Source organism: Colossoma macropomum, unplaced genomic scaffold, assembly GCF_904425465.1.
Source record: "Colossoma macropomum unplaced genomic scaffold, Colossoma_macropomum, whole genome shotgun sequence".
NCBI lineage: Eukaryota > Metazoa > Chordata > Actinopteri > Characiformes > Serrasalmidae > Colossoma > Colossoma macropomum.
Genome location: NW_023494802.1, coordinates 35,107,142 through 35,164,029, shown reverse-complemented (window position 1 = coordinate 35,164,029; position 56,888 = coordinate 35,107,142). Strand labels below are relative to the sequence as shown.

At 39.3% G+C, this 56,888-nt stretch overlaps 5 protein-coding genes across 5 annotated transcripts; 1 reads left to right on the top strand and 4 right to left on the bottom strand.

The window, feature by feature from the left end:
• Positions 1–1,465: 1,465 nt before the first annotated feature.
• On the top strand, positions 1,466–17,669 carry dnajc16 (DnaJ (Hsp40) homolog, subfamily C, member 16). Its single transcript, XM_036591045.1, has 15 exons — positions 1,466–1,619; positions 2,099–2,280; positions 3,339–3,405; positions 3,525–3,849; positions 4,375–4,559; positions 6,322–6,426; positions 6,520–6,678; positions 7,995–8,125; positions 8,629–8,806; positions 9,592–9,774; positions 10,096–10,172; positions 10,288–10,368; positions 10,453–10,542; positions 10,648–10,818; positions 12,755–17,669. The coding sequence occupies exons 2-15, from the start codon at positions 2,108–2,110 to the stop codon at positions 13,191–13,193; spliced, it is 2,364 nt and encodes a 787-aa protein (XP_036446938.1). The 5' UTR covers positions 1,466–1,619; positions 2,099–2,107; the 3' UTR covers positions 13,194–17,669.
• A 195-nt stretch (positions 17,670–17,864) lies between these two features.
• On the bottom strand, positions 17,865–25,617 carry agmat (agmatine ureohydrolase (agmatinase)). The gene is made up of 7 exons (XM_036591047.1): positions 25,114–25,617; positions 23,240–23,442; positions 21,535–21,583; positions 20,990–21,185; positions 20,541–20,720; positions 19,658–19,742; positions 17,865–19,453 (listed from the first exon to the last, which is right to left on the bottom strand). Exons 1-7 carry the CDS (start codon positions 25,419–25,421, stop codon positions 19,377–19,379), a joined length of 1,098 nt encoding a protein of 365 aa, XP_036446940.1. The 5' UTR covers positions 25,422–25,617; the 3' UTR covers positions 17,865–19,376.
• A 1,244-nt stretch (positions 25,618–26,861) lies between these two features.
• Positions 26,862–34,008, bottom strand: pink1 (PTEN induced kinase 1). The gene is given in 10 exon segments (XM_036591246.1): positions 26,862–27,321; positions 27,915–28,153; positions 28,299–28,529; positions 28,978–29,105; positions 30,033–30,196; positions 30,936–30,985; positions 30,987–31,119; positions 31,672–31,775; positions 31,973–32,245; positions 33,548–34,008. Coding segments are annotated over 10 exon segments (1,737 nt in total). The 5' UTR covers positions 33,911–34,008; the 3' UTR covers positions 26,862–27,269.
• Positions 34,009–35,466: 1,458 nt separating this feature from the next.
• Positions 35,467–39,110, bottom strand: cdaa (cytidine deaminase a). Its single transcript, XM_036591666.1, has 4 exons — positions 38,837–39,110; positions 36,398–36,509; positions 36,210–36,267; positions 35,467–36,049 (listed from the first exon to the last, which is right to left on the bottom strand). Exons 1-4 carry the CDS (start codon positions 39,093–39,095, stop codon positions 35,879–35,881), a joined length of 600 nt encoding a protein of 199 aa, XP_036447559.1. The 5' UTR covers positions 39,096–39,110; the 3' UTR covers positions 35,467–35,878.
• A 2,632-nt stretch (positions 39,111–41,742) lies between these two features.
• LOC118822340 (trypsin-3) lies at positions 41,743–50,362 on the bottom strand. The gene is made up of 6 exons (XM_036591317.1): positions 49,817–50,362; positions 49,407–49,499; positions 47,436–47,586; positions 44,862–45,003; positions 44,186–44,443; positions 41,743–42,855 (listed from the first exon to the last, which is right to left on the bottom strand). Exons 2-6 carry the CDS (start codon positions 49,483–49,485, stop codon positions 42,700–42,702), a joined length of 786 nt encoding a protein of 261 aa, XP_036447210.1. The 5' UTR covers positions 49,486–49,499; positions 49,817–50,362; the 3' UTR covers positions 41,743–42,699.
• Between the last annotated feature and the right edge of the window lie 6,526 nt (positions 50,363–56,888).

Sequence of the window (56,888 nt, the reverse complement as noted above, 5' to 3'; positions counted from 1 at the left end):
ACCCACTGACTCACAACACAATTCTATTAGAAGTCAATGGGCAGTTGTGTGGGTCAGCTCTTGTCCATTTGCTTCTGTTACAAGTTGTTTTTTTATTACTGCCTGTGTCAGTCATTCACATGCTTGAGATGTGAGAGAAAGAGAATGCTGAAAAACCCTGAAGTACTCCTTTAAAGGGCTTTGCTCCTTATTAGCTTTGTATGGTACAGGATATTGATCTGGCTTGATTACACTGTAGTACTGAAATGATCCAGCAGGTGGGGTTGTTGTGTACTTGGTTATAGCACTAACGCTGCCGTTCTTTGAGCACTGCTTCTAATTGTTCTCTGACTCGACCTGTACATTCCCACCTCTGTCTGCATGGGACCAGGTGCTGATTGTACAGTCGTTTTTGAGTTTCAGGATCATCCCTTTTAAATGTGACATTTCTGGAAGTGAGATGGAGAGCACGAGGGAGAATCTAATTTTGTTTAAGCTATTAAAAGTACTCAGTAATGCCACCTTTATTAATGTATTTATATACTACTTTAGTGGACAATGGAATTGTATAATAATTTGTTTTTCTTTTTTATTATAATTCTAAAACTTGTGCAAAGGACCCACTAAGAACCACTAAGTAATCTGTGTGATGAAATGCAGATAAACTGTACTATACTCTCTCTATGACACAGCCCTATTAAATGAAAGTGTATCCACAAACATGAGCGTCACTGTTTAATTTTTATGCGCAAGACAGCCCAGAAACTTCATTTTATATATATAGATATATATAATGTATATAATGAATGTGTGTGTGTGTGTATATACACACACACACACACACACATATATATATATATATATATATATATATATATATATATATATATATATATATATATATATATATATAGACAGGGGGTTAATGTTGTTGTAAAGCCCATGTTATGCAGTGTGTTTGCTATGGGTCCCATTTATTTACATTTACTAGCGATTGCTTTTACATACTGAAATAATTTCAAGTAATCATTTTATTTTATGTTTTATTTTTAGTATACGTTTTATCTGGAGTCGTACGTAGCTTAGTTTTACAGGCCCAGACAAATACTACATCTTTTATTTTGACACTCCGACATGGACCCTTCATCACAGCTGCAGCTCAGCGGGCAGCTGCGGTAGCGCACAGGGATGAGAGGTTCGGTTCCGTTTTACGGAACCGATTCTTTCAAACTGTCCGATTAAACGATTCACGAGCCGAGTCAACTTTCTCGATTCTCCCATATAAAATCCATTTTTAATTCGACATAATTAATTAGACGTTTGAATGTGTTAATATGCAACGATTTTACGACTTTGAGGTTACATTTGTAAACGTTTAATTTTCGAACATTTTTCTAAAATCATTTGATTCAAATGCACTGCTGAATCAGTTCGATCGATTCATGACAATGAACCGGTTCCAAAGAACGATTCGTTCACTAGACGTCCCTGGGAGACGCGGAGATGTGAGCAGCGCTCCAGCATCTCTCTCTGTCTCTCTTCCTCTCTCTCACCTCAGCGAACACAGCGCGGCTGTCACAGTACGAGAGGGCTTTGACAGCTTTCCGAAAATGGACGGTTGACCCTGTTGTCTCTGTTAGGTGCGTTTTGGGGGAGATAATTAAAATATTCAGTGTTTCCGCGCTTCTGTTTGAGATAAAACCAGCTGAATGCGTAACGTGACTGCTCAGCTAGCCTAGCTGGCTAGTGCCGTTGACGTTACAGTGGCAGTGTTTACAGGGAGCGCGGTCAGTCGGGCTGTTGGGTGTTTGTGAAATGTGGTGTAGTTTAGTTGTTGGGCCTGTTTCATGCCCCGATATGGTGTTTTCTAAACTCGCCCTGTCTTTGTGTAGTTATAATAATTTCGCGTTTCACAGACTGGTAGAGAGCTGAGCAGCTCGCTAACGGTAGTTGCGAGGTAAGTTCACTCTCACAGCGAGCCTGTCGAGCTGCAGATCAGCTGTGTTTGGAGTCGCGAGGCGTTAATATTGCAACACAGATCGTGTCTGCACTCGTTTTGCGTGTGTGGTGTTGAGCAATGTGTCTGCGACTCCCTGTTTGATCTGTTTTCTCTCCTCAGGCTGGGTTCATGGCTGGGAGGGCGATGCTGTTCTCCCTTCGCTCGCTGCTCCTGCTCTGCGCGCTTCTGGCCGCTGCGCTGGGAGACGCTGCTCACTTTGACCCCTACAAGATCCTGGGAGTCACCAGGAGCGCAAGCCAGGCTGAAATCAAGAAGGTGTATAAACGGCTTGCCAAAGAATGGTACAGTTACATACTCCTGATTGCATTATGGTAGTGCCCCCCTCTTTTTGGCAACGTTTTAGTTTTGCACTCTTGATATAAGTAATCCTCTGTAAGATACTTCTGAGAAATACTTAATGACTCTTCACAAGTATTATAGATTACTATAAATGATACAGATGTGACATATAGGCCTTTAAAAAATGCACTGGCCATTCTGCCCACCATACCAGCGAATTGCATTGCAAAAATTAAGAATTTGTAGTCAGAATTATAGAAGCATGCTTTTTTATGCTTTATTCCACCCATTTTTTAAAATAATTGACTTGGCAAGTTTCTTTAGAACGAAGCATTTCACACCAAACCAGTCAGAATGACTTTGTTTACATGTTAACCATTTAAATATGCAGAAAATGTGAAAATTGGTGGAGTTCCCCTTTAACGGAACATGAGTTCCTTCTCAAAATTATCCTCAAGCCACACTGCCACATGACTCGTGTCATTATCATTATCATTATCTGATTCTATTTTTATTGTGAGAACTGCCGCTGGTTTTGAAACCGTAACACCCCAGCCATCACAGCACACTACAAAGTAATGCTTGGAGGTACAGAAAGTAGTTCTCACTTCCTGTGATGTTAGTTATTGCAGTGGTTAATGATACAGATTCTCTCAAAATATGGTTTGGTTCAACCAAACAGGCTCTGGACCTTTTCAGCTGGTGGTTTGTTAAAAACGAGTAACATCTTCAAGGCAAGTGGCCACTCAGGCCCCAGGCTCTGCATTTTTAGTGGCCAAAATGTAGAATAATGTGGTCAGGGGCACCAGGCCATCGAAGTGACATTATTACAGAATTATTACACAGTGCTATAGAAATCTATTTCTTATGCCATTACTACAGTTCTTTTTTCTGTAAGGCCAGTTTCTCACACAGTTACATACACTATGTATTAGTTTTGTAGCAGTTAAATGGGCTGATTCATAGTATTCATAGTAGTTACTGAATAATTACTGCTAAAACTGCTCATTCACAATTACCCAGTGTCTGCTTGTTTTTTCTTTCATATCTTTGCTGCCAGGCATCCAGACAAAAACAAGAACCCAGAGGCAGAAGACATGTTCATTAAGATTACCAAGTCATATGAGGTAACACTGGCCAGTCTGGGTGCTTCGCTGCCACAGAAATGTCCACATTGCAGTGTTCTTTTATAGTGCGATGCTGAGGAGGAGGTGCTGATGCGTGCATGTTCTGTCTCAATGCTCAGATTTTGTCGAGTGAGGAGAAGAGAGCCAATTACGATCGCTACGGGCAGACCGACGACACCCAGCCTTACGGCCACCGAGGCTTCCGCCACTTCCATGACAACTTCTACTTCGACGAGTCCTTCTTCAACTTTCCGTTCAACAGCAAGAGCGGCCGTGACTCAGCCGACAGCAAGTACACGCTTCACTTTAACCAGTATGTCAACGAAGTCGTGCCCGACAGCTTTAAAAGGCCTTATCTGGTCAAGATCACCTCCGACTGGTGCTTCAGCTGCATCCACATTGAGCCTGTTTGGAAAGAGGCTGTGCAGGAGCTGGAGCCACTTGGTAAGGGCTGGTTTATTTGTTGACAGTTCACAGACATTAAAGCTCCAAGCAGGATGTTTTTGAAACCAACAGATATGTAAACTAATCAGCCCCCTGAATCGGTATGATTCAGTTAAACTGTTCTACAGTTTTTTGCAAAGCTGATAAACGTGTTAAAACCAACAAATCTTAGATTGCATCGCTTCTACAACCAGTCTCTTATGAGAAAAGATAAAAATATCACGTAATGGAATCTTCAGGGGCCTAAAAAAGAATCAGTGCTCAAGTCATCCTGACTGGCGTTCTGAAGGGATCCTTCAGCCAGAAGTGTTAACATGGCTATCAGTGAATGAAAGCTAATATTTGAGCATGCCATATTTGCATAATGCTACTTGGGAGCTTTACATTTATTATTAGCAGCCCTAGTATTGTTGGTCAAACTATTTCTTTCAATACTTGTCCATGATGATGTCTGATGATAACCTATGTTAAGGTTGCTAGTCTTGTGTCACATACCAATATTCCACCCTTTGTCCACATCTGTAGGTGTAGGAATAGGAGTGGTTGATGTTGGTTATGAGAGACGCTTGGCAAATCACCTAGGTGCACACCGCACTCCTTCCATACTTGGTGTTATTAATGGAAAAGTGACTTTCTTCCATTACGCTGTGGTCAAAGAGCACCTCCTGCAGTTTGTGGAGGACCTGCTTCCACAGAGACTGGTCGAGAAGGTAACTGCCAAATTGTTTCCCTGTATGTCTGTTTGTTATGGTTTTCAGATGTATTGTAATTAAAGAATTAATACGCTTATTAAAAGGATAGTTACGGGCCTAAAATCTGATTGGCTGAGCCGCGTTCGAGGCCGTTGTAAAATACACAATATACGCACACCTATGACCGCATCACAACAACTGAACTCTGTATTACTGCGCCACAGCATGAAAAACCCTCGTGCTGTTAGTGGAACAATCTTTGACTCTCATGCTGCTCGCATGGACCACAGAGTGTACTGAAGAAGTGAAAGAATGTTTAGAAAAAACAAGTTCTTAATTCATTTTCTTAACTACAACTAGGCTGGTCAGCTAGCTAACAGGCTAAAAGATAGCTAACAGCCTAAACAACTCCATCATTAATATCACAGGCTTGAATTAAAGTACTTACAGTGGAATTCACTGTAAAACTGCAATATAAAAGTATAAAGAATGTCTGTCACTTGAGTGGTTTACGTGCTTCAAATGTCCATATTTCAGTCAGAAGGCACTTCAAACCCAGGTCGAATCCCAAATGCCTTACATAACTCCCTAAGTAGTGTGCTAACTATAGAGGTGTTGAAATTATAGCTTCTATAGCCAAATAGTGCACTATTTGTGGAGTATGGATGTGGCTGAATTCCAAATGACTATTTCTTAGCTATGTTAAGCACTGTTGGGGTGCAGGAGCCAGTGTTTCAATTTCTGTGCACTGTGTAGGGAGCAGGGAGCCATTTGAGATTCAGCCCCAGCACGAGAAAAGGGACGCAATTGGATTGGCATTATATAAGACTCTGAGGTAATCTGGTGACCAAAAAAGGTTTTGCAATAAACAGTGTTGTGTTATGATATGTTCAGTGTTTTACAACAAAAAGTTAAAAGAAAATAGAAATGACGCACTAAACAGTGAAAGGAGACCGAACGTTTTTCTGTGCATTCAGCAGTCCATGGTTGCTTGGAAACAATACCATACTCTACAGTAACCACATTTCGATGTAGTTACATGTCAATTATTATTAATAATACATTATTTTAGGAAAAAATGTGTATTTTATCATATTTTATGTTGGCCACCATTGTATAAAAGCAATAAGCCACTTGAGGCTGTGCGCTACTGTGATTTAGTTTTAGGCACTCTGCTTCAATAAAATCGCAGTAATCGCAGCCTCTCGTGGCTTATTGCTTTATTAACCCCTAGACGTTTAGGGTCATAGCTGACAGTTATAGGTGTTGTGCTATACTGTCTACTATTTTGTTACATAGTGAGTTGCATAATGAACTGCAGTTTTATGAAGAGGTCGCAATCTACCCTTTTTCTATTTGTTTCATTGTCACCAAAAAAGAAAAAAACAACTCTCCTAACTCTCCTTTTTTCTTCTCTTCTATATGTGAGAAATATCATGTTACAACATGCTTTGTTCTTGGTGACAATAACTGTGACTTCTGAGGATTAAAAGATTTTTGAATGGAAATTTTGTTTAGTTTAATCAAAGTAATGTGAAGGATACATTAACAAATATAAAACGTGTATTATCTTTCAAATGTTTTGGCTCTTTTTACTTGCATAGTGCGCAACTTATAGCTGCATTTCTTTCATTAAAAAGCTAAACAGTTACTTTGCTGTATCTATAGTCATTTGTTTTATAATTTGTTAGACCTCCGCTGATTCTCACTTGAGGTTTAAAAGCTTTTTAAATCTTCTGAGTTGGGCACTCGGGTCATGAGGTTCATTTTGCTTTCTCAGGTCACTGACCGGAACGACCGTGACTTCTTGAAGAGCTGGCATGAGGTTAACAAGCCACACGTTCTGCTTTTTGACCAAGTTCCTGTGGTTCCTCTCTTATATAAGGTACACATGACCTCTGATAGTGATATTTAGAGAAGCACCTGCACATGTTTTGCTGACTGCATGAATAATTATGTGTGCACTGTTCCTCCACAGCTGACTGCATTTGCCTACAAGGACTATGTGCAGTTTGGCTATGTGGATCAGGGCCTGTCTGAGACTGCAGACCTGCTGAAGCAGTACAACATCAACACCTATGCTCCCACCATGCTAGTCTTCAAGGAGAACACAGACAAGCCAGCTGATATTATACAAGTAGGCCTGTTTTTGCTCAGTAGTCATGCATCTTCTGGCTTTTCTGCTGGTGTGGTCAGAATAGGTTAAGTGACCTCATGGTCTTTGTTTTCATGTATGTTAAAGACATGCTGTCTGTTTAACAACCTATAACAACGTGGAGACAGGAGAAAATGCATTACGTGCATTAGGCTTGAGCCGATTGATAGTGGTATCATGAATCTCTGATAAATTTTGTACCACCTACAAGCTTCCAGACTGTTCCAAGAACATCCAAACAACAGCAAAAACAAAGTTAGCTTACTGTGTAGAAACTCAAGCATATTTATTTTCTCTGATTTAAGCAGGCTTCTTTGTGGAGTTGCCACATTGCTTGCTGTGTTGAAACAGGTTATGGGAGAAAGGAGCCATAGATGTCAATAAAGTGGATCTGCAGTTTGTAAGTTAGGATGTTTGGGGAAAGGCGGCCTTTTTTATTTTTTTTTTAGGGAAGCGGCTCTTACTAAACACTCCCACCACCTTCCGCCCCAATTTTGACTGATATTATCATCAATTGGCACTAGCTACATGGAGCAATCTGATGATAGTATCTTGCGCACGATCACACAAGCCGGATGGATGGATGGGTGGGTGGGTGGATGGATGGATGAATGGATGGGTGGATGGATGGATGGATGGATGGGTGTATGGATGGATGGGTGGATGGATGGATGGATTTTTATTTTATACTCTATCAGTTTTGGCTGAATAGTGTTTGCTGACAGATGGCACTACCAGATCTCTTGTGTCTCACTACTTCAACTCAAATAAACAGCAGAAACACACCATGTTAAATCATTTCAATATTGTCCGTTTTGGTTTCTGTTTTTTAATTGGTTCTCTTCATAAAAAAGGTTTAATGTGTTAACATGTTATTTTCATACCAATGGAAACCTTAGGATATATTTTATATGCTGTAATATAACCATGACAGTATATTATGTTTAAAATAAATCAGTACCCATAAAACGATAGGTCGTCAATATCGATCTTTATTTTCAGCCACCTGATATATCAATCGGGCTCTGATAGGAAGAAAAAACTTTATTAATCCTGAAGATATCAGTCTGCTGCAACTAAAAAGGGCTGTACAAAAATGCATATTTTAGAAAAAAATAAAATGATATAACAAATAATAATATAACAAAATAAAACAAACTTAGACTTTAACAACACTGTGTGTTTACAGATGTGTACATGGATATAATACATATGTGTGTTACAACTGGGAGGAATACTGTTAACTAATACTAATACTAACTCATTTTCTCTCTGTTTAACTTTTTTTTGCTAAACAGGCTAAAGGGATGAAAAAACAAATCATCGATGAATTCATTTCCAATAACAAATTCCTCCTTGCTCCTCGTCTGGTGAACCAGAAGGTCTTTGATGAGCTTTGCCCTGTCAAACAGTTCCATCGGCGCAGGAAGTAAGATTGCAGCATTCGTTTAATGTGATAGAATGAATCTGACTTGACTGCATACTGTTTGGTGTGACAGTCAAAGCAGAATGTTGAGCTGTTCTCTGGTTGCATCAGTCTGTGTGCTGTGACGTCTCTCTGAATTTAGAAGTAGCTTTGAAGGCAGTAGTTTCTCTGTGAGGGCAGTGATGTTTGAGTTCTTTAATCGCCTGTGTATTTGGCTTCTAGTGTGACTCTAGGGATTGGAGTGTTAGCAGTTTTAATGATGGCATGGTATGCAATGATCATTATTCCAGATAATTCCAATGACCCTATATACCCTTACTGCCTTTTTAAAAAGTCAGTAAGATTTCATTAGCAGTGCTATTTAAACATTTTCAGCATATTTTAACAGATCCACAGTAATACAGAAAGATGTGATGTGCTCTCATCAGGATAGGAAATATTCATACCATCACATCCCTGTTGTGTAGAATGTAGTGTCTGAGGACTGTTGTGTTTTCTCTCTACAGATACTGCGTTCTGCTCATCACTGGTGAAGAAGAAGCTTTTGTCCCAGGAAACAAAGCTTTCCTGTCTCTGGCCTCTGCAAACACTAACGAGGTGCTTCGCTTTGCCTATGTGTATCAGCGGCAGCAGCAGCCGCTGTGCACTGTGCTGCTGAAGAACAGAGACAGCACTCCACCACAGGTTAACACTGCTTTCTGCAACGTAGCACTCTCACCAAAACGCAGCCAGTTGTGTAATGTAATGAAACATAGACTTTAGGGGGTGAGTAGTGCCTGATTGTGTCTCTGTGATTGTGTGTTGGTCTGACTGGGTGCCTCCCAGTACACCTACTTTGCACCTAGAGCTGGGCGATATGGCAAAAATGTAAGATCACGATACTTCAGGAATTTTTCACAATGCATGATACGTCACAATATGTGTTTTTTTCTGACAGCTGATAAGTTGAAACAGACAGAGTAGTGACGCATTTTAAAAAATAATCTCAAAAACTATGTATCCAGTAATATATATTCAACATTTCACATACTGAGCTGCACTTAATCCACTTAATCCAGGGCTAATTATGCTTTGTTTGCAAAAAAACATGCAGTTGGTAAGTGTTTATCTACAATAAATACATACTAACCCAGCATCTCCTAAATGTTCTGCTCTTCCAGAGTCCATAGTTTGAATACTAGTTTAAGGTGTTGGTCAAATCTCAACGCCTCCAATGTCAATTTTTTACGCAATTATTTGACTATACAGATACAATACACAGATATTAGCATTCCTCCCTACTGACTTTAGCCTGTCTGTTTCTGCACAGTTTATCAGCCCCTTCTCTGTCCTATCCCATCAGTTTTTGCAATACGTCAGTGTGACTGCTAGGTTGAAAATAGTCTGCCAGCCAAAAATATTCTGTTATCATGAAATGTTTACAGTGTAAAGGGAAGCTGACGTACTGTGTTTGTATGTGCTGACCACAGGTGATAATACTGGAGAGGCGTAACGGGGCCGGTAAGGTGCTGTATAAGCCCGTGCTGGGTGGCTGGAATGGCAGTGAAGAGGACAAACACAGGCTGCTGGAAGAACTGGAGCGACTGCAAAAAGATCCCTCCATCCTTACCCACGATGCCACACTGCCGGAGCTCAACAATGAGTTTGCCTCAGTCAGTCTCTCTAGAGTTCTCTCGCTTAATGGAGTTGCTTTAAATGAGAAATTAGTCCTGGCCTATTTTATATTCCCCATGGATTTAGGATGACAAGGGAGCGATTAGCTCGCTATGAGAGGATTACTGTGGGCTGGGCAGCTTTTGTGCATGTAACAGCTACTATTCAAAGCATCAGTGAAGAAGCATTTTGATAAAGTAGAATTTTATCCACCTTCCATTTTCATCTACAAATGATGATATTGATTGTATGTAGGACAAGTACATAGTTCAGTTGTGTGACTGACAGAAGTTGAAGTTTGCTACTTTGTCTGATTCCAGATGTTTTTAATCAGATGGATTTATACAGCATATGACTACCTGTCTGAAATTATTGATGATCTTCTCCATAATAATTGGTAAGTAGACATACTTATACATTTGTAGGAAATAAGGTACAGCTTCTATGAGCTTGTACAAGCTAAAGAAAATACAAATATCCTTCATAAGGAAGTTAACTGTTCTTATTTGCAGGCGTGAAATGATGCCTCTTCTGTCTTTGATATTCTCTGCACTGTTTATCCTGTTTGGCACAGTGGTTATTCAAGCTTTCAGGTACGATTCTCAGCACTTCCATTTCTGTCATTCTTTTGAAATGGTCTTTAACACATTTCCCAAACTTTTTTTGTCTGGTTTCAGTGACTCGAGTGACGAGAAACAATCAAAACCAAAGGCAAAGGAAGCAGCAAAGACAGAGAATGGGTCACCAAACACCACTAACACCTCAAGGTGCCTCAGATGTTATCATGAAATAATAAATATGAAAGGGTTGTGCAAGTTCCTGCCTTACAACATGTCTGAGATGTCTAAACTTTACTTCTCTTTTCTGAACAGCCGTCCACCGAAGAAAAACTTTGTGGAGGTGACTGAGTTAACAGACATCACCTACACCAGCAACTTAGTGAAGCTGAGGCCAGGCCACATTAACGTTGTCTTGGTGCTGACTGATGCAACCAAAAACATTCTGCTCAGCAAGTTTGCCAAGGAGGTTTATTCCTTCACTGGGTGAGTCTCTACATATTCTACAAATAAATTCAGTGCAAAGCAACTCTGTTTGCCGCACAGGTGCACTTTGTAGATCTACAATTACAGACTGTAGTCCATCAGTTTCTATGAATAATTGTTAGCCCCCCTTTTACTCTGTTCTTCAGTAGTCAAGGTCCCCACAGGACCACCACAGAGCAGGTATTATTAGAGTGGTGGATCATTCTCAGCACTGCAGTGACACTGACATGGTATTTACATGTTGATGTGTGTTGCGCTGGTACGAGTGAATGAGACACACACACTCCTACCTTGTTGGTCCACCTTGTAGATGTAAAGCCAGAGACAGTAGCTCATCTGCTGCTGCACAGTTTGTGTTGGTCATCCTCTAGTCCTTCATCAGTGGTCATAGGACGCTGCCCACAGGACGCTGTTGGCTGGATGTTTTTGGTTGGTGGACTATTCTCAGTCCAGCAGTAACACTGAGGTGTTTAAAAACTCCAGCAGCACTGCTGTGTCTGATCCACTCGTACCAGCACAACACACACTAACACACCACCACCAAATGAGTGTCACTGCAGTGCTGAGAATGATCCACCACCCAAATAGTACATGCTCTGTGAGGGTCCTGTGGGGGTCCTGGCCATTGAAGAACAGGGTGAAAGAAGTATAACAAAGTATGCAGAGAAGCAGATGGACTACAGTCTGTAATTGTAGAACTGAACTACAAAGTGAACCTGTATAGTAAGTGGAGCTGATAAAATGGACCATAAGCGTAGAAACAAGATGTATTTAAAGTGGCCAGTCAGTATACGAAGTAGATCTCTGAAGAGAGCATGTTAGTGCAAATATCAGCCAGTGACCTCAATAACAGATTTGTTAAATACAGATTGAGAATAAGAAAGCACGTACACTTTTGACATAGCACAGCACACAGCACAGAAAGTAGCCAGCTTAGGCTTTCCATTCTGGTGATGTCAGCTTTCTGAATATGATTTTACAAGAAGCTGATTTGACTAGGCCGGGGTGAGGTTGCCTAAGGGATTGAACAAGGAACATTGAAAGACCGCTTCTGACGTTCTAAGAAGCTGTTTTTCAAATTTGTGTTACATTATAATCACTGAGATCATGGTACTTTTGGGTTGTAACGGTCCCCCTTGTGGCACCATATGCATTAGCATCTGCCTTTGCTCTTATCTTTCTTTAACTTTTAAGATGGGAGAAACAATTTAGTACAAAACAGTGTCGCAGTACTTTGGGTGAAAAATAATGTCAATACATTGAAGTCCAAATACTGATGTTTTATTATAATTATTGCAATTTTTAACATGTATTAAGGCAGTTGGTAGACTGAAAGGATACCGAAATTCATTGTTTTCTTATTCCACAAGAATCCACAAGATTCCAGTGTTGAGAAGTCTTTTTTTCTAGACAGTGACACCAACAGTTGTGACGTCAGTAAGAGTGAGTTATTTGTAATAGACAACAATATGTCATATTGCAACACTTAGCATATCACACATCTTTAAAAAATGCTGGAGAATAATATTGCGGTATGTACTGGGATAATATCCAAGGATGCACCAATATGGGAGTTTGACTCCAATGGCCGATAATTTTCACACACATATCTTCTGATGCTGATTCATATACGTTTATAAAATGTAGAAATTGTGCTTAAATCTAAATGAAACGCACTACAGATATTTTAATACCAAAGCCCCCCAAACATCACTTAAACATTCTTCTCTTCCAGAGTACAATATTCAATTCAATTCAAATTTATTTGTATACATCAAATATTGGTTTAAAATATCAAATCCATCAAATGCTGATGTTTTTTAAGTGAATATCCACAAATACTGATATTATTCTGACATCATCATGCATCGCTAATAATTTAATATCATGAGACCTCTAGTACTGCCAGTTCTACTAATTTTTATGCCACCTCCAGGAGCCTGACGCTGCATTTCTCCTTCCTGAACGTCGACAAACACAACGAGTGGATGGCCACCCTGCTAGAGTACGCCCAGGACGCCATGCAAATTGACATGGATGAGGAAGAGGGCAGCAACCGCAAAATAGACTACACAGGCTATGTGCTGGCCCTCAACGGTCATAAGAAATACCTGTGCCTGTTCAAACCTGTCTACACAGGTGAGGACGCGGATGGCAAGCCAGAGGAGGACACAGGAAGCTCCAGGTCCAGGTCAGGCTCCAAGGACGAGCACCAGCACAGGAAAAGCACGACACGCTCGCGTTCAACCACCCTCCAGATCCACCACAAACTGGACCGACTTGGTCTGTGGATGGAGAGGCTGATGGAGGGGACGCTCCCTCGCTACTACATCCCAGCCTGGCCTGGCCTGGACAAGATCACAGTCAATAAGTAAAACCCACCGGCAGGCCAGATGCAGTTGTGCTAATGCTAATATTAGCACTGGAGGAAGAAGCTCTGAGGGCCACGGAAGCACTGAGGGAAACAAAAGACAGAGCCAAAAATGGCTTAGCATACTGATGTAGCTGATGAAGGAGGACAGTGTTTGTTCTTTGGCACAAATTTCTCGTCACTCTCACCACGGTCACTTCAGTCATAAGACTCTGAGTGGCCCTGGAGTCCGATTCTTTGGAGAGGAGTACTTGAATTGACACTATTGCTGTAATTGACCCAAGTGAAATAGTAGCTTCATCCAACCAAAATGCTGTGCTCCAACTACTGTATGCTTCCCAAGTCTTTCCCCCCAAATTCTAAAGGCCTGTTGAAGCTGGATTAGTTTTTCCTGGAGAGGTACTCTGATTAAAATGACGAACGGTGGGGTATTTGACATTGTACGCTTTTTTAAAAGACTGAGGCAGTTTTTTTCTATTCGCTTTTAAAAGGAGAGACAAGTTTTGTCTGCTGTTTTGTATGCCCTGCTTAACTCCAAGCAGTCAAGTAGCCTACTTCATGTGCTTTTTTCTGTGCTGACCAATCAGATAAAAAAGGCATGTCTTCAGTGATAGTTGCTGAGTACCAACTGTATAATTTCACTGATCAAAATTAGCACAAGACTGAACAAAAAGTAGCTTTTCTTTCATTTTGCTTATTTTTACTAGCATCACAATGCTTGCTAGTTAACAGCAGACCACTTTCTAAACAGGCAAGTGCCAGAGCTTTTTGCCAGTATATATCAAAACAACAACTAGCACAGCAGCTGTTATGATGCTGTTGTCGCTTTGCAACAGGGAGACACAGAGCCAGAAGATGCCTAATCACACATACAGTTTTCTTACAGCATTTGTTCAAACACTGTTTTAGCCCTTGGAAATGAATAATCGAATGTTGAGAAAATTCAAATTTGTCACAAATGATGTCATAAAGGACATCTCTCACGCTGTCCTTCATAGACATTACATACAGACTCACATACATAGCACATGTATATACACATTAGCAACCACCTGGGATACCATAACAATACCCTATCAACACTTTAGCAACCACTTGGGATTCTATAGTAGTGGCCTAGCAACACCTAAGCAACCATTTGGGATACCATAGCAATGCGCTCTCAACACTTTGGCAACCACCTGGGATTCTATAGTAGTGGCCTAGCAACACCTAAGCAACCACCTGGGATACCATAGCAATGCCCTATCAACACTTTGGCAACCACTTAAGATTTCATAGCAATGGCCTAGCGACACCTTAGCCACCTGGGATTTCGTAGCAATAGCTTTGTCAAGCCAACAAATGGTTCATAAAATTTACATGCACTTAATAATCCAATCGTTATTGGATTTGGGCAGTTCTCCGATTATTTAAGTGGTCATGTAAACAGCATACTCAGATTTTTTTAGATCAGATTACAGCCTAGAAATTCAATTAAGAAATCCGAGAAAGCTGTATTTTAGATCAGTAATTGGGTTTCTCGTGCATGTATACCTTTACTCTGATTTCTTTCGTGTTTCCCAGTCTGTGCATGTGCCAAAACAGACTATTTTCATGGCACACAGCACCCACGAGATGTCTACCTGCTTGATGGATTTAATGAAGGATTTAAATATACTTTCCACTAAAGTGACTTGATGATTTAAAAAAAACATGATGGACATGGCGTGGCATGGCGATGAGCTTTACGTTACGCTCATGTCACGTCTTATTCTGTGAGTTTATTGGCCGGTTGCAAAGCAGAAATACGATTACTGCCTGACTCATGTAGAGTTTCACATTATCTGATTGCCCAAGTGCATATAAACGTTGATCGGTTTACCAACAAAATCTGATTTCTACAGTTATCAGATTATTAAGTAGATGTAAACACACTCACTGTTAATATGTTATTTGGGGACATTACACAGGCACTTTATCCTGTATGAATCAGCCAGTCAGATCCCTTAATAATTATATTACAGAAGTGCCTCTGGTAAAACCAATCCAGCTCGAACAGTTCTTAAGTCTTTAAAGGTGCACTAAGTAGAGTGGTCCATTAAAATGTGACAGAAGTTTAGATAGAAATGAATATTACATGGTGGTTATAGGAATAATACACAGTGGTTGTACGAATATTACATGGTGATGAGAAATGGAGGCTCACTGTGGTCAAACACCTTTTTTATAGTTCTGCGACATTCCATTATTACAAGCTAGCAGTTCAGTAGTATGGAACTTACTGGGTAAAACCAACAATATTAATTATTACTTAGTGTATCTTTAAAGCTCATGTCAGTCAGGCTTTGGGGTGAAGATGAGGACTTCAATTCAACTGATGCATTTCAATTTAAGCGGATCCCTTGGCTGTGCACCCACCGGTCAATCCCCGCTGTTGGAACAACAAACCTGTAAAATGTAGCATGAACTGAAACACTGTAAGAGTGGAAGGATCTCCTTCTGTAACATACAGTCACTTGAAGATCATAATAATTGTCAGTTCTGTTTTAAATATTTATACCAGTCTTAAACCTTTGTGTAAATATAAAACACTGTCCTGGATGAGACGATTCAGAAGACAGTGTCAGTGCAATACAGTGTCACTGCTTTGCCTTGAGCTCCCGTTACTTTTCTTTCTCATAACAATCGCATCAACAATCGGTTGATTTTTTTCATTTTTAAGGGTTAATTGTGATCCCACCTCATACGTTTGTAGTCTTGTGAGTGGAGCAGAACCTAATAGACATTTTTGCATGGAACCTAATATAAACTAAAGGCAGTAGTCTATACTCACACTGTGATATCTGTCCATTGATTTTGGTGCATTTCGCCAGTGAACTAGAAATGAGAGCCAGCATTTGAAATAAGGTTTTTCTGAATTCTCCTGAAAAGAAAGGACTCAAAGAAATGAACATTTACTGACTGGACAGCTTCTACAAATTTGAATTGCTTTCCACTTTTAGAGATGACGCGATACCTGTTTTTCTTTTCTGACACTGACACCAATCCAAAATCCAAAAAGTTTTAAAATGACCTGTTCTTAATTGTCATGATCAAACTACTCAAAAACTCTAGTACCCCACGAGAAGAAATACAAAGCTAACAACCTCATATCATACAATGGGCTTAATCATTTTTCCACGGATAACGATCTAGTATTTTCTGCTGGTATCAATTAAATGCTGACACCCATCGATACCAATATGCCGCCTCTAATTAATATGTAGCCAGGCCCTTTTTAGCATATGATTAATTGCCATTAAAAGATCCTGAAGTTACCTAATGGTTAAGAATATTCCACAGTGGATGCATTGATGTGATGATAAGAAGTGAAGGCTTATATTGGTCAGAAATGAACTTTTTCTTCTCTATATTTATCCCTGGCGGTGGAGGTTATATACTAATCCTGTGTTGCAGCCAACAGTTCTGGAAATGACACCTAGGCCGAGTAGCTAAACGCAGTTATTTTACCAATGTGATTTGTAATGTTGCATCTAAAAAGGATTCTCTTCAAAAATGAAGTATGTGAAATTTACAGTTGTATGCAAAAGTTTGGGCGCCCGGTCAAATTACAAGTTTTGTTGTTTTGTTGATATTCATGTCAGAATAAGTTCACACATCCTCTGCAGAGAAGACATTTCTGCACATTTTAATGTAATTCGCTGAGTTGAACATATTAGAAGAAGGACACCTTCTTGTATCTACACCTTTTATCCATTTGTTTGAGCTCCACTTACCCCTTTTACCCTGTTCTTCAATAGTCAGGACCCCCACAGAGCCACCACGGAGCAGGTATTTGGGTGGTGGATCATTCTCAGCACTGCAGTGGCACTGATGTGGTGGTGGTGTGTTAGTGTGTGTTGTGCTGGTACAGCTGATACCTTATAGATGTAGGTGCACCTAAGTGGAGCTGATAAAATGGACAAAAAGTGCACGAACAAGCAAAGAGATGTACCTCACTGAAGTGGAAGAGTGTGTATATATATATATATATATATATATACACAGATGTACAATAAGGGTAGTTGTGAGATTACAAGAACTTTAGATTTAAATCTGGCAGCTCAGAGCCTTAAGGGAATAACTGCAAACTGGCAAACTGGGTCAATATTGTCTAATTATTTTTACCTTTGTCAATTTCTGTTCAGTCCAAATGGGAATCTGTTTCTATTGCTGTTTAGACTTAATGAAAAACAGATAAAGAAAGAGACGCATATCATCCTTGACAGCCTCTTTAAAGGTAACCCTGCTGATGATGAACCAGATTGGAGTAGATGTGTTCATTTACAGTCTTCCATTCCAGAGCGGTTTTGTCAGGACAGGATCTAAGTTATTCATCATTATCTTTCCACTCTGATGTTCAGTGAATATCATTCATATATGTACTGTTGCTGTTATAAATATATATTATGCTATCTGTGCTGCTGTAATGTAATTAAAGCATTTTCTGTTGTTGTGACCTGTTTAATGTTTTGAGAATTATGTTTTCTCAGATATCACACATTGCCACGTTAGAGAGATACCTATCAAATTCATGTCTGGTCCATGTGTGCTTGAGAGAAATATATTCATCGCTATATTCTTGTTATGTGGCCTGTTTTATTTATTGCACTTGCCTTTTTTGTTAACAAATGATTTCTGAACTATCAAAAAGTCTATTAGAACATAATAAAATGGTTTATTTCCATAACTATCATTTCATTTTTTCCATATCGAAGTTGACAGACTGAATCGAACACAATAAAGCAGGTAAGGCTAATGAAAAGCTTTGCTAAACTTACTTTTTCAGTGGTTTTAATTAATGTCTTATTTGATTCTGTGACATTAATGCTGTATTTCTGTTGTGCTGCTAGCATGTGTAACAATGTTGCAGGGCACTGTGTTAAAATGACAATTTCTAGACAGAATACAAACAAATACTGTATGTACAGTGCACATTGAAGGGGCATTCAACAGATGTTTCAAAATTTCTCCCTAATTTCATGGTAAACAAAGTAATTCAGAGTTGTTTGATGTGAAATGCTTATTAACTTCTTTACAGTGGTGGTGATGGGATCCAGGAATTGTGATGCCTACAACCCAAATATAGCCATTTTATTTACTATCCAAAACCACCAGTGAACCGACACGTCTTCTGAGTTTTTATATGTAATGTTGATGATGTAAAACAGAGTTGAATCCAAACAATTAAATCCAATTTTTTGGGGGGTTCTTTTGTCTCACAATGCCCTACATGTAGCTCTAAGCTGTAATTTCATGTAATATCTTTCTGTGAGGGAGCGTTAAAGGGAAAGTCCACACATTTTTCAAAGTGTCTGTATAATTTAATTAAATAAATTACGAAGATGTAAATGAGATGTAAGTCATTCAGAGTAGTTTGATGTTGAATGTAGAGAAACTGACTGCTTCAGATTACTTTGCAGTGGTGCTGATAAGAACCAGGGGTAACAATGTCTACAACACAAAAACAGCCATTTTATTTACTATCCAAAACCACCACATCTGAGTTTTTAAATGGAATTTTGATGATGGTAACATAGTGGTAAATCTAAAAAAAATGATTTTTTGTTACTATTATGCCTCATAGCACCCTGCATATACCCCTCCCCCTCCTCCATGAATACATTTAAACAAAAAAAAACAAATTTTGTCCAAAAATGTATCTCAAAAGTATCATAAAACAATGTCTCAGGCCTTGTCCAGTATATTTATACCCATTTCATGTAATAAGTCTCTGTTAGGGAGCTTTTAGAAACATGAAACTCTTCAGATGTCTGGTTCATGTCACCACCACTGTAAAAGATTCAGACTCGGTAAGTTACTCTAGAATAGAGCACTTCACTTCAAAATTGTAAAAAATCAGTTGAATTCTCAGACATCTTAAGACGTCTGGTTCCTGTCACCACCACTGTAAACAACTGGTGGAAAAACTGGTGGAATTTCCCTTTAAAACAAAGGCTGTCCACAGGCGACATTTGGCCTGTGAGCTAAGAGATCATGGCAACAGTTCACGGTGACAAATTTCTTAAAGCCAACATGATAGACACAGATTTTTGGCTTGTTTCGTAGCCTCTGGCTCCTCGCTGTTATTTTATTACAGCGCTCAGGGCCGTCCTGCTGTCAGAGACAGAGACCTGTGACCCTTAAGACTGACCATTTCACATATTTAATCGTAGTATTTTATCTTGGGAAGGACACACAGCATTTCGAAAAGGAGGTTCGCTGCAGTCAGAGCCGTGTTGCCTGCAAAAGGAAAAATATCAGTAATAAGGCATAAAAGAAAAATGACTGAAGAGCTTGAAATCACATCATAATAATTATTATTTTTGTTACATATATTACATTTTGTGCATGAATTCGGCAACCAAATTGGTTTTAGACTGTGGAGAGCAGTGATACTAAACTTTTGAACAGTAATGCAGGTTATATCAGAGCTTAAATGATCACCTGTAGTGTCATATGGTGGGGAAACTTCCACCAAGTCACAGCCCACGAGGTTCAGGCCTCGGCACCCTCGGATAATCTCCAAACCCTGACCACAGACAGATAAGCTCAGATAATGTTCAATATTATGTGGTTGTCTTTGTAATCAGGAAGGTTATTAGCTAACAATAAAATTGTGTAGTTGGTGTAGTGTAGTGGGTAACACCTCTGCCTTCTACACTGTAGGGGTTTAATCACCCTAGACTATACCAATAAGAGTCCTTGGGCAAGACGCCTAACACTACCTTCGCCTACCTGTGTAAAATGATCATACTGTAAGTCCCTCTGGATAAGAGTGTCTGACAAATGCCGTAAATGTAAATGCTAGTTAACTTTTTAAAATAAAAAAAGGAAGTTTTCAAAAACTTCCTACTTCTGCTGCAGACAAGTTAAAGTCAGATAGTTTACAAAGAAAAACAGGTTTTTACAGAGTTGCCATGTTTCCAGTGCATGAAGGACAGTCTGGAAAGTGATCCTTTCTTTGTTATACCTTAAACACTCAATAGATGGTGAGTCTGTGCTAATTTAACATTGCTAAAAGTCAATGTAAATAGAAGAGTCCAGAATTAGTATGTTCCAGAACTAAAACGCCTTCTTTTCAGAAAATAAGAACAAAACTAAAACTATTAACGCACTTCCTAAACTAACTGAAACTAAGGTCAAATTGGAAATGTGTATAATAACCCTGTTTATCAGTTTTCTCCCAAGTGACCAAACCTAAAACCACTGAGTCCGGAGTGTAGAGGAGTTTTAACCAGGGCTATTTGTTCCAACTACATAAACATTTGCATCTACACAATCTCTATTCTACACTGTTTAATAGCAAAGATCGCATGACTGATCCTACCTGTATGGGTGTGAGGCCTGCGATCTCAGGTGTTCCTGTGCCTGGAGCAAACGCAGGATCCAGAGCGTCTATATCAAAGCTGAGGTACACCGGCCCCGAGCCGATCTGCGTCCGAACCTCAGCCATGAGTGGTACCAGAGATTTATGCCAGCACTCCTCTACCTGGACCACACGGAACCCCTGTACAAGACATACGAGATAAACTGTTTCTCAAATAGACGTGACGTTTCCCACAAATGAATGAAGTAGTTTCTGACGTCAGCCTCACAGCTCCAGTGCAAAACTATAGGAACACGGCACTCTCTAAATGTCACGTCTGATGGGCTACATCAAAATACTGAACTATCGCTTTAAGCTAATCTCAACCCTATGATGCTTTTAGGAAAACAAAGCGGTAGTCAGTGACGTCCAGTGATAGCCAGAATTTGCAGTGTTCTTCAATGTGACACCTGAGCTCTGCTCCATGCGTAGTTGTCTGGAGAGTAGCCGGTCCCTCTGAGCCCGATCTGGACGACCCTCTTACAGTCGAGCAGACCCTCCTCCACGCAGCGCCTGAAGGGCGTCCCGTGACCGATCTTCTCCCCCAGAACCACATCACCAGTGTCTGCATGAGCGTCCACGTGAATCAGACCCACCGGACCATGTCTGTTAATTAGACGCACAAAAATTATATTAATACCAGTCAGAGAAGGTCAACTGCATCAACCCTGGAAAGTTGGAATAGATTATAATAAATCATAATAATATTCAATGTTGTATGCACTCATGTTTTAGCCAAAATAAAATTCTTATAAAGAACTTGTATAGTTTTACTGTCTATACTGTAGTACTGTGTTAATGGTTCCTCTAGTCATATTTGGGTATTCAGTGTTTTTTTTTTTGTTTTTTTTTTAAGATTTATAAGATTTCATGATGCACTGAATCATTTCCCAAAGAATCATATTCAAATCGAATTACTGTGTGGTCAGAGATATGAACTTGCTGCACTGCCTACCTTTCAGCCACTGCCTGCAGAATCGGGTATGCGATCGTGTGGTCACCTCCTGTTACGGAAAGTTTCGAACAAATGCTGATGGTTAAAACTCTTAAACAGTACATAAAGGAACATGAGGTGAAGTAAATCATTAATTGGGCTGCTGCATCTGCCAGCAATGGAGTTAATCATTGAAGAAGAGTCTTCATAGGCACAAGTTGAAAGTTCAATCACACTTGACTTAACGAAGTCAGTCGAGTTTCATTTCTTATTTCATTTTTCCACATAAACAGTTCTGTGGATCACATTATCTTGACATATTCATCTCGTTTTGGACTCAATTCAATAACCCTTTTAGAGTGTCATTAAGGTTTGACTGGAATAGAACAAGCACTGTTAAAAATTTTGAAAGATAAAGCTTTCAAGTTGGTTTAAAGCTACACTATGTAAGTTTTGGGGATTTAAAGACCTCTCTGGTGGAAATGCGTAATTGCAGGCAACACACGGAAGAACATAGATTAATCTGATTGCGAGAACGTTAAAAAAGAGAACTCAGTCAAAACTTGGTGATCTAATATTGTCATCATATCTTCATCAGTATAATGTTGATTTTGTAGTTGAGACTTAAACATCGAGCCGGACCTTCTTTCGGACTCTGTTTGTGTGACATTAATACATAAAAACGCATGACGTGGTCCGAAAAAATCCTGAGAAGTCCAATCTGACCCCTCTGACTTCTAAATTCTTATTTCAGGCTTTACAGGGTGAATCCTAGCAGCACACAGACAACATATTTTAGCGTGTTTGTTTTCTCCTACCTTTTTACAAAAACATCTTATATAGTGCAGCTTTAAGTTATATTAATAGATGTTAGTTTGGCTTTACAAAGTTGAAACTTCCACGCAGCTGGTTGCATGTTGTGAGCTGCCTGCAGCATAATTTCTGTCCAACTTAACAGTTACACAAAGAAATTCAAAAACAAAGTTGCATGCAACACGCTCAACTATTTCACTGTTTAACCAAATTGTCAGCTCATATTTTTTGCTACATCATATCATTGTCATTATAAAGCCATCCACAAAGTGTTATTTACATATTTTAAGCATTTTATCATCTTCATATGCGTGTTCCAGCTGTCACTGTCATCCTTTCGTTCTGTATCTATATATCTGTCATTTATCTATCTATCTATGGTTCTTTACTCTGTATTTGAGAGGCTTTTTTATCTGTTGTGTGCATGCTGAGCCTTTGAAAATGAATGTTTTGGCAGCCATTACAGTTATAGCCTACTTGATATCTTGCTCATCCTGTCATAGAAGCACAACAAGGTCATTACATGTCTCTTGATTTTTTGTCTATTGCATGAAATCATTAATTTGAAAGTATCTGAAGTGTGAGTAATCTGAAGTGATCACGTGATACAGTATCAGCACTTTGATTGGCTGTTTCATAAAACTTGTTTCACGCTTAAGTGTGGACACTTGCAACCGTTGCGGTTGAGTCTCTTGTGAGTTGCAGGACAGCTTTACATTATGCCAATCAAGTGCAATTTAGTTTCATGAAAGTTTCAAGCAACTAAAGTTGCATGAAAATTTCCGGGTGTAAAGCCAGCCTTAGACGTGCTTTTTCTTCTTCTTTAAAGCCATTTCTATTGTATAAATTTGCTGTGTCTTAAAGAGAATGTTTTTGCTTACTGATTTTCATCAGGCTCAAATCCTTGACTCACCCATTGTCAGGGGTATGCAGCCAGTTTTTACAACATTGCGGTACGTTTCTCGGATCCTTCTGCAGGTGTCTTTGAGGTCATACACGTTTACGTTGACATCGCCGATATCTGCAACCATCAGGGATTCATAGGGAGCTGCTCTGGTGGCACTATTGAACGCTCTCAGCATGATCGACTCTGACCTGATCTGCCGAGGACCAAATCTGGCAAGGGAGACGTGATATTTACATTCATTAGTTCTTTTCAAGTAAGTAAGAGTAAGTAAAATGATAGTACATCAGCATTATGGAACTTCACAGATCTCAAATTAACAGGAAGTAAGAATGCTGTAAAAAAAAAAAAAGAAATTAAATGTTAGATGTCTTCAGAATGACAAATGGAGGTGTAGATTCATAATAAAAGTAATAATAAAATAAATATGCAGAATTGATCATATTTCTAAAGCAGTGATGTCTCAAAGCAGACAAAGAGGACAAAAAAGACAAAAAATAACATCATTTAATGTCTTTATACTGTCCCCCATTACATAATATTTGATCAAACATCTATAAACACTTATAAAGGCTTATAAACTTATATTTGTTCAAATCTGCACTGTTTAAAGTCTTTATAGTTCTATGATAAGTGATTCCAAAAGTAATGATTTAAATGGTAAGTCATAATTAATATCAGGTGCAGGAGCATATATGAGCATACAAGATTAATGTTTCCCAACTCTAGCCCTGTAATCCACCTGCACTGCTCTGTTTTTTCATGTTTTGCTGCTGTGGCAGTCTGATTCAGCTCAAACAGGATTTAGGAATAACTAACAGTGTCACTGAGGTGCAGAGAAAACTTTACAGTGCATGCAGGATGGGCAATATGACAGTATTTTATCGTTATCTTGATAAATCATGTCACAACACGCTCTTCTGAGAATATCATGGATAGTGTTTCGTTACAAAATGAGCATAATTAGGCCTGTTTAACTAGAATTATTGCAGTGCAGTTTGTAAAACACTGAATAGAAATCATAGTAATTCTAGGTTTAATATTATCTTTATTATTATAATTGTAGTGTTTTACATGTGGCACTACAGGTTCTATTTTGTCTGTTCCAACTTATTAAATATCTGAAAAATGAAATATCGCGATTTATACTGTGTACTGCAGGGGTGTCCAAAGTCCAGCCTCGGGGCCAAATGTGGCCCGCAGCTTCTGTTGTGTTATAATGGCTCATCACTCAACACACTGCAGTTCTTCCTTTCACCTGATGGTGGCAGCAGTGCTGTAAAATTACGGCTACTCATCTGATAAAGTGATTTCTGAATGCGGGTGCTGTAGTTAATTTATACGTAAAGAAGATGATCTAACTAAACCGAAAATGTACATTTTTTTGTTTAGTTTGTCTCAAAGATATTTTTAAACAAGTAAACACTTCAATAGGAATGTAATACATAAGACATTTTATTGTTAAACAATTTTGTAAACGCTTATCAAACCAAATTTCTTTGAGCAAACCAACAATGAAATAAGCCTCCTGCATCTTTTACACAGTGATAGGAAACGGTAGCTCACAGAAAGCTCTGATACTACGCGCTGATTTTGAAAATGTCATATTTTTAATAACTTCTGAGTAATATTTCAGCCCTCAGGTGTCGGTATGAACTGGCCCTCTTTGAAAAAGTCTGGTATGGTGAAAATGTGTTGAAGTATCGTGATACAATACTTTTGCCATATCGCCCACCCCTCGGCGCAGGTGGAGCTGGGAAACGCGGTCTCAGGGAAAATTCTGACTTGAATGTTCTGACTATGCAAAAAAAATCAAATCAGTTGTCCACTCCAGCAGTGAGGTCAGACAGCGCTCCTGAGCTGCTGGTCATGCGTTTTCTAACCTTGCCCCAGGCCTGTTGGAGGTGCCGGTGTCGATGGGCACCCCTATAAACGCTGCGTCCAGTCCTTCAGCCGTTTCTTGGTACGGCAACTTGGCCATGGTCGCTATTCCAGACATTCGAGCCACAAACTCCGCGCTGGGTGGGACATTAAACCGCTTCTCAGACATCAGCCTTCTCGGAGCAACGTTCAGATCCGCTCCCTCCAGCCGGCCTCCTGCCTGCAGTGCGCACTGAGACAGACATGGCTTTAGACGGTGAATCCCTCTGAAGACTCGACCACCGTTTACCACACTGAGAAGGTTCAGCATGATGAGTTTTATCTCACTGCACAAACAAGTATCTGCACGGAGCGTGAAAAAACTGGCGTCGTTTCCTTTTTATACACCTTTTCTAAGATTTTATCCACGTTTGGAAAGTCACCTCACAATCTTGTACAGTATCTGCCCCCCGAGCTGACCTAATTTCGCTAAACTTTGGTACTCGGATAGATTACAGTACATGGGGGCGTTTCCCGCCGCTGTGGTTCATGGGAAATGTAGTTCATTCGTCGATCTGAATTATAATTCGTAGCAGTTTTTCCAGCGCACCTTTTCATTTAAATGTACATCTCAAGGTGCTACGAAGATAAACTCAATGAAACAATAAAAGCCACAACACCATGATATTTAGGAAAAAACACTACAAAAAAGACAATAAGGTAAAAATAAAGTAAAATAAAGTGACATTATAACAGCTTTTTAAATAAAACGTATTTAAGTCCGTTTTTAAATAAACTTAGTGTTACTATTATACTATTATAGTTGAGTTTGAAAGTTTTGAGATAAAGTTTGACCTAAAACATATTTTTTTAAAACAATTCATGGCAGAGAGGTAGATGCAAGGCACTGCAAGACAATAGTGTACTTAAAGAAAAAAAAACGCAGATTTTTACAGAGCCCCATTGTTTTTTTGTTATAAGATGTGGCCACAAATTAATATATTGAGGCCACAACTTAATATAGTGAGGCCATGAGTTATGAGAAACTTCACTCTTGGCCTCAATATATTAATTTATGACTATATCCTATTGTAAAATAAATACCACGCATCATCTTATGGGCTCCATAGTTTTACCATTATCAACATTACATATAAAAAAACAAAAAAACACATGTAGGTTCACTGGTCATTTTGGATAGTAAATAAAATGTTTAAATTTGTGTTGTCAGACATTGAGAAATCTGCTTTCTATAATCACCACTGTAAAGAAAAGTCAGAGAGTCTCTCAACAATGCACCACTTCACATGGTAACACTCTGAATTACTTTGTTTATATATTACTGACTGTATTATGCAGAAATGTAAAAAAAAATGCAATTCCTCTTAAAGGCAGTTTTAAAAAAAGCCAGTGACTGTATACGACTAGCTGAATGAAACTTGCGTTCATATCTGCTTTGTTTGATTTTGTCTGATTTAGTAGTCATGCGAATGGTGTGGCCATCCCACCAGGCAAAATGAAGGAAAAGCAGGACATGAAAATTCAGTTATCTGGGGGCAGCTTTTTAATGATGTGGAACCCACAATTAGTCAGCTTGTGCATTCTGAAGATGAGGGGCACCTGAACAGAAGCCTTGATCACCGATCACAGGCTCTAAGGTGTTTATGACCAGAATTATATGGTTTCAAAGTTCCTTGAGGCAATAATGTTGGCTTGTTTTATTATTTTCATATTTAGCTGATTGGCCAACAGATAACATGACAACAGTAAGTAAAATGACACAGGGAGTTTATTGCTTTGTGTGATAAACATGTAATGAACAAAAACAGAATTGAGGGCATTTTGATTTTGCGTGTTCTGGCAATTAACTAGACTTAGCACAACCTATTGAAAACCCGTAAAACAAGAACTGCTATATACAGAGAACTTAGCTAAGTCAGAAGCAGCATATTACCAGACTGTTTTGTGTTACTTTATATTTCATGACTAGGTCACAAAGGAGGAGAGTGGCAAAAAGGTGCAAGTACATAAAGTGCTATTACATCAACAGATTGTAGAGCTTCCACAGCTTATGGTAGATCAGAAAGCAGCAAATTTCTGTGCTTTAAATCTTATTTGTGGGCAAACATTTCATTTACCTCTAAAGGCCAGAACCTTAAAACATACATACATACATACATCATCTCAACTGCTTATCCTTCTGGGATCGCGGTGGGGTGCTGGAGCCGAACCTTAAAACAGAAACAGCTTATTACAATATATAGAGCCTGTTTACACCATGCATTAACATGTGTTTTGAGTCAGGACTGTATCTGGATAAACTTTGGCCAGATTAAATTTACGCTTTTTACTAAAATGCGTCGCCACTGTGACGAACTCCAATTGTGCTTTTCCCATGTAAAAAGCACGTCAGCACATACGTTGTTTCCATTTTACTTCTGTTTACTCTTTTCGCGTTATGATATGCATCGATAAGCTCGGCCTGGAGAGAATGAAGGCCGTTGGGTTGGGGCTAACCTCAGTCTCACGTGTCCTCCATCTTTAGTTTCCTTGTTTAAAATCTCACCTGCTAATTATACACATTCTGTTTACACTTGTGTTAAACACAGTGGAGATCCGACTCTGGCCACTTCTGAATGTGGTTTGAGTGATCTGACTAATCTGAACACAGTGCGTCGTGGGAGCATTTACACCTGGCTTTTTATGTGGTCAAGTGAAATCCGAACATTATCCGATCACCGAAAATGCATGTTATCACAAGTTGTAAACAGGCCCTATAGTGTCTCCTTAGACATCAGCGCTCTGCCACAGCTCTCGTCCATACATCAGGTAGCCTACAGCCATGCGGAGCTCCTCCAGGTCCAGGTTGGAGAGGAATCCTCTCTGGAGCTCGGCCTCCACAGAACTGCCTCTGGGCCCGCAGCCCTTCAGGAGCACCACAGCTGATTGGCACAGCAGCCAGTCTGCCATCTTCCCCATGCTGGCTGGGTTCAGGCTGGTCAGAGCTCGCTTGCCCCACAGGCTGAGGTGCAGGACGTTAGCAGCCACGCGGGCACTAGGACGCTACAGAAACCAATAAAGAGGAGTTGGTGAATGAAAGACTTGGGACGGGAAGTCAGAGAGTGCAAAAGAATTAATCTTAGTTAAAAAGTATAACCAACTATCAAAGTTTAACCGGACTGTACCTTAAAACCAGGAGCATGCCCACCTTGTTCGGATTCCTGCGCAGAAGCAGCTTTACCACCAGCTGCACATGCTCAGGTGTACTGGCTAGCAACCTTGGCAGCTGCTTCTCCTGATAACTGCGACTCTCCAGGCCTTCAGGGCTGTAAAACGGGTTGGGTTGACCGAAGATTTCATACGCGATGGCCCCCACTGCCCATGCATCTGCCTTACTGTAGTCAATCTCCACACCAGGACCTGGTACAGCTGTAGCCACCTACGGACATTTACATTCATTTTGCATTCAAGTTCATTTGCAGAGAGAATACAGAGAGTAGGACTGTACTGGGCTAGACAGATATCAGCAAACAGGCAATCTGCTTGAGATAACAAGGTTATGCAAAGTACTTAAACAAAATGTTATGGCTGAATGGATGTAGTTTACAAATATAAGTCAATAAAACAGGACTTGCAAGATAAGTGAATAAATTAAGTTTGTGGGTGAACAGTCATTTTTAAATAAGCTAAAGTTGAAATGTGTCCACCATGAGAAAAAGTGAAAGTCTAAGCTACTGAAAAACAATAGATTTGAAGGCTTTGCTTTATGGAAACAGATTAATCTTGGTCTTGGAAACTTTCAACATCAGTAAGGATTTCCACCTGTATCAGTAACTAGGATTAGATTTCACCTGCAGGGAGTGTTTAAAAGAATGCCATCATGTTACCTCAGGTGCCATTAGGCAGGCGTTCCCCCCTCTGTTCACCCAGCGGCTGGTGAAGGGCAGTTTCAGGCCCAAGGCCTCCTCTGCCAGGCAGCAGCCAAAGTCAGTGATGACCAGCCTGGGGCAGCCAACTTTAGGACAAAAATATAACTGTCAAAATGTTTTTAAAGGAGAGTATTCATAGAACACAGACCAGGAAAATCTAGAATAGTATTGCTTCCCAGCTTGAATTGATTAGGGTTTAAAATAAATATGAAAAAAAAAAGATAGGGCAGCAGTCTGAAAGGTTTTGTAAATATAGGTCTAAGCTCCATTTTTCTACTGTCACAATACATCACAAGTACAGTCATGTGCAAAAGTCTGGGTGCTCCTGGTTAAAATAACATGTTTTGTTGATTTTCTAAGCTCTACAGAGAACACATTTCTGCACAGTTTAATGCTCAATCACTGTTTATTGGCTGAATTTAACATTGTGCACTAAAATTCACAGAAAAATGGCATAAAACTTACAACTTTAGATAATGTGTAGAGGATGTGTTAACTTACTTTCACTTACAGAATTAACATCATGTAACATGTACCCTAGTAATCAAAATTTTAACATACGTTAAATGTTAGTGTGAGTGGATCAGACAGTAGTGTTACTGGAGTTTAAAATACTGTGTCCAGTCACTGTCATCCTCAAGTCCTTTGTCAGTGGTCAAAGGACACTGCCCACAGGACGCTGTTGGTGGACTATTCTCAGTCCAGCAGTGACACTGAGGTGTTTAAAAAGTCAAGCAGCACTGCTGTGACTGATCCACTCAGACCAGCACAACACACACTCTCACACCACCACCTCAGTGTCACTGCAGTGCTGAGAACGATCCACTACAGTCTGTAATTATAGAACTAAAAAGTGCATCTATATGGTAAGTGGAGCTGATAAAATGGACAAAGAGAGTAGATACAAGGAGGTGTACTTAACCAAGTGGCCGTTCAGTGTATGTCTCTTGTAATTGTCCACCATTGGTTGTGTTAGGACAAGCATGAACGTGATTCTGTGTTGTAGCACTTACCTGAGTCAAACTCCAGCAGCACATTGTCTGATTTGAGGTCTCTGTGTGCGATGCCCTGCCTGCACAGGTGGTCCACGCCCTCCAGCAGCTGCAGCAGCATCATGGAGCCCTGCCTGCGGCCCGGCACACACACCTCCAGGTACTGACGCAGCGTACATGGGTAACTGCAGGACAACAACACTGATCAGCACGGATCAAATATCGGCTTTTATCAGAACTATTACTGTCATTTGTCCTTTTTTAAGCCAAAGTGAAGGTTTTTACTCTGAGAAAACTCCAATCTGAGGAAAGCCAGGCTAACTCTCATTCAGCACTCTACAAAGTATTTAGGCACATCTAAAAGTGGCTGGTAGCTTAGTGGTAGGAGAGGTGAGCCAGAAGGCTGCAAGTTCAGATCCCAGAGCTAATGAATATTCCCTGTGGTGCCACTGGGCAAGGCACTAAACCCTACACTGCCCAGATGGAACAGTTCTGCTGGAGCTAATGTGCTGCTCCCAGACTGGGAATAGTTTGGCAGTGAAATTTCAGAATTTCCTGATGAATTTCAACTGCTTTTGGTATATAAAGCCACTCAAATATTATAAGAAAAATGTAGAATATAGTCGCTGTTGTGCAAAGGCCTTGTATCTCCAATTTAGTTTTTCATTTTTTGTATCATTTGAAAAGTCCAGTTAACATTGTGTTAAAATTGCACGATGAATGGACCAACAGAAATGGTCCAAAACTACTTGGGAAAAACAACTTCTTACATTAACTTACATTTAAAGTTAAGAAAGTTCTTCTTTCTCCTGTAATCATTTCGGAGATACAGCGATTTGCTCCACCAGCAACAGTATGGCCCTTATATAAGAAAAGGGTGATACCTCACATGTGAGTGAAGAGTGGATCTCTTTGGTGACTTACTTCTTCATGACTAGAAAGAGGGTGCGGTTGTTGCCCATGCCAGCAGGGTTTGAGCCTGCTGGGCAGTGCAGCTGGATACTCTTCTTCAGCACCGGGCAGCAGTGGAACCTCAGCTGTGAAAGCCCGGTACACTCTGATGACGTTGGGATGAGCGGTCACTCTCTTTGGCACACTCCCGAAATGACTGCGAAGAGAGCAGAGTGCTCTAAACTCACTGTAACTTTTACACATATGTTCTATGTAAAAAAGTACTGTACAAAATTGTACAAAAAGACTCTTAGGATTAAACAGGTAAAGGCCAACATCCTGCTATATCAGCACCATATAGCATGAGAACAGCGCATTGTGGAAAGTTTGTCAATACTGAAAAATAATTGGGTTGTTCTTCAGAAGCAGTACTCTAAGCAGAATTTAAACTTCGGACAGCGAAATGTTCTATTATATAGTTATTTCATATTATATTTAATTTAATTTTGAATTGTCTATGATGTAATGACAGTTGTTATTGACATACACAGTAATTTAACCAGCGCTATCACTAAAAAATGTAAGTTTTTTTTCTTCACTTTGGGTAATAATAGACTTTTAATTATGTGGTCGGGTTCAAACACATTTTTTTTCAGACTTGGACTGAGTTTGGATCTTGATGATGTGCTTGAGTTGGGTCAGGACCAAGGTCTGACAGGAAGTTCTTGGGCTGTATTCAGGTATTCAGGTTTGGACCACATAGACTCACCCACTCAGGACAAGCTCTCCCTTCTCCTTCTTTAGAGCCTGAGGGCTCGCAGGGACCAGCTCTTGGGACATGGAATTAAGGATAGCCTCACTAGAGGATCCCGCCTGCAATGCAGTCACAGGAAATATGCTTTTGAGCAATAAGCTACTGTTATTTTGAAATACATCAACAGACTGGAGGTTGTAGATTTGATTTCTTCTTGAACCACATGACAAAAACACAATCCACAAATCCAAGAAACCAAATAAGATCATTTACTCCTGCAATACAGTGTCTAATTCATAGTGCCTTTGCCGCCTACCCCAATGTTCCACATCATTTTCACTGCCAGTGGGTAGCTGGCTGTACTGGGGAATCTTAGGGACTCTGAGACGCTGGTTTCTTCTCCATTCAGTTTCAGCTCCACCAGCGAACATGTGGTGCTCTCTCTGAGTGGTGCAAAAGGAGCAGCAGCCTCATATACAGCAGCATTGCAGCCTTTTCCTATCTGCTTGCCAATCACATAGTTCTCCAGCTTATACCCTGAGGTGAATGGCTTTAGTGGGCTCTGGAACTTCTTCTTCCTGAATAATGCCTTCATGGGGAAACAAAAGAAAAAGATGAAATATCTATTTGAGTAATTAAACATGCATGGATAAAACAAACTTAATAACTAATTTTGTTCTAAAGATTTGTACTGTAAACTTAATAATCAAATTTGTCTTCAGTTCGACTGCAGTCCTTCAAATTAGTTCCTAATTCCTTTTTTTTGTCACTTTTTTATTCGGTCTATTAGTGACAGCTCCTGGACTGCTTTGTAGCTGTTACCACTTTATTTAGCATTTAATTTAGGAAAGAATAGCATCTAACAATGTGCTTCTAGATGTTGCATCAGTTTCACTCCAGTTTTACAGTAAGCTCAGTACTTAGTTTTTGACCTCATGCTTTTTTTACTCAAGATGTTTTTGGTAGCCACATTTACTTCTTCCTGAGTCATTAGTTCATTGAAGTAGCAACACTTTTACAGGTGTTCTAGTCTATTCTGTGAAATTCCTACAAATATTTCTTTACGAGTTGTTGATGTGTGGCGATATCGCCCCTAACAGAACATGAATACAAGTTTATATTACAACCAGAATTATCCCCACTGAAAGCACAGTCTGCTAAACACTCAGGGTCAGTTTCCCAGACAGGGATGAAGACTAGTCCTGCACTATGTATTCTTTTCAATGGAGAATCGCTATCCAACCCTTAATCTCATATGGAGATGGTGTCTCAAGGTGAAATAGTGCACACTTGATGGTTCTTCAAGGGTTTAAGGGCAATGGTTCTATTTAGAACCATGAGTTCTCTACAGAAACTTTTGCATGCCTAAATGGTTCTTTGCATGGCGAAATAGTTCTTTAGATTTACAAAGAATGTGTTGTTCATGGTTCTGTATAGCACCCAAAATACAAAAAGGGTTCTTCTATTGTTACAAGCTTAACATCGTAGCAATACCAGAACGCTTTTTGCTGCTATATAGAACCATTAAAAAAACACACACGCACAACACACAACACATTCATCAATCTGAAGAACCATATCATTATGCAAAGAACCATTCACGCATGCAAATAGCTTCATAAAGAACTCATGGTTCTAAGTAAAACCAGCGCCTTTACAAAAGAATCATCTTTCATAGTGCGTCCCGTATTCGCATTCAATGTACAAGTTGATAAACAAAACACTAACAGGAATGGCCGTTCCTGTCTTTCTTCGTCACACATCTTAACATCTAAAATGTTGTTTTATAGTATTTAATATCTCAGCTGCACTGACTAAACTGTCTGCTGGCTGTTAGTTACAAGTAGTTACGTAATTAGCTAACCTAGCTAAGCGAGGCCAGCTATGTTACCTGAATTTCCTGGCATGTTGCTGCACTCCTCCGGTCATCCTCCAGCTGCTGCTCGATCAGACCCAAACCCACACCGAAAGCCAGGAAAACGGCCCTGTTCCTGGGGGATCCGCCCCCGGCCAGCCTCCTAAACCCGGCCGCCTGGAGCTGCGCAGCGAGGCCGCGGAGCGACATGCGGAAATATCGGTACCGAGCGGGCAGGAGAGGCTGAGGCTGAGGCTGAGCGGTCCGGGCCGCGGGGCCTAACCGCAGCCGCTCTCCGCGGAACTTCGCTGCTACCCGGCCGGCCGGTTTTAGGATACCGAGCTGGAAAATAGACCTGCCCAGCTCCAGACCCCGACCGAGGGCGTGTTTCACCGACATGTTTTACCAAATGGTGAAATTCACGCGTTTAAAACTCAGTAAACTCAGCGCCTCCTCAACAGTGCCAGTGACAGCTACATATGGAGGACAGTGTTTACGCCCGGAGTCACGTGACATGTGTTGTTATTGTTATTCGACCAGCTGCCCCAAAAACCGTATGTCAAAATAGTATATCGCCATTAGCAGAATATTAATTAGTATAGTATGAATTGTAACGTATAGTTGACTGCATAGTATCATGTAGTAGTACGTGTTTTTTTGACTCAATTTGACTTTTTTTTTTGAAGTTATGTCAAAATAAAAGTCACATGCATATGAATACATTTCCAGTGCTTTCCTTCTTCTGTTACACCTGATTTAAACCATGAACATGTGCTTTTCGTGTCCTGAGTTGGCTTTGTTAAAAACGTACAGAGCATAAGGTCCAAAAGGATGGTAATTAGCTTAATCTTATGCTGAAAATACAGAAATGTAATTATATTTCAGTTAAAACTGTGATGTGTTAATGATTTGTGTTACACATTGTCTCACATTTTCCACAAAAGGTTAAGAGAAATTAGAGAGCACTGTCCCACGTAAAATCTTCTCAGAGGCCTTGGTTCTGGTCTTTATATTAAGTCTGTAGCATCAACAGTCAGAAAATACAAGTAACTTGCAGTGGTGACTGTTACAGGCCCGACTCTACTGACTCTGTCCCTGGGCCATGATAATAGGATTTGGATTAAACTCTATGGACTTTCTGTATTGCAGTGAGGGTAGCTAGCCTGATGCTGGCAGTAGTGGTATGGTGCAGCAGTTAGCAGGGTTGTCTCAGTGCAGGGGTTACATGTTTGTAGGATCACCAAGGTAAATTACATGTTCACTTCTAATATGATTAAAGTCACACTAAATCCCAATATAAATCTGGCTCAGATATGGTTCTAGGGCGTAGCCAAGAGGTGTCCACCGGTGGCCAGTGCCACTCCAGAAGGAAGCATGGCTACCTCTCTGGTCACCCCAGTTGTGGAAAGTGAGACTATAAGTCAGACAGTCAGCCATCATCAATAAAGCATCAATTATGCTTATGCCACTGGGCTACCAGTCAGAGTTATATCACAAGTAATTTTATAATTGGTGTATGTTGCTGTGATACATTAATTTGCTCAGCAAACGGGCGAATGAATGTGCACTGGGTCCCTTCAGCAGTGCTGCTCTGTGAGCTACACTATTAAATCGCTATTAAATAATACGATAAGTTCATTTTCAAAGATTTGTCAGCTATAAGCAAGTATCATGCTAACTAAATACTTTTTTACAGTTGAATGAATGTATGTGTTTTAGGTTACCTTATACAATGCTGTCTGAATAGCTTTCTAACCATAAGACTCATGAATTAATGTACATCATCAAATACATCATTTCCTAATGAATGACTGAAATGCATGAATGTTTCAGACATTACATCAATATGATTTTATCTTTCAGTTTACTTTCTACAATAATTATACTGATGTAATATTTTATTCATGTGGAAATGAAGAACAGATTTAATCACGTACAGAGAAAAAAACAACACATCACTTTTTATGTCATTTTAATACAGTAGCACAATTTTATTTGGGTGTTTTATTTTATTTATTTCCTAGCAGTGTACCAACCTAATAAATATAAGTGTAGAGGTAAAAAGCAAGTTACAGATAACAGTAAATTCCGAGAGAACTCAAGATACAAGTAGCTAATCATCTCAAAATCAGCAGCCCTCATTGGTCAGTTTCTGTGTTTGGGCTCAAAAAAAGAACCACGCAATGCATTAATAAGACAGGTGAATGGTGTTCGGTGGGGGCCTGTAAGAAGGTTTTGTTTAATGGCCTCCTAAAAGATTAGGAACACCACTGCTTTTACCTCAGCATATACAAGCAAATAATAGTAATTTAATGATATTTTAATATGATACATAGACCTGTAAGATAGGAACCTGTAACGGATGATTTACTCTTGGTTTTGTTTTTCTAGATAACATGTTTTTTGGTTCTCAACAGGAACTGCTTTCTTCCTTTTCAGGTCATTAGGGCCAAAGGACTCTGGAAGGAGCTCCTCTACTGTCATCTTTATGAAAGTCCCATCCAGCTTCGATAAATAAACATCCCACTCCAGGCCAAACTGCAAGTAAAGGAAGACCCCACAAGTGTCACTCAGAGTTATAGGTTACAGGTTACAGCTCTGTGGGGTTTTATTACATTTGAGAATGTTGGGCTGTCCAGAAGAAGCAGAAATGTGTCCTGCATTTACTGCACGATCAACTAACATAATGGAAACTAACCTCTCTCAGAAATTGTCTGCAACCACCACACGGTGAGATATAGCGGTCCACCATGTCACTAAGGAAGATGAAGGAAGATGATCAATTAAACAGTCCAAGACACATGAAAACAGCATTTAAGTATCATATCATTGTAATCTGTATCATCATGATCGTGTCATATCATCACAATGAGGTTGAATTAACACCTTGCTACAGCAATGGCCTTGAAATCTTTATGTCCCTCTGACACGGCTTTGGAGATCGCAGTCCTCTCAGCGCAGATACCAAGATTGTAGCAGGCGTTTTCTATATTGCATCCTGTAGAGGGAGCAAGAAAAATGATCCTAGATTTCAGCAACTCAACCAAAAATACAGCATTGACTATGAAAATACAGTCACAATGACACACGGCTCAGTGATTAAGCCTTTGATTCAAACTGATTCCAGTTCATAGCAGGATATACTTAAAGTCAAATTCCATTATATTTAAAATATCTGGACAATTAAATGGTTTAGATGTAAACGCAGTCATTCAGAGTGGTTTGATGTGAAATGCTTAATAGGTAAATGGACCAAGTGGTGGTAATAGCAACGTCTGTAGTGTTTAAAGCTAACTCACAGAGAACCATTGCGATGAATGGAGATGAATATGCTTCTTGATGCCTGAGAAATTGTTTTACAAGGGTTTTGAGCTGAGCTATAAATGGCTAGATTTGCATTGTACACATAGTGACCCCTGGTTCCTATCACCACCACTGTAAAGAAATTGAAGTAAGTTTCTCTATGATGAACCATTTCACATCAAACCAATTATGCAGAAATTTTAAAAAAGTCTCTTGTATGATCTCATATTGTGTTGTTTCTTGCCTGTGGTATGATCTCATTTTCAGTTTACAGTAATTTTTTCATTATTATGTCAACATCTATCACATGACACTCAACAAATCAGTGGTGGTCTGGTACGTTATTTGATTAAACTTACAGAGATGATTAAAAATATATTTACATTTTCTGAAATATATTTAGTATTTCACTAAATATATTTCAGTTAGAGGCTGCTTAGTTGTAGAAGAGCTAACAGTGTTTGTCCAGGAGAACACTGAGAGCGCATGACAGTAAAGCAACACTATGTTTAAAAACAAGTAATCTAATGTGGCGTGCCTCAATTTAGTTTCATGTACCAATACAATGTAGAAATGGTACAGAAATAAAAGTAAAACAATCAGCTTTACTGTCATTTGTCACTTTTCTCTGTGCCTGATTGTATTTCCTCAGCTGTTCACTCACAATGGACCCATTGTACACCACCAGCATTTGGAGGAATAATATAAGTCACATTTGTGTCAATCATTAACGCTGAATAGTTTTATGCTACAAATGAGTCTTTAGAACTTTCCTTTGGGAAACATTCAGGGATTTGTCGTGTTTAGAATTATTCTTGCTGGAAATGTCAAAGTTGCTCTGAAGCTACATAGCTTTGTTATCTAGAACAAGTGCCGGCACCAGGTCTTACATGTATTCTCAATTTCCTTATGCTGTGTTATTTACATTTTATACAGCAGTTCCAGTCATCCAATCTGATTGGTTAAAAAAGAGTTCTATCCAGTGTTATTACATCTGATAACAGCAGGTTTTTGTCATCATACTTCATCGTTCCACTCACCGCCAGCTGCAAAGTAACAACAATAGCTGTTCATGCAAAGCTGCTGGAACTACTTTTTTGGAGGAAGAGATTGTTTTCAGAGTGAATTAATGTGAAATGGTTCACTGTAGAGAAGCTTACCGTCTCACATTTCTTTACAGTGGTGATAGGAACCAGGTGTCACAATGTCTAAAACAATAATATAGCCATTTTGTTTACTATCCAAAACCACCAGTGAACCTAAATATGTCTTTTGAGTTTTGTGTATACTAGTAAGATAGGGGTAAATGCCATTGTTTTGCCTTCATGTACCACCCCACTGTGAATGTGTTAAAAAAAAACCCCACAAATATAGTAACTGAGCAGCATTTTAGTGATAGTAATAATAATACAGAAATTGTAATATGTGATTTACTTTCCAACACAACCAGTGAACCTACACGTGTCTTCTGAGTTTCTGTACGTAATGTTGAAAATGTTAAAATAGTTGGAAAGTTTCCTTTGGGGTCAATTTTGCCTCACAGCACTGCATTTTAGAGGCATTAAAGACTTCAGACGTCTGGTTCCTTTCACCACCACTGTGAACAATTCTCGCGCTGACGTTTTTCTATAATGAAGCGTTTCACACCAAACCACTTGGAAAGACTTTATTTACATCTAAACCATTTAATTGTGCAGACCATTTTGAACTGACAGCAGTAAATAAGTGAGAATAGGTAGAATTAAAGGCATTAAGGTCTTCTGGATGTCTGGTTCCTATCGCCACCACTGTGAACAATTTGAATAATAAGTTTCTCTACAAGGGATCATTTCACATCAAACTACTCTGAATGACTGTTTACATGATTATGATTTTTTAAACATTGACAAATACCTCTGCAGCAGCCAAATTACAGCCAGCGATGTTATTCCTGTTAACACATGACCTTGAGTGCCCTATTCCTTAAGTAAATGTTTGAGACATCTGTTGTGATTGAGTCTCTAGAATCTTAATGCTCCTCACCAGTAAAGACAGCTCCATCAGTCGTAAGCAGCGCTGCTCCTACTCTGAACTTGCTGTATGGACTGTAGGAGAATTTTTTAGCTTCCTGAGATTTGGTAATCAGATCTTGTGGGCTCCAGTTGGCTTCCGCCATGACGATGTCGTCCAGTGACTGTGTCCCAGCCACCACGTACTCCAGACTCTCCAGGCACTGTCTTAAGTACGTGTGAATGTGTGTGTGGGGAGGGTGCGTGAGGGTGTGTGGCTGCACTGCTGACATAATAATTACAGGAAAGTGTGTTCCAACATTACTCAGCAGATGTTTCCACATAGCTGCTGTACTAAAAGAGCACTGTATGAGGTTAAGGTGCCCTTTATTTTCTGTCTGACCTCTATAAACAGTTGTATGCAGAAGTTTGAAAATGTCTGGTCAAATGGCATGGTTGATTTTCTAAGTGAAAATAAGTAAACACATCCTCCACAGGGAATGTAAATATGGCACTTTACTGCAAATTTTAGTGCACAATTTCTATTTATTTGCTGAGTTCAACATTTTGGAAATAAAACATACGATATAAAATGTGCTGTAACTTTTACACAGGCCGCATTTTAGGTTTTATATTTTCCCAATATGTTAAATTCAGCAAATTAACAGTAATTGTGCCATAAATGTGGAGAAGTGTGTTTTCTGTAGAGGATGTATCACATAGAAAATCAACAAAACGTGTCATTTGACCAAGGATGTCCAAATGTTTTGCATACGACTGCACCTATAGCAAAGTTGACCTGCTTTTCAGTGGTCATCAGTAGATAACCAGTACAAGTGGGGGTGGACAGCTATAACAATGTGCCAAATCTTGTGGCCGAGATGAAGAATTGGTGGCCAGAATAATAGAAACATGTTTATTACATTGTATTTGCAATTAATGAGTATGTATTGCTTTGAAAAAGGATATTTATTAAAATCCTTACATTATTGAATAACATTGCCATTGTAGTGACTGTGCTGGTCCTCCCTACCGAGCCTGCCCACTCTGACATCATCCGTTCATCCGAGTTATTTCATTAGAAACTGTTTAGTTGCTGCAATCACAGCCTTGCAGTGTAACAGCAGCTTTATTTTAAGGGGCCTTATCTTGAAACACTGAATTCTCCTCACTTTTATGTAGTCCTCACATCATGTAGTCCTAAAGTCCTCACTTTTAAGACTTTAATGTGGGATGTAATCACAGATAAATTTCAAAATGTCAGTCCACGAAGTCCATAAATGAAAACTAACAGCCTCTTTTATATGTACTTTTTTTGTGGTGTCACAGAAGACAATCTATTTTCATATATCCACCTGGTCAGCCTGTAGCCCTTTAGCTCCGCCCATTTAAGCTGAAGTTATGTGTTTCAGCCCAGCTTTTTTGAATAAGACACAATACAGGGCAGATGATCAGAACAGAGGTCATTTACATATAACAGCCTTAGAAGCACAGTAACAAAAACAGCCTGTTCAATTTTAAAGAATATAGAATGTGAAACATTAAACCTGGGGCACCAGGCAATGTTTACCTCTGAGTATAACAAAGGAAATTACTTTGTCCTCTTCATGCTTGAAAGCCTCTTCTTACTAATGATACAGAATATCGAATGAGGAACTCATAGTTTATGACACAGAAGCATGAAGCAAGACCTGCTTGTTGGTATCATCCACAGCTTCATCATCTCTGCGTCATTACTTGATCATTAGTAATGTGACAGTAACAGAGACCAGCCCAGTATGAGTGTGGATAGGCACCAAAGGCTTTGATCTCTCTGATTTTATGTCCATTTTTGTTTTAGTTATGTTTAATTATTGCTCAGTGTTATGACAGTTTGCTTTAGCATCTTGAGTGGTTAATGCCTCCCTTACAGAAAGCTATTACACAAAATGGTTATGAATATGATACCTGATGTCTGAGACATAGTTTAGCAGTAGGTCATTACATGGATCATTCTACGGAACAAAGTTTCTGACTTTTAACTGACTCGGAGTTTAGACTTAAATTCTTTTGCTTTGAGTGACCCTATACCTCAGTTATGTTTATTATATTAAAATAAATGATTGAACATTTCATTTTGTCACTGTCAAACCTATTATAGCACTACTGAAACACTACCAAATGTATTACCTGTATTATAGAAATTTGGACTGTTTTTAAATAAACAAGTGTATTGTGTAAATGGGAAACGGTTTATTTGGACGGTCCACTGTAGATGCTCAGTCTATTTACTAACTTTCAACTAAATACCTATTAAATGCAACTGACCTTGAAGTTGTGTCTGAAAGATTCTATTAAATCTGTTCCTTGACACTAATCTCAAGGCAAAACCTATGCCCACTCCTAAACCTAATCTTGACCATAATGCTGTTGAACATCAATTTGGTATCACCAAAAGTTTGTTAATAATAGGCGTAACTGTAGATCTATAGGGGACCATCCAAATGAAGTGTGACTTATAAATGTTGTTAAAGTTTCAAGACATGCTACTCACCTCCCACTTCATATAGTTCATTTAAATATGCCCTGTTTTGAATTTACTGTTTCTGTGTTGCCACAGGAACAAACTCATTTGCATTCAGCCAACAGTAGGTTGGCCCCACCCACTCACACTGACACTGTTTCAGCTCAGACTGTTTCTTTAATAAGGCACAATACAGGGCAGCCAATCAGAACTGCTCATTTACATACATCTTAAAGGCACAGTAACAAAAACAGTCTGTTTAGTTCTAATTTATAAAGAGAGATCGAAAGATAGTCATGTAAGAATTAATTAAGACTATTTTTGATACAGAAAATCACACAAATGTAAAAAAAAGGCCAGAGGGGAAAAACTAAAATGAAAAATATGAGCCCATCAATGGATTAAACAAGTGGATATATATATATATATATATATATATATATATATATATATAGACATCAAAGGTTTCTCTACAAATTGATGGCTTTTGGAAGAAAATCTTTACCAATTCAAATTATATTACCATGGTAAACCAAGCAAACATGAAGCTGATACGTGTTTTGCCTGCATAACCGCCAGTGCTATGAATGTTAGCAAATTTTCTATATAAACTTAATTTTGGACCCCATAAAATCAGTCTACCAATTAGTCTCAATTCACTAGTCCATGCTCCGCCCACAAACGCGTTCTAGACCTCTGAAGTCCTGTCGTCATTTGGTACTTGATATCATGTTCACATTAGGAAGTCCGGTTCTAAGCTGGTTCCTTTATGGCAAAAATAAATGCATTTTGTGGTAAACAAAAATGTCAAGTCAATACATTCTCCTAAATGTTGCTAGATCCTCTGAATCGTGAATTTTTACTTTTAATTTCTACATACATGCTACAATCTATCATTAAGCTTCAACGCTATTATATGCCAACAGCAACTGCTCAAACTGTAGCTACTTCTGTCAAAGCAATTTAACTACCTCTCTTGACAAAGCGTGCTAGTTTTTTGGTAGGTTTGCTGGTCAATTCAGGGTGCAGCAGTGTCATCTGGCATGTAGCAACAGTCTTATATAAAAGAGAACAGCTCCTTAACAACTTTGTTATTCAAAGGATCCGCCAACAATTCTGACTCATCTGACTCATTTTGCTCACTCTAGAACAGAGAGACAGTGTGAATGACTTTGTTTACATCTTAAGGATTAAATTATGCAGACATTTTGGACTTGAGTGTTTTAACAAAAATTGGGTTGTGTGCTACAGTCTCTCACTGTGTTAAATGGAATTTTTGCCTGCATTCTGTAAAGCTTGTCTGACCTGGCAACAGTATCTATGATAAAAAATGCATTTGGGCGGGGCATGGATAGGTCAATTAGCCCCCCATTCCTTCACTTCTTTTCTCAGGGTTAGGGGTCGTTTAAGTTGATGAATCCACTGATCCACTTGATGTAGCTCCTCACTCTGGTGTAGACGCCCGGGTAGTAGGGATTGGCACAGCCTATTCCCCAGGACACAATGCCTTCCAGATTGCCATTGCATATCAGGGGTCCACCTGAGTCACCCTGTGAACAAGCAGCATAAATGAATCCACCGAGCAACAAAAGTGTTTTGGAAGTCTACCTGGAAAAAGGAAAGGCATATAAATATAGTCTATTTCCAGGTAACTGTATTGTCTTGATTGGCATGGCTTACTTGTTGTTGAACCTTCTTTTTTAAAGCCAGTGTGGTGCTCAGATTGAATGTGGGTCAATGACATACGCAAAGAAACAGGCCTTCCTAAACACGTAATCATTTAACAAGAACTTTGCTAGAACATCTAATACCACTGCTAATTAAGGATGTAAAGCAGTATTCCAGTGTTCACTTAATGTCTACCTGTTGATTACTAAAGACAATTTCAATTTCACACTTCCCTTCACTTAGAAAACACAGAAAACCTTTTGACTCGGAACTCACAAGCAGTGTCATCCTCAGACACTTGACCTGCTGCTTGTATATGGTTTTATGGAAGCACATGCTTCCATTTTTATCAGTCCAACGGGGAAAAAAAATTGAAAAAAGCTAAATGCTTCCAAGTCTTGCACAGAAGCAACACATCTAAAGAGAGCAAGATCATCTTCCTGCACATCACGGCAAAAACAGCGATTTATGGTTGCATATGATTGCAGGCAAATGGTCCTTTCCCTGATATCTCGGTCAGAAGTGCGGCTGTTGCGACTCCATCCCTAAAGGTGGAGTAGGTGATTTATCTTAGAAACTTTTTTGTTATAAAGTACTCTTTACATCCCCATAGCAATCAATAAATCAAATGCTCTGGCAATAAAAAGAAAGAAATGTTATCTGTAGAAGCCACAGGACTGTAAAAACCCACCCAATCATTTCGTTCGGACTGAATGTTATGATTGGATGGCCTACCTGCCTGTCTGCCTACTAATCTGAAGTTCAAACTTTTGTCTCATGTTCAGTTAACCAGTTTACTTGCTTGCTTTTTAGAAATTCTCATATTAATCAAAAACGGCGGCCTGTGGTCAGCCACTATGTGTGTTGGACTATCAATTCTGTTTTTGTGATGTGTTTGGACATCTTCGTCAACGTGTAACATCAGAAAACTGTCACGTCATCAAAGTTGCTTGAGCTGAGGTGATCATCAGGTGATCAGCCCTAACCCTAACCCTAACCCTAACCACACAAACAATACATATATTGACCAATGATATCACTGCAAACTGAACTTATCACTTGTATTTATGACTTTTGACAGTCATACGAAAGTAACTTCCTTGTTGTAAACCTGGAAATTCATGAGTTTATGAGGATCATCTGGACACATGTTGAGTGATTAAACCCACTAGATTGTCTAGCGATAGCCAGAAATCTAGCATGCGTGCCTACCTGGCAGGAGTCTTTGCCTCCAAAGCGAGAGCCCGCACAGATCATGTTGTCATTGACCCTCACGCTATAGTACATCTGGCAGTTGGGAATGAAGTCCACATCCACGGCTCGCAGCACTGGTGACAGGTAGAAGCTGTAGATGCGCGTGACCCCCCAGCCAGACACAGTGCAGCTGGTGCTGGAGTCCAGAGAAGCTGTGTCCGCGTCCGGGAGAGGAGCCGGCTGCACATAAGCGTTCAATAAGGCTGGACGACTCAGCTGTGAACACAACAACGACCTTTACTTACAGAGCTGAGTGAGGAATTAATTGTTTTCAATAATAATAATAATAATAATAATAATAATAATAGTAATATGCTAAGCCTGTGCTGCTTCACAGCTTTTCGGTAATACATTGGAAGGTAATAGGCAATAAAAAAAGTATTTAATTTTTGGATGTGTCTTCAATGATGAATGGACCTGTAGATGGTTCCAGAATGACTGAGAAAGCTAAAGCTGTATAACATCAACAACGAATTTATACAGAAATTAATATTCCAAGTTAAACACAGTATCATGTTGTTTATTATTGTATGTGTGTTGTCCAAACTTAAGAGTGGTAATGTACAGTTAGTAGTGCTTTTGAAATGTCTGCTTTCCTTCATTCTGAATTGTGCTGGTGTCTTGCCATACTCACCTTGAGGAGCATGATGTCACCATTATAGGTTTTAGAGTTGTAGGTAGGATTGAGTACGATTCTGGAAACATTGTATACTTGCTCATACCCGTCCTCGACAGCCAGGTTGTGCTCACTCAAAACCACCTGAATGACATTGCTCCTGTCCAATAGAGAGCATATAATATTGTTAGGCAAGTCCCATGACCCAACCTGTAATCTGGACCAGATATCCTTTTAGAGAGTCTTACAACTTCTAATGTTACCATCAGGGGGTCAGTTTATATCAAATGCATGCTATTTTCTCATTGCTTATTAAGACATGATTTGTACACCTCTGTTTTCACATTTGAATCATGGCATCTACAGATTCTGATCCCCTTTTATGCATTGATGTGATTTCTAGAGCTTTGTAAATATTAGAACTCTTTTTTATCAGTGTTGTCAGGTAATCCAGTGCTGTCATTTTGATTTTGTTCATCTGTAATTAAGACTTCAAACGTTTCATAATGAGGAAAACAATTATTTTTTTAAATAAAAGAGTTTAATAAAGTTCAGTCCCCTGTCCATACAGTACAAATATGGAAACACAAAAAAATCTGTTTTGAATGAACTGTTTTTGTGATGTCACACAATTCAATGGATTTACAAATCTGCCTATTTTGTGTACAGCGGTTTAGCCCTGCCCATTTATGTTGAAGTGATAAGGAGTGTTTCAGTCCAGACTGCTTTAGGAAAGATGCACAAGACGGGGCAGCCAATCAGAGCAGAAGTATTTACCAACCCAATTCCAAAAAAGTTGGGACACTGTGTAAAATGTAAATAAATGTAAATAAAAACAGAATGCAATGATTTGTAAATCTCATAGAAACATATTTTATTCACAATAGAACATAGAACACATATCAGATGTTGAACGCATCTTAAAAAAGTTGGGACAGGGCCACATCTACCGTTGTGTAGCATCCCCTCTTCTTTTAACAACAGTCTGTAAACATCCGGGAAGTGAGGAGACCAACTGCTGGAGTTTTGGGAGAGGAATGTTGTCCCATTCTTGTCTGATATAGGATTCTAGCTGCTCAACTGTCCTGGGTCTTCTTTGCTGGATTTTTCATTTCATGATGCGCCAAATGTTTTCTATTGGTGAAAGGTCTGGACTGCAGGCCAGTTCAGCACCTGGACTCTTCTTCTGTGAAGCCATGCTGTTGGGATGGATGCAGTATGTGGTTTAGCAATGTCTTGCTGAAATAAGCAAGGCCTTCTTTGAAAAAAACACTGTCTGGATGGAACCATATGTTGCCAAAACCTGTATGTATTTCATTCAGCATTAATGGTGCCTTCACAGATGTGCAAGACACCCATGCCGTGTGCAATTATGCTCCCCCATGCCATCACAGATGCTGGCTTTGAACTGTGGGCTAACAACATGCTGGGAGGTCTATAGCCTGGAGCATTCGGTGTCCATTATTTCCAAAAGAATTTCAAATTTTGCCTAATTCCGACAGCAGGACACTTTCCCACTTCGCCTCAGTCCATCTTAAATGAGCTTGACATACGGCTTTTTTTTTTTGCATGATACAGCTTTAACTTGCATTTGTCAATTGCACAGTGAACTATATTCACACACAATGAAATCTGGAAGTGTTCCTGAGCCCATGCAGTGATTCCCAGTCCAGAATCATGCCTGTTTTCAATGCAGTGCCACCTGAGGGCGTGAAGAACAAAAGCATCCAATAGTGACTGTTGGCCTTGTCCCTTGTCCCTACAGGGATTTTTCCAGATTCTCTGAATCTTTTGATGATATTATGTACTGTAGATGCTGGCATATCCAAAGTCTTTGCAATTTTACGTTGATTAACATTTTTCTGAAATTGTTCCACAATTTTTAGACATAGTTTTCGCAGATTTGTGAATCTCTGCCCATCTTTGCTTCGGAGAGACTCTGCCTCTCTAAAATGCTCTTTTTTATACCCAGTCATGGGAGTTAGTTGCAAATTGCTTCTCCAGCTGTTTTTTACTAGTACCACTTACTTTTCCAGCCCTTTGTTGCCCCTGTCCCAACTTTTTTGAGATGCACTGCTGCCATCAAGTTCTAAATGAGTTAAAGTTTTTCATGAAATGGTAAAATGCCTCACTTTCAACACATGTTCTATGTTCTATTGTGAATAAAATATGGGTCTTTGAGATTTGCAAATCATTGCATTCTGTTTTTATTTACATTTATTTACATTTTACACAGCGTCCCAACGTTTTTGGAATTGGGGTTGTACATATATCTTAAAGGCACAGTAACAAAAACAGTCTGTTTAATTCTAAGGGATAAAGAGAGGTTGGAAAATGGAAAATGCAGGAATAAATTCTGACTCTTTTGGTACATAAAACCACACAAACATCAAAAGTGGACCTCAGGAAGAAACAAATACAAGAAAAAATATAGGCTATGACTCATTTAAATAGAGGTGAGTACATACAAGGAGAAGTAAGCTCACTTAGGAAAAATATGGAAAACGCTCTTTGTCATCTTTATAGTGTAATTTTGCTGAATTTTGTTGAATATGGCTACTTTGAGACTGTGCTCTTAACTGCAGTACTCACGGTCTCCAGCAGTGGGCAGCAGACACCACCCACTGTTGGTGAATGAGAGTTCCTCCACAGTAGTGCTGTCTGTCGTATTGAAGAGAGGCCTGGAATTTGATGGAGTGAGGCACGACTTCTTGGCCCCCAATGATCCTTTGGGGCAGTGTGCCTGGTCAGTGAAAGGGGGACTGAAGTTACAAAGTGAATTGTGTAGCAGTGCTATTTATGTGACTACCATAACTTCTACAAGTTTTCAGTCATTGCTGTATGAACATACATCATCTGTCCAAAAGTTTGTGGACACCTTCTTTTGCAACGTTTCTTTGGAAATCAAGTGTATTAACCCCCTTTTTGACCTCTTTGCTGAAGTAACAACCTCTATTCTTCTAGGAAAGCTTCACACTAGATGGTATAACATTGCTGTGAAGATAAGCAAAAAGCATTAGTGAGGTCAGACACTGATATCGGATAACTAGTTCTGGATCACGCCAGCTCATGCCAAAGGTATTGGACGGAGCTTCATCACTCCAGAGAAGGAGAATATAATCCCACCACTCCACAGCCCAATTCTGGGGGGGACTTTATACTCCTCTAGCCAACATTTGCAATCGGGTGCACCTTAAAGTAGCTGAATTCACCTATTAGAACAATATTTGTGGACATAAGGTTGTGTGGAACATGTAGAACAGATAACATCTTCACATATCAGACCAAGTTACTCTTAAATTATTATGGTACATTATCATGAGTTATCTTGGTCATACAGAAGGTTTAGACTGAGAGTAGGCTAAACTCGCAATTCTACATCATTACTGCATTTTTTTCCCCTTTTTTTTTACACCATTTGAAAACACCAGCCTTCCTTTACTGTGAACATTCAGGATGTTTGGACCAAACTGAAACGATCCAAAATCAAATCCTGTTGAATAAACATAAATTAAAGTTAAGAACATTTGTTAACGCTTTACTGTAGGGCAGTGTTCATAAAACTATATAGCAGCTACATAAGCCTTTCATGACAACTGACATAAACCAATGGACTGTACGGATTGGTTCATAACCCAGATTTAGACTAAAATCCTTTTGCTTTGAGTGACCCTGTACCTTAATCATGTTTATTTTATTAAAACAAATGATTAAACATTCCATTTTGTTACTGCCAAAACAATCATAACACTGCTGAAACTTTGCCAAATGTTTCAGTAGTGAGCGTTTCAGTGGTGACCATTTTACCTAATTTTGCAGAGCTCTAAAACGCGAGCCAGTACATGACTAACAACCACAGCTTTGAACAGTTGTGCTTGCATGAAATCATAATGCTTTTCATTAAAACACAAAAAAGTGTGTTTCAGTAGTGACAGGTCTTAATGTTACACACTGATTTTCAGACTTTTGCATTTACTTCAAAACAATGGGATCTAACTGCTCACAATGTGGCAATAATGGGCAGGGATATGTATTATTTTTAGGCTTTCAGACAGACACCCCTCAAAAGAAAGCATATAAATGATTTTGTATATAATTAGCTTATAACTGTCTCGATTAATGCCTTGAGTTTAAATTGATTGTAAAACAATTCTTAAAAATATCTAAGCGCTGAATTCTTCATTGTTTTTTTTAAATATTTTTTACTGAGATACCACAGTTTGAACTAATGCATTAGAGCAATCCATATAAACAATTACAAATGTTCAAACATTAGCATACAAATGTAGCTTTATGTTGGTTGTCATAAAAGGCTTATGCAGATATCATGTAGCTTTACGAATGTTGCCTTCAGAAAAGTGTTACCACATGTTTTTTCCAATGAGGTTTCGTATGACAGAGACTATTTGTTTTGCACAAGCATGTATTTTTGGTGACTTTACTCTTCGTCGGCCTATAACGTAATACCTTGAAAGGATTACATGAAATCAGCCCTCTACACAGAAAGAAAGCAGGATGCCTGGGAATGTGATTTAGCTGTTTAATTTCAAATGAAGCACCTACCTTGGATTGTAAAAGTCAGGGTGAGAAACACTGCACCCCAGATTTGAGCCATATTGCCGACACGAACGGATGAAGACATGAGTGTAGTAAAAGCTGAGTGTCAGAAAAGAATAAACAGCGTCATTTTTATGATTTACAATGACAGCCATGCAGTTCACGGCAACACTGTCTGTTTGCATCTTGCATATATTATTGTCAGCTTGATTTATCACACTATTCGGTTGGAAGTTGGAACTGAAGGCTTTTGTCAGTCAAGTGTAGCTCAATTACAGGAAGTGACAGATGAAAAATGCACAAGTCACCAAATTCCCCATGATCTTAATGTGACTTTCCAGTTTAATGTTGCAGGATTTTCCACAAGATATTTAAAAAAAAATGCCAAAAAAGAACAAAAAAGCTTAATAACTCACCATAGACAGTCTCTTGGTCCTGGGATAAGTGAAGCTGGGACTGCGTGCCCTTCCCTTAAAGCTTTTATAACTGAACCACGTCCTTTTGTGTGCAGCTTTTGTTAGCATGTTGTGTTGTCCCAGAATGAACTGAGGCCACTGCACAGAGCTTGACCCAGTATATGACAAAGCATAAGGGTCCCTCTGCGTCCAGCAAACGATTCTGAGCTTTCTTCTCTTGCACAGTGCCAGCTGTGAGCATGGAAGTCAAAGGCCTGGGGGGGAGGAAAGGCATTGAAGTTTATTGTTGTTATTTGTGGTGCTGCAGGTTTGAGTTACAGTGGCAAAAAATGTCTCTATGGGGAAGGAAGTTGTTACGACAGAGTAAAATAGATAGTATTGTATATATTTTCCCAGCATTCAACTGGTATTTAACTTCAGATTCTGTTAGTTAAGTTTGGCATGTCCTGGATCACGTATGTTTGTGCTAAGAAGACAATGCACCATGGGCAGGTTGCCGCAGCTGTACATTAGTTCAAATGTAGGTTATCTATGATCAGTGTTTTCTAGGTTTAGGTTTGCGCACTACAAAATAAAAACTGGTTTCCCCACAGAAAATAGTTTTAATGTTGAGATTAGTAGATACTAAATGTTCACGCCACCTTCTAAACAGGTGTAAGTGTTGAGGAAACTGACAGAAACCACACAGACAGCACAAAGATGAAAAAACGTGACTTTTTTGGTTAACTAAGCTAAAAACATTGAATGTTTCGCTGTGATTTTACCTAAACTTTTTTTTACCCATTGGAAATGGTTTGAGTCAGGAAATGACCAAATTGTGAGGGACACTTCCCTCCAGTTGAAGAGCCACACAATACACAGTGAAGTCTTTTTTAGATTGAAGGTTTGCACACACTTGTAAGCAGTGCAGTAATCCACCATCCAGAACTCTCTAAAACTTTAAGACACATCTGTTCTGGCCTTCAGCTTCTCTACAGCTAAGGTCTACTCCCAGGTGCTCCATAGTCAATGCATTACGCCTTACCAAGGTTTTTCCTTTGATCAATGTCGAACATTCCCTGTTTATATACAGTCATCTTGCATAGTCTTGCCACTCACTTGCAACCTACCCTCCATCCCAATAGGCCTACTCCTTGCAATAGGCTCTCACTGACTTTCCACAACTATTTCCCCACAGGAGCATGGAAGTGATTAATATCTGATATAATGTCTTTTTCAAACTGCCAGAAAATGTGGGCAAAGTTATTTGTTAGCCAGAGGAATTAAGTAAAATATTTAATATTTCAAAACTGAGTTTGCCCACTGTACATTATGTAGCAAACTACTGTATATCTGTTATACATGACTGCTGATGGAAATGTTCATTACTAGCTAGCAAGCTAAGGGCAACATGGTTATTAAGAACAAAGAAAGAAGGGCAAAGAAGGACCATTTTAAACCTGTGTAAGGTTAAGCCAGACAAAGCACTTCATACAGTTTATGGAAGTTACATGAAATCAGCAGATTAGAGCTGAGCAGCACAAATTCAGCATTATTGTGAATCAATACCTCTGACCTCTGAAGCTGTGCTGTCATTATATAGTTAACGTCATGTCCATATTAGGAACCCCAGGACCAGAAGTTCCTGCCATGGACAAACACAGAAGGACAACACGACTTCAGAGGTCTACTGACCTATTAATGCTTCACATACAAATGTGTTCTTTTGCAGCAACCATTAAAATGGACAGCTTTGCAGGACATTGGCAAAAGTCCCATTCAACTAAATGAATTTAGGTTTAAGTTTCGATTCTCTGCGTAATGCTAAGTTACGTAATGCTACGCAATGCTAAGTCTGAAATGCTACACTACTGAGCTGGATTGTGTTGTTGTAGCTAATTAAAACTAGGCAGGTTGGAAACAACACCAATAAATTTGCCACCACGTTAATGTTAGCTTGATTACATGCAGCCGCTCTGTTGTAAGAGTTTGACCTTTGACATGCATACAAAACAAACAGAATGTGAAATTAATAGCGTTGTCTAAATTGACTGACTGACAAGAACTGAGTTGTGTGCTACAGTTTCTCATTGCGTGTATAAAGGTTGTTCAACATCACGACAGTTGCTATGAAAGAATGCATGTGTGGGCAGAGCATGGACAGGTCAGTTGGTGTAGAACAACTGTATCCTTTTAATTACTGCCAGCATTTCACAATATTTATCAATAATTTTCCACTGTACAACACTGTATTCATAATTTTATTGTGAAATCAACTCATCTTAAGAAGTTTTATGTAATAACACAGCAAATTACTATGAAGTTAACACTGAGCTGTAAAACATGTGGTTAAAACATTTTAACAAAAACTTTTTTCTAACAAGATTTTTGAAATATTTACAAATACAATGGAAAACATGACAAATAAATATGTCAATTGATATTTTTGATATTTTTTTTCTATCTGGCATTACTTAATAAAAACGGTTAGGCCTGGTAAAATTAAAGGTCAGTTGTTTCATATGCAAATTTACAGCAAATTGCTGGCTACTGAGTTGTGTTACTTTTACAGTTGTTATGCAAAAATACAGAAGATTACTGTACTTTAAATAGGACAAATAAGGCTTACATCACATCAGAAAAGAACTTACTTGCGGGTGGATAACACAGGCAGCGCTGCACTGATGCTATGGGATTTTGTCTAATTCTGAGACAAATCTAACCAGGATATTGGAAAATTGCAAACTTTACTAAACTGATCTTCCCAGGTCAATAACTTCATGAATGTTTGGTTAACCTTTCTCAATAATGAAGCCTTCATTTTTTTCTCTGTCGATTGTTACAATATGAGCAAAAACACCCACTCCACGGCTGCTAGCATAAATGCTAATACCGTTACCTTCTTATAGGTTATGTTGCCTTATGTCTCTCTATTAAGTAATAATTCTAAAAATAGTGATCACCTTGTCAACATACTGGCCTGGTGCAGAGTAAAGAATTCGCTAAATTGTTGTTAGTTTCAGCCACAAGTATTACCACAGACAGAGTATTCCTCAGAGGGATAGTAGCTCTACTTGCTTTTGGCAGCTGGAAAATGGGAAAAATGTAAGAAAGATTAGACATTACTAGTTTTTTCTGTTATGCCAATGTTTTGTCTATGTTTGAATTTAATGTAAATTGCAGCATAAATTGAGCTTCTTCTGATTGAGCCAAACAGTATCTTTACAAACACATCAACATAAGGTCCTAGTTTACATTCTGGTGCATTTATTGGTTGTGTGATAGTGCTTGGCATCTTCTTCTGAAAGAGTAAAAGATTAGCTAGACTGTTGTTGGCTTCAGCTGCAAGTTAGCAAATACAGAGCTTACTGAGATTAATGCTGCTTAGCAGCTCTACCTGCTCTTGAGCACTAGAAAATGGGAAAAATGAAAGTAAAATCCATTACTTGGCAACATTTGAAGTTGCAGCCTCAAATGCAACAAGATTTTACCATTATTGTCAATGTTTTATCTGTTATGTTTGAATTTATTGTAAATTGTGCTGTTTAGATTTGATTTGATTGGGTCTATACAGTTGTTATTTTATTGTTATTTGTTGTTAATATTGTACAGTAAATTACTGTGAAAGTAATGCAACTAGTAGTAATGTACTGTAATTTTACAGTGTAACCGTGGCTTTAAGGTGAAGTGGTCTCATAAGTACATGCAGCATCTTGACATGGCGTTGACGCGCGATCCAGTAGCCAATGCGGTGTCTGCGTGTATTTGTCTATGGACCCACGTGCTAAAAATGCAAGTCCTATTCAGCTGCTCTGTTCACACATTAAAGAGTTCAGCTTCAGTTCCCTTTGTTCTGCTAAGAGTATTCAACACCTGCACTGGTAGCCTTGACCCCTCTTCGTGGAAGAGCACGCAGTGGCTTAAGGGGCCGCCCATGGGGGAGTGCGTTCAGTGAGCCCAGGTCACGCTCCATCATGCAGATGAGGCAGCCAGAGAGATTTTAATGTGTGTGCTGTTCAGGATCTCAACGGGTCAGCTGGAAAAAAGCCTGCGGTCAGCACCTGAGGGAACTGACCATGGTATGGGAGGAGATGTGGTGTAGATTCAATTCAGCTTTTTTGTCATTATATTGTAGAGCAGGATAAAAAAACTTTTGTTATATTAAAGTGTGAGATAGTGACACAAAACTTTGTGGTTCAGGATTGAAACACATTGAAAAAACTTGGAAAATATTTTCAGTATTATTTTCAAAAATTGAAGTTTAGGGGTTAGAGCTTGGGACAGACAACTCCCAATAGAAAGGACCCTGTAAATGATGATTTTGCATATTTTTAGTTGATTGTTATCTCAATTAATGCCTTTGGTTTAAATGGATCATAACATAACACTTGTAAATATCTAAGGTCTAGATATGTTTTGAATATATTCTTTTCACTGTAGGATCATTTGAACTAATTCAGCAAAATGGTTCATGTAAAATATTGTTTTGTGGTTGTAAAATAGTGATGGTTAATATCACAAATAATAAGTCTTTCATTTATTTGAGTTTGATATGTATGTATAATTTTGATATTTTGAATATGTAAATTTTGAATTTTGATATGTAAGTATAATTTATAGAGAGGAAACTTGATCAAATGAAGAATGCTACAGTGTCAGACTCCAAAGGGGGCTATTCACTAACCCTAGTGATGAGGATTAAAGAGGGGGTGGGTGATCCAAGAAATGGATGGGGCAGTGTCACGAATGAGCTCTGTCAGAGAGCAGCTCCATTTTTAACGACAGCCTGAGCCAAATCTGGGGCAAGCCCACTGAGCACAGGTCATCAGTCAAACGCTCCAGCGCCTTTCACCAAACATGGAAACTGGGCCACCGCTTGCATCCTCATCATCGACTAGTTCAAATGCAATGAAAACTGCTAATATAAAAGGAAAGTGAAGTTTTAAGAGATAACAGACAGTGATATTTAACTTATCAAAGATCAAGAAAGACGTCTGCAGCAACAACTGACTGTGGTTCCTAAATGCTTTAAGACTGCAACCACTGCCCCTGTACCAAATAAAACAGTCACCAACAGTCTCAACGACTTCGGTCCAGTCGCACTCTCTCCTATTGCCATGAAGTGTTTTGAGAGAATGGTCCAGACACACATTAAAAACATCATCCCAGCTACTCTTGATCCCCACCAGTACGCATACCGTGCCAGTTGATCCACAGAGGTTGCAATCTCCACAGCCCCTCACATCACCTTATCCCACCTTGAGCACCCCAACACATATGTCTGAAGGCTGTTTATTGATTACAGTCCAGCATTCAACACAATAATCCCCCAAAGACTGGCCTTCAAGCTTTAGAAACTGGGCCTCAATCAACACCTCTGCATTTGGATACTGGACTTTCTGACCAGTCGCCCTCAGTCAGTCAGGCTGGGGATATACAATTCCTCCCCACTGATACTGAACACTGGTGTTCCTCATGGCTATGTATTGAGCCCACTTCTATGTTCTCTTTTCACCTATGACTGCGTTCTTGTCCACAACACAAATAACCTCATCAAGCATGCGGGCGACACCACAGTGATAGGCTGATAACTGGTCTGTTAATACCACAGCACTGGCAAAGAAGGCACAACAGTGGCTCTACTTTCTGAGATCACTCAGGAAAGTGAATCACAACAGAGACCTGCTTGTCACCTTTTACTATTGCAGTATTGAAAGCATTCTCACTTACTGCATTTTAACTTGGCACACCAGTTACACCACCACAGAGAGACACATCCTGTAGCGGGTCATCAAGAGTGACCAGAAAGTCATCAGAACCCAACTACCATCTCTTCAGGAGCTCTACAATTCCCGCTGCCTCTGCAGAGCCACCACCATCTGCAGTGACCCAACACACCCCTGCAACCAGCTCTTTACTTTACTGCCCTCTGGATGTCGATACAGGTGCATCAGCACCTGTACTGCCAGACTGAGGAACAGTTTCTTCCCCAGAGCAATTATCCTCCTTAACCAGTGCACACCACAATAAACTCCTCTGACCAATGGCAGCTCTGAGCACTTTCTCACTAACTGCATTTCAACCACACTAGACATACCTGTTAAATGTTGCACATTGTCCACTTTATATATTACGTACAGTATAGTAGGTATAGTATGCATATAGAGTGGCATAGAATAGCACATAATAGTATATATTATACCCTTTTCTCTGAATTTGTATTTGAACATCTATTTTTCTCTAACAGACAGCATAACATTCAGGGACATTAGATTAATTACGACCCCCTGTATTTCGCACCTTGTTCCTTGTACATGCTTGCATGTTTTGGCACTGTCCTTTTATTTCAGAATTGTGGGAATTTGTTAACAAATCTCTTTCAGGTTTAACTGGGGTAGTAAATGATTCATGTCCATGCCTGTGCCTTTTAAATGATAATTCAACTTTTACACTAAATCACTGTAGATTGATAATTGCTGGATTTACAGCTAGTCTAGTCTTTCCTCACATTCTTATTGTAAACTTGCTCTTAACGGTCCTGCCTTTTTTCAAGGTTTTGCCTGGAACAGCCTACCCAAAGTAAAAGGAGCTATCGTCATGATCTTGATCTCATTTGAAAGTTAATGCTTTTTACAATCAGAATAATTATATAAATTACTGACACTGAGTAACGCAAGCTAGAATGGAGGAGTTTATTTCCACCTGATTCATAGATCTCCAAACTGATCAAATGCCTATTCCTCTAGATTAGCTAGCCTACTTCAACTTAAAAACACAACGGAAGCACAGACACAGCCCTTATCTTCCGGATTTGCTAGTGGTTGCACATGGGGTGCCTATATTGCAAATGAGAGGATTGTAATTGCTGTGGGTAACAGATCATAAAGAGGTTTGCAGGAATCTAATCCTGGACAATTTAATGCATACAAATCATGTATAAAAAAATGGAAGCGTGTGACGGAAGTGTGCCAGTACCGGTACAGTGACAGCAAATTTAGACTGTACAACTACTCAACTATATAAGGGCACCCTAAAACAGTACAGGCTTGGATAGATATCATTGCTGCCCCATCAGCATCTTTTTTCTTTATTT

What these genes read in the sequence shown, in the direction of transcription:
- LOC118822340 (XM_036591317.1), bottom strand. Translation starts at nt 49,485, where the DNA reads ATGTCTTCATCCGTTCGTGTCGGCAATATGGCTCAAATCTGGGGTGCA. An exon ending in GCTGCCCACTGCTGGAGACC is followed by an intron (nt 45,004 to 47,435) that starts GTGAGTACTGCA and finishes TCTATTGGACAG; the next exon opens with GAGCAATGTCATTCAGGTGG. An exon ending in GAGGCAAAGACTCCTGCCAG is followed by an intron (nt 42,856 to 44,185) that starts GTAGGCACGCAT and finishes GCTTGTTCACAG; the next exon opens with GGTGACTCAGGTGGACCCCT.
- agmat (XM_036591047.1), bottom strand. Translation starts at nt 25,421, where the DNA reads ATGCTGAACCTTCTCAGTGTGGTAAACGGTGGTCGAGTCTTCAGAGGG. An exon ending in TCCAACAGGCCTGGGGCAAG is followed by an intron (nt 23,443 to 25,113) that starts GTTAGAAAACGC and finishes CTCCCTTGCCAG; the next exon opens with ATTTGGTCCTCGGCAGATCA. An exon ending in CAGGCCTCACACCCATACAG is followed by an intron (nt 19,743 to 20,540) that starts GTAGGATCAGTC and finishes GTCTGTGGTCAG; the next exon opens with GGTTTGGAGATTATCCGAGG.
- cdaa (XM_036591666.1), bottom strand. Translation starts at nt 39,095, where the DNA reads ATGTCAGCAGTGCAGCCACACACCCTCACGCACCCTCCCCACACACAC. An exon ending in TGATGGAGCTGTCTTTACTG is followed by an intron (nt 36,510 to 38,836) that starts GTGAGGAGCATT and finishes CTCCCTCTACAG; the next exon opens with GATGCAATATAGAAAACGCC. An exon ending in GCAGACAATTTCTGAGAGAG is followed by an intron (nt 36,050 to 36,209) that starts GTTAGTTTCCAT and finishes CTTTACTTGCAG; the next exon opens with TTTGGCCTGGAGTGGGATGT.
- dnajc16 (XM_036591045.1), top strand. Translation starts at nt 2,108, where the DNA reads ATGGCTGGGAGGGCGATGCTGTTCTCCCTTCGCTCGCTGCTCCTGCTC. An exon ending in AAACGGCTTGCCAAAGAATG is followed by an intron (nt 2,281 to 3,338) that starts GTACAGTTACAT and finishes CTTTGCTGCCAG; the next exon opens with GCATCCAGACAAAAACAAGA. An exon ending in CAGTTCCATCGGCGCAGGAA is followed by an intron (nt 8,126 to 8,628) that starts GTAAGATTGCAG and finishes TTCTCTCTACAG; the next exon opens with ATACTGCGTTCTGCTCATCA.